Genomic DNA, 65,582 nt, shown 5'->3' with positions numbered 1-65,582 from the left:
ACCAAACATCTCATAAAGAAGCCCCTCCATCAGCCCTACCCGTCCACTCACTCAGTCATGGTATGGGACTTTAAAAAAGCCTCATAAAAAGTAAATGCAATATTCATCTACAATGACGCATACATTGGACATCACAGTGACTCTATGAATTACACTTCGCTAATAGCTGGAGGGGTAAACATCAGAGTGGCCAAGCCATAAAAACCAAAGATATGCCAAAAAAACAAAAGCCCCACCATGATGAGAGCGAGGACTGACAGCCAAGCCTAGAGGACCTGGCTGCCCTCCTCAATAGGGGCCTGTTGAGGAGCAATGATAAAGGGCTTGTATCTACACCATATAAATCAGTTACTATGGGGCGTGGATTTGAAGGTTGGGGGCTTTTTTCATGCTCCATCTTCTGACCAGCTGCTTGGAGTTTGAGCCTGGTGAAGGGGTCAATGGGTTGGGCCCGGTTGCCTTGTCAGGACAGAGCAGCTGATGGATAAAGCAGGCTGTGATGGATGACGCCACATCTCGCAAATTCCTTCGTTCTTCAGTGGAAGTGGGAGAATTCTGCTACCCAGCCGTTGTCCTCTCCTGGCCTTCTAAAAATACGAGCTGTTTACTTTGCCCCTGCAAGCTCCTATAATGACATGTTGTTTTTAGCCAAATCACTTCCAGCGATCAGTTGCTCAGCTTGCAGCAACACCCACCCAACCCCCACTGGGTTCATCTCCTTGCTTGATGTTTTGCTTTTGCCCCCTGCCACTTCACCTCCTCCACAATCTTCCTCTCTCTCCTCTTAGGGTAGAAATATGTCTTTTTATTTTCTGCACGCTACGGTTGTCAGGGGGGGATTTGAGAGCCAGGCTAAAGGTGGCTGGAGAACCACTGGAGCTCTGAGTCACACCATCCGCATGCCTGTCTACCCTTTTTGTGGCTTTACTGGTTACACTTACCGGACCTCGAGGCTCTGTATAGGACCTGTATGAGTCCTCCTGGTTTACTTTAGTCATTTACTTATGATATAAAAGTTCTAAAACTGCAGGTTTGAGTGAAGACCTAAGCTTTGGTATTGATTGAGGTTCGTGATATCGACTGAGAACAATGATCTTTTTCATGCTGTAATCTGTTGCCGTGATGGAAAAATGCCCCATTTACTGACATCATGTTGGAGATGATGTGAAGTTCATGTCTTATGAACTTCAAGCTAACTTTTGTTTCAATTCATATTTACTACAAAACTCATTCACACACAGTTATATAGAGCCTAAGCTCTTTGTCTAATACACACTCACACCTCACTTCCTAATGGATATGATATCAAAACTCCATAATTAAACTAATTCGCAGTTGCCATTACTGGCATTTGTCCCTGTTAGTTAATGAAACATCCTCGACCTCATTAAGATGCACCTGATTAAAACGTAGCCTCATCTCTTTATTTATTGTGTTAGTAAAATTAAGTATTTGATGTCTAACGATTTGTTAAACTTGCTTTCTGAAACATCAGTATAATGAAATACATTTATAAGTTAGGCCTTTTTTTGTCCAGGTAAACTTCTTATCTATACTGAAATTTATATTAAGGTGCATAAAGTGTGTGGCTCAGGTGGTCGAGGAGATCAGCTACTGATCGGAAGGTTGGCTTCTCCAGTCTGCATTCCAAATATCTTTGGGCAAAATACTAACATCGGAGTGTGAATGTTGGTTAGATTGCACTTAAGTTTAGAAGTGCTTGTATGAGTGGGTGTGAAGGGGGTGAATGAGGCATGTTGTATACAACGCTTTGAGTACTCCAGGAGAGTAGAAAAGCACTATATAAGAATCAGACCATTCACTCTAAATGTATGGACGACTTGATTTAATTCATGTCAATGTAGTAAGACCTAAATAGGAGTTGGTACCAGCTAAGTTGTAGCTTTTAGTACCAAAACAATCTCCCATGTTAAAATGCCAACGTTACCAACAGAAATAACATGGTGGTAGTGACACAGGCAGCTGTAGCTGCTGGGCCTCATCAACACTACTTCAGCTCATTAAAACCTTTTGATATGTTTGTGAAATTGGTGGCTTATGGAGCATTTTTATGTAATTATGTGACAAATAACACGACTGCTGTGTGGTAAAGAAACCTCCAAGACGTTCATGCTTCACTTCATTACACCCTGTGATTGTTTGTGGCTCTCTAAAAAAGCGTGGTAGAAGCCAAAATGCTAAATGTGAAGTGTAAAGCCAATTGGTGAGAGTCATGGTTGTTATGATGGTTATCTTTTATAGTGCAACAGCTTAAAAAGCAGGCTAAACTGAGAATCGAAATATGTTTTGTTCTGTTTTTTAAAATCAGAAGTTAACCCATCCGAGTGATTTTACAATATAAGTCACATTCATTTACTCAGACACACATTTACGCTGCGTTTTGCTCAATGCGCAAACAGCTTGAGGGAAATTTGTTGTGATTTGTCGCCATAAAACTAAAATTGAACTGAATTGAACTTTGTTGCTGAAACATGCTGACAAAACGTACGTTTTGGTATTGTGACAATGGGATCAAACCACAAACCTTCCAGGCAGTGGATAATGATCACTTTGAAAACACTACAGTTGAAGAACCTGATTTATCCAACAGGTCAACTGATGCTTTTCCTATTTCTGTCAGTGTAGCGCCTCAGAATATCTACTACATTTTTTTTAGGATGTAACTGAGATATTCTATAAGCCCAGCAGGACTGAACACCAGAAATGACACATGACATGGCTGCTGTAAGCTCTGATATTTGTGATGATGAAATATGGAAATCAGCCTGTCTGCTACATTATATACATCATGTGTGTTGTGAGAAGCTGACAAAATGAGGGCAACAAAATGAGGAGGGTGGCAACTGGGATAATGGGGCCCAGTGTTCTCATAGATGTCTGTTTGGCCTCAGAGGAGAAGCCCGAGCAGAATATATCATACTGGGAAAATTCTCCTGGAATGAACAGGAAAGGGAATATGGCCCTTTTCCTCCTTTGGCGTGTTCTCCTTCACATATGTCTGACTCTTCCAGGGTTTCGCTTTGAACTTTGCCTGCTGTCATTGCTCAGGTCACGTCTCCTGACAGCCCCTCACTGTTAGACGGCCCCAAGCAGTTAGACCTATTTTTTTGTATTTGCATATACTTTACTCTTGCATTCTTGTACTACATGTATTAGTCCTGATTTTTTTGCACCTGACCAATTTCAGTGGGCAGGTTTTTTGTTTGTTAAGTTACTCAACACTGATGTATGAATCATTCAAGTAGGAAATAATGCACAAACTTCAGGGATGAACCAGCGTTAGGTCAGATAACAGATAACTTGGCAAAAAAACTATTTCAAACTCTGTCTTCATACATTTTCTTTATAGTGTTTAACACATAGTTTGTTGTTTCTTTAGCATTAAAAATGATTTTTCATTACGAAAAATGCCAAAGTTAAAACAGTTTGACAGGCATTTATGGGGCGATCGTGGCTCAAGAGTTGGGAGTTCGCCTTGTAATTGGAAGATGGCCGGTTTGAGCCCCGGCTTGGACAGTCTTGGTCGTTGTGTCCTTGGGCAAGACACTTCACCCGTTACCTACTGGTGGTGGTCAGAGGGCCCGGTGGCGCCAGTGTCAGGCAGCCTCGCCTCTGTCAGTGCGCCCCAGGGTGGCTGTGGCTACAATGTAGCTTGCCATCACCAGCGTGTGGATGACTGGATGTGTAAAGCGCTTTGGGGTCCTTAGGAACTAGTAAAGCGCTTTACAAATACAGGCCATTTACCATTAAATATTACCAGTGATCCTCAAAGTGCTGTTAGCCAAAATTGTGCACTGTGTTCTTGCAATTTTAAGGAACAAGTTGAGGATAAAGGAACAAAAGAAAGAAGTGGCATGCCTAAAAGGTTCGACAGCAGATGAGCAGTATCTGAAAGTCTTCCCCTTAAGAAATAGGAATAAAGACCTGACACGGGACCTGCAATTCATCTAGCCCATGAACAGATCCATACAGTGTGTGTAGAGGCCTCATCAGAAATGGTCACAGTGTAAAGGTGGCTGTCAAGAAGACATTCTTAAGGGAAACAAGGAGAAAAAGATGAGGCAAGCCAAATTATACAAGAACTGGACTGAAAACATGTGGCAAGAGGTCTTGGTTCAAATTGTTGTCAGTATGTACAGAGAAGGTCAGGAAGAGGTACAATAGTGCGTCTACAGTCACCCTTAAAAACACACTGGAGATTCTGTTATAAACCATTTCAGCTATTGGTCTTGGGAACTAAATTGATGGAATTATAAATGTAGAAAAGTATCATGAGATTTAAAAAGCATGCAATAAAATGTCTGATTGGCAATGGCTTCATTTTTCAGCATGACAGTGATCCCCAAGACCCTGCCAATGCTGCAAAAACATACATGGATTTTGCAAAACAATAAAAAAATACAGGATAAAGATGGTCATACCAAATATGGTAAATCGACTGGTTCTTATTTAGCACTTTTTGACTCTACCCGAGCACTCGAAGTGCTTTGTACAACACGCCTCATTGATCGCTTCACACCCATTCATACAAGCACTATACGGACGTGCTTTCTATCTAACATTCACACAGATTAATCACATGGATGCACTGGAGAGCAACTTGGGGTTAGTTTCTTTTGCTGAAGGATATTTGGCATGCACACCAGGGATCAAACCACCACTTTCTGATTAGTAGGTGACCTGATCTATCTCCTGAAATACAGTTACCCCAATATTATTGACCTTTAAACTTGTTTGAATTGTATAAACTATATTCTTGCCTTGGATACCACATTTCCATGATTAAATTAAGATTTGTTTTCATGGTTCATATGAAATCATCAATAACATTATATCAGCCTCATTACTACTCTGCTAATAGTACAAACAGCTCATTATAATACAGGTGACTGAACAAGAATGTGTCCATTTTCAAAGGCCTCATTCACACTCTGTTTCACACATAGTTTAGAGCAGGCAGCAGATCTGGTTTTGATTATTATGTTAACCTGGATTCCTTAGAGTACAGGGGCCAAATTAAAACAGCCTCACAGATGCCAATTCCCCTGGTGCTCACAGTATATTTAAAAGGTATCAGTAACAAACCTGGGAGAGAGACAAGCGACAGAGGGAGGAAGGAGAAAGAGCAAAAACAGACAGCAGAGCAATGAGCGAAGGGAGCACTGATTGGGATTTCACTCTGGTTCTTTCCAAGTTCCAGTCCTTTCAGACTGACTCTGCAGTGGATTCAGCTAGTCACAGTCAGCTTCTCAATGTCAGCCAAACTAAACAATCCTTGCTGGTAGAAGCAAAAATAAATAAATAAATAAATAAAATAATTGGCAAAAAGTACTGGTTCGCTAAATAAGACAAATTACTATGAATAAACTCTCTGTTTCCCTGACTATTCATCATCTCAGCAGCATATCGAATTAACTGGTGCTTAATACTGGGACTACAAAACTGAAACTTGAATTTACTGATAACAGGATTCCCTGGCTCTAGTTTCATAGTTTCACAGAGGAATGAGAGAAACCTGGAGAGTACAACAAGAACATGGTGACACAGAGACAGCCGGAGAATGTTTGTTCTCAAAGCTGGAGCAATGCTATTGAGTGATGTCTTCTGGGATTGGCGAGGGGGGCTGTTGATTTAGGCCCGGGCTGGTTCAATAACACAGATCAGTGAATGGTGATTCGAAATAACAGTATGAAAGTACTGCTGCTGGACGAGCTGATGGAGTCACTGAGAGCTGAAGGTAAACACCTGCAATTCAGTGCTTTCACACAGCCAGTGTTTATGGACAAGGCAACCTGCCCTGCTTACAGCTGTTGTCATACACTCGCATTCACAACAACGCTGCATACATTGCTGTGTGTTTTAGTGAGCTGGGTCTCTTTAGGAAAGGTGTTATAAAAAGGATTTTTGGTACTGTTGGCATGGAAACAAGGACAAAAATAATAAAAATAATTATCAGCCAAAATGTTCTTGGTTTGTTAAAATAATCCCATCCGATACCACATGACAACAATAAATGTATAATTTTCTGTTGTAACCCTCAAACTGAATGGTAATGGTACTAATTTTTCACTTTTTCACTAAACTAAAACATCAGTACTTCTTGCGTGCTCCCAATGCAGGGAAAACAAATTCTGTCTGGGATACCTACTTTGGCAACACAGTTCTCACCGGCTCTAGTGACCCTCGACCTCCCAGCTAGCTATTGAGCTGGTGGGTAACAGACGTCTCCGAAAACGTTGGAGCACTTTTGCAAATATGTGATATCTTGATAAACAGATATTTGAAGTTTGCACAGCTACATTATACCTGAAAATATCTTAGAAGTTTATTTTGTGACCCAGAAAGAGTAATAAGAGTAATATTAAAATTTAATAGCGGTCGCCATTGTTGGAAACTGAAATTGGCTGGGCCTCGCTATGAATTCTGAGATATGGTGGGCCGTGAAGGATACACTCGAGCCATCCTTCAAATTCGGGGAAAAGGAGGACGCATGGCCTGTCTCAATCCGGTCTTTAAGTGAAGATCCTTCTGGGCCCAAAGTACTCTGCATTTAATAAGGCTGTTGTGTTTTTGACATGTTTTAATGCTTTGTATCTTGTTCTATTTAATTTCAACAAGCCCCTAAAAACAGTCAGTAATCACTGTCGGCTTCTCTCAGTTTTTATTACCGCTAATCATTTTAAAGCTCGGTTTTTAAAGTCTTACGATGTAACGATAGCCCAGCCTATGCAGCAGTATATTAATGACTAACCTTGTATTGTGGATGGATTATCTCGGTTGTTCTCCTGACTGAAGTTTGGTCCGTTTACAGCATTTACAGTGTTTATTTAGGTGGAAGCTAGCGAGCTAACTTCATAAATTCTGTTTTCATGGATGCCTGGATGTTTAACTTGGTAGAGCAGCCACAATGATCATTTTATTACAGACGAAAGGATTTAGACATTTTTTCAACTCTCAGTAATGTTGCAGTGATTGTGTGACTTAGAGACCTGTAGAGGAGTTTTGGACCCAGACATGGGTAATGACGGCAGACTTAAAGACCGGATATGCGTACTTGTGCATACTTGCATTCTCGTGTACTCGCGATATGTCATCAGTCAGAAACCAAGTACTGTTCCAACTCAAAGTACACATCAAGCCAAGAACGCAAAAAATTCCGGATGTGTTCTCGCTCTGCCCGTTTTATCGAGCATGCATCGGTGGTGACTTGTGTGTACTTGGTACAGCTAGATTCTGATTCTGATATCCCAGAATTCATTTCGTCCAAATCTCAAACCCAGAGGAGCGCAGCTAAAAACTTTTAAATATTACTCTCTCTGGGTCACAAATGGGGCGTCGTGGCTCAAGAGTTGGCAGTTTGTCTTGTAATCGTCTTGAAGGTTGCCGGTTCGAGCCCTGGCTCCAACAGTCATTGTGCACTTGGGCAAGACACTTCGCCCATTTCCTACTAGTGGTGGTCAGAGGGCCTGGTGTCAGGCAGCCTCGCCTCTGTCAGTGCGCCCCAGGGCAGCTGTGGCTACAATGTAGCTTGCCATCACCAGTGTGTGAATGGGTGGATGACTGGATGTAGTGTAAAGCGCTTTGGGGTCCTTAGGGACTAAGTAAAGTGCTATACAAATACAGGCCATTTTGCAAAATAAACTTTTAAGATATTTTCATGCGAGACTGTAGTTGTGTGAACTTCAAATATCTGCTTGATTTATCAAGATATCACATATTTCCAAAAGTGCTCCGATGCTTTCGGAGACATCTGTTACCCGCCAGCTCGATAACAGACCGGGAGGTCAAGGATCACTAGAGCCCGGACTCTAGTGAACAGCGGCCTCCCGCACATCGTTTTCAAATCCCCCGCGGTCTTTCGCTACTCAAGTTAAACATGATGCACAAGTCTCTTAGATAACTTCTACATGTTAATGTTTGGTTTATTTCAGTGTTTTATTTGTTCCTGAGTAAATCGATTTGGCTGAGATTAGCTGACTCTGAATTAAACCTAACCTTAAAAATATTTTAATTCAGGAGGAAACATTTTCACCGGGAAGAAAAACAGCATGTTAATACGTGGAGATTCTGAAGGCTGCTTCAAAAATGATCAGATTATGTTTTAAATATTTGTTCAGTTCTCTTCCAAACTCCTGCAACTGCAGCCCATGAATTTGGACACCCCCTAAGTGAGCCGGGCCCTCCGAAAGCCGGGTAGGCCGGAAGTGAGCGACTGTGAAACTGGACGGTCTAGCCCTCAGATTTACATCAAGAGCTCTCTCGATGTAGTTAAACTCTGCCGTCTGCTCCTTGCTATCTAAAATATAACCAGACGCTGGCATAAATTCTCAACCATCTCACACTTCTATTTAATCAGTTTTCTGTTTGACGTTTATTCAGCTGTGTGAAAACCTTGGAGGAACCCACCCGAGGGATTAATAGTTTTATTTAATCTAAATTAATCACTTTAATCTCAGCCAAACCAATTTACTCACGAACAAATAAAACACTGAAAAAAGCCAAAGAATAACATTTATCTAAGTGACTTATATATCATGTTTTCTCTGAGTAGCGAAAGACCGCAGCAGTTTGAAAACGATGTGCTGGGAGTTTGCTGTTCTCATCGGTGTTCTGAGAAACTGTCCTACTTTGACAAATCGTCCTGCCCATATTATAATTTGACAGTGACTTGTGACTAAACCTAACCCCAACCCTAATTGGGCAACACGGGATAATTGGAAACCACAAGGTGATTTTGGCATATAGACGTAACAAAAACCTCAGGGATTACTTAATGAGGGCGAGACTTAGCCCGGCACAACCAAAGAAAACCAGAAATTAATCTATACCATTTGTCAAATTAGCATATGTTAAGAACAGGACAAGAAACAGGTTGTACAAACTCTCACAAAATTTTAGTCCTAGGACCTCCAATTGCGTTTACATGATTGTCTGTACAAGATGCCACATCCAGTACATTGGGGAAACCAAAAGCTCAATTTCCACTCACATGTGGCAACATAAATATAACATTACACATAACAAAGAAGGCCATACTCCTCTTGTCAGACATTTTATTCATTCATGGATTATCCAATTAACCTATCCCCACAAGCTGCATGTCTTTGGACTGTGGGAGGAAGCCAGAGTACCTGGAGGGAACCCACGCAAACACAGGGAGAACATGCAAACTCCACACAGAAAGACCCTGGCCTGATGGTGGAATTGAACTCAGGACCTTCTTGCTGTGCAGCAACAGTGCTAACCACCGTGCTGCCTATCACGGTTTACAGTGACTTAAAATTGCGGGTATTGAAGGAAACTTCTTCTGGACGGATGGTGAAAGAAGGAGATGTGAAAAGAAGTGGATCTGATTACTTAACACCTTGGTTCCTGGAGGTCTGAATATTAGATGGGGCTAAGACACCATATGGAGTCTCGCTCATAGAAATTACAAATAATTGGCGATGATAAAATAGATCTAAATTGGATATTACTCGCATTGTGAATCCTATAGGAGTCTTAAAACCCCCTTTGGAATTTGATTTGGCACACACATCCAATCTAAAATCCAAATCACGTCCGATTCTAGCCCCAACCCGGGAAATTGGCCCTAACCACAACCATCCATCACACCTTGCCACCCACAGAAATACCCCCCCAATCCTATCCCCAACCCTGAGGATTGCCCCTAACCACAACCATTCAACACCCCGAACCACCCAAACAGGAGCCCCCAGGCCCTAACCTTCATCAGGTTTGGTAAGGACCTTAAAACACCGAACCAGAGGCCCTACCCTATTTAAAAAACCTTTACTAATCCCCCGCTAAGATTAAAACATTTTACAATTCTGGAAAACCTTTCTCATAAATACAAAACACTTCGTATAATTTTAAAATCATTATATTCAACAAAAGGCTGAAAACCTAAGGGATTGGACACTGACCCAATACAGAGGATGAGTGACACAGGACATCACTAGACAGGTAGTTAGCACACGATGGTCTGCTGTTTTGATCACAAACAGTCATTTTATTTTGTAGTGACTTACTGTTGAATGTCAAAAAAAGAAAAAAATATAGGTCCAATAGTTAGTGTCATGTTACAGCTGTGTGCAGGCAGGAAAAGAACCCAAATGCAGACTCAACTGAGGCGGGAGTGAAAGTCAAAAAGCAACTTTATTGCTGAACAGAAAAACCATACAAAACCTAAACTGGGCAAAATCTAAGAAAACACACACACAGGACTCAATACTGATACAGAACCAAAACCTAAGAACTAACAAGACATCAAGAAATCAAAGATTAATAATATAAAACGGAACACACTGGGTCACCGACACAGGACCGTTACAGTTAGTGGTTCTCCATCATTTCTAACCACTTACTGTTGTGCAAGCAGAATTTTTCCATCTGGATCTTTCCAGAGGGCCCCAATCCTCATCATGCTTCTGAGGACAGAAAAAGATGAGATAGGAGGGGTAAGAAAGAAGATTATGCAACCACCCAAATCCCTGGACTATTACAGTGTTACTCAGACCTCCCCTCCCCTCCTTCACCCTCCACCTTGCACTAGTCCTGACATGTTTTGTCACCAAGAGGGTGACACAACATCATGACACAGAATTTGATTGAGCACTTAAAGGTCCTTCAGCATTTCTTACATGGCTAATTTCATATAAATAAGCTGACAGCAGGGCTAAGGAAGCACATAACAGGTTTTGGGAGCTTTTGAACATATTCCTAAGGAAATACACCCAGGCTAAGAATATCATTGTGAATTGGGCCTGTGTCCCACTTGGAGCATCTATAAAGTTTCACATGAAACCATCACTATGTTAATGTGTATTTGTACATGAGCAGAGCTGCAATGATCAAAGGCAAGCATTTCAGGACTGCGCAGTTATGGCGTGTGCTGCCAAAAGGATCCCACATTGCCAAGCAATAATGATGTGTGTTTGTGTCCACAGTTCTGCTTTCTCTCTCACCTCTGCTGTCCAGCTGCTGACACACTCCAGAGCCCCAATGGCTACCTTTCATGTGGTTCACAACTTAATAGGTCTCACTGATAATTTCAATGAAACACTTCCTTTGCCCTGTTGCACTGCCTGTCTCTAATCTACAGCTAATTATGTTGATCTGAGGTCTGGTAGTGATCACACACTGACTGGGAGCTGACCACACGTGTCAGTCACAAGAAATTCATCAGTTAGTTAATCACTGATGTGAAATTTGAGAGAAGCTCTGACTTAAAGAGAGGATCAACAGAGAAAATCACTTTTGAATAGAAATCATAAATGTTCTTATATAGTGCTTTTCTGCTCTGAGCACTCAGAGCATCTGTTGTAGGAATGCTCCACAGAGTGCAGAAATGCTAGCGCATAGATTGAAGTTCAGTGAATTGGTTCTGGAATTTGAATTTAGATTAATTATTACATTTTTGTTGTAGAACAATAAAACATTTCTTTTGTAATTTGGGCTCTGATTCAATTTAATAAATACAACGAAAATACAGAATTCTGTAATATACATCACATTATAACAGTTCTTACTTGGAAGATTCAATTAATTCAAACCTTTAGTCTTCTGATCTTAGCAGTATAAGATCTTTTTGACACTGAAATGATCGACAGATCCACAGAACCCTTTTTATTTTTATGTAATTTGTTGGTTTTATTATTGTATTATATTTATTGTTTTGTCCGAAACTGCTCAGCACAGTTTCAAAGAAACCCATGTCATTTCTCAGAGATCCATAGCAGGAATCATATTTTTGTGCATGCCTCTGTCATGATAAATTACAAACATTCAGATTTGAGTATTAATGTTAGATAGAAAGCACTTCCGTAGAAATAAAGTGCTTCTATGAATGTGTGCTTCAACAGTGTCACAGTACTGTGTCTCTCAGACCAGCAAAAAGATATTGCAGAGATATTGGCGGGTCCATCATGCTGAGACAGATTCCTGATCATCTTCATCACCCATACATCCTTCAGCTTTAACGCCCGCTTCATCGGGATCTTCAGGCCATACTTCAGATGGAGACTTTAGCTGAGAAAATTAATCGTTGAGGAGATTTTTCTTGACCGAACCCGCCATCAGTACTCCTACCGTTACTGGCGGGCCCGCCCTTTTGCTTGCGATGGGCAGGTGGCAACAACATGTCCTTTGCAACTGCAGTGTGGGCACTCACCAGCGGAGATTTGCCGTTGCCGTTCCGCAGCAGAGAGATGAGAGCCGCCTAGCTGCATGCCCCGTGCCCGGGAGAAGCTGGATTCAGGCGCGACTCCCGCTCCTAATTGCCCCAGTACCTCATGGGAGTTTCTATTAGTTTCGTTGCGACCGGCGGGCCAGCAGCCGCTCATCCACCTTGATGCATAAAGACATTAGTTCATTGAATGAAGTTGGCAGGTCATGCATAATTAGTTCATCCTTTAAATCCTCACGAATGTTATTCAGAAGCACGCTTCTCAGCGCTTCCTGACCCCAGCCCGTTCCTTCAGCCAAAATTCAAAAGTCAATTGCATAATCAGACATGCTCCGCTTACCTTGTTTGAAGTTTAATAGGCGGAGTGCAGCCGTTTTTGCACCGGAACCTTTGGTAAACACATTCTTAAATTTAGACAGAAAGTCTGTATAGGAAATCCCAGGGTCAGAGTTCAACACAACCTGGGCCCATTTCAGTGCACGATCCCTCCGCAGTTGTACAAAAATGTCATTTTCACTCCGTCATTATTATGACAACGTCGCTGCTCTCGAAAGATCAACGACCACTGAGCTAGAAAACTGACACATTTGTCTGACTCACCCGAGAATGGCTCTGGAGTGGGCAGGGGTCCCTCCGGAGATGGTGTGGCTACCGAGGTGGGCTAGCCGCCGGGGACGCCTGAGGGGCTGCGTTCCCTGGCTGTGCGTTGCTTTCCAGAGGTGTTATGTGGGCGACAGCCTGTGTTAACGGAGCAATCTCATTCCTCTGTTGCATAAGCATTTGTTTGTGGCGAGCTAGGCAGCCAGCGCCTGAGCCACGGGATCCTGACCTGACCTCCATGATGGCTGGATCGTTTTGTCACAGAGTTTGAAATGGACTCAGGCGCAGACCAGAAATCCTTGGCAAAGAAGACAGTGCGTTTATTTACAGTGAAACACCAGGTGACGATATATACACAGAGCTCCTCTCCTCAGCAGTTTCTTTACACACACATGCTCCCCCAGCTTTACGGGGAACAGGTCCAGGGCTGTCTCTCTCACACACACACACACACACACACACACACACACACACACACACACACACACACACACACACACACACACACACACACACACACACACGAAGAATAACACAGGTCCGCCATCATAAATAGTGCTTCAATCTAGGGCTGGGTATCGTCACTGATTTCTAGAATCGATTCAATTCCGATTCACAAGGTCCCAAATCGATTCGATCCTCGATTCGATTCGATTCGATTCGAATTGGGGAGATTTTGCCACAGACAGTCAGAAATATTATAGTTCTGATCACTTATCAGTACATATCGGTATTTTTATATCTATAAAAAGAAAGCTGACACTTGTGAGACTTTATCAAAGGTGTGAGCATCACAGCAGATTCCTTTGTGTCAAAGTAACTGAGGATAAAACACAGAAAAACATGAAGGTGGTTTTCCTGGTCTGGGTTTTTATAGAAGATGACCTTAAAAATACTGTGCAGTCAAAAGCGAAGTGAAGCAAAGTTACAGAGGTTCGATTAGAGACACAGCTAAGGATTTTGCAATTTTGCATAATTTTAAAAAGTTTACATTTGTTCAGTATTGAACAGCAGAAATGAGGCTTTCTTGTCGGAAGTAAGTAAAAAAACAAAAAACAGCAGCCGACACCGTAGACTGGTTATTAATAAGTAAGTGAATAATGCAAAAAACATCTACATGAAGTGTGATTTTATCGTGGTAGAAGCAAAACAGCAAAAGTAAGAGGAAATTCGTGACAATGTTTATGTGAAGCAAAATGTGAAGCGTAGTTTGGATCGTCTTTGGCTGCTGGTTCAGTCAATATTGTTTGGAGAGAGATAAAACCTGCAGCTTCAGAATCTAGCACAAAAAGGTAAACACAAAGCGCCCGCCGACGCTTCAAAATCAGTGAAGCTGTCGGCTTTCAGCCCCGACGGTGTGTCGTCTCACCGATTCTGATGCGTCGGCAGGTTTGTGTTTAGCTCTTTGTGCAGAATCCGTGTACCTGCTCTCATTTACTGTTTTAGCTGTTTGGCGGTTGTAGAAATTTTGTGAGGTTTAAATAAAATAAATTTATATTTTAAAAACGATTCAGGATTTTAATGAATCTATATCACGTTATTCAAGCTAGAATCAATTCTAATCGATAAATCGATCATCAAAACCCACCCCTACTTCATTTCGCTGGGATCAGCTGCAGGTGTGACGGTGAGCACAGGTGCTTGGGCCAGGGGCGGGAGCCTGTAATGAGCACCGCTCATTACGAAAGAGAGAGGTCAAAGAACAAACAAAACGTGTTGCCTACCACAGAGTCAGCCAGCGAGGCACGGGGACCATGACACAATGTCCATCATCTCTACCCCACAGTCATACACCATTCTTCATCAGCTGTCAAACACATGATCCAACTAAATCAGTCAAGCAGTTCGATTAGAAGTATAAATCAAACAAAATGAATCCAGAATGCATCATGTCTAAATTGTACTGTACACTGATCAGACATAACATTATGACCACCTGCCAAATATTGTGTTAGCCTAAAGAGCCCTCACCCATTGAGACATGGACTCCACTAGAGAGACCCCTGAATATGTGCTTTGGTATCTGGCACCAAGATTTTAGCAACAGATCCTTTAAACCTTGTGAAGTCAGGCTTCCATGGATCAGACTTGTTTGTCTAGCACATCCCACAGATGATCGATCGTATTGAGATCTGTGAAATTTGGAGGCCAAGTCAAATTCATTGTTGTGCTCATCAAAGTATTCCTGAACCATTTTTGCTTTATGGCAGGGCACATTATCCTGCTGATAGAGTCCACAGTCATCAGGGAACACCGCTTCCATGAAATGGTGTGCACATAGTCAGCAAATGTTTAGACGGTGATATCTGTGGTGCCCATTGTTGATGCTTTTGAGGGTGGACAGGGGTCAGCACGAACACCCTGACTAGTCTGCGACTACGCAGTTTCAATACGTAACAATTCATTCAGCCTTCGTTTCCACATGCATCAGTGTGTCTTGGCTGCCAGTTCAACACTGTTCCTTCTTTGGACCACTTTTGATAGATACTGACCAGTGCAGACTGGGAACATCCCACAAGAACTGCAGATTTGGAGATGCTCTGTCCTGCCCTGGTGATATGCTCCGCTCTGTGTGCTTGTGTGATATAAAGCAACTAGATGTAGAAAAAAGTGCTTGTATGGATGTCTGTATAAAAGGATTAGTGAATGCAGCACGGTGGCACGGTGGTTAGCACTGTTGCCTTACAGCAAGAAGGTCCTGAGTTCAATTCCACCATCAGTCTAGGGTCTTTCTGTTTGCATGTTCTGGATGGATGAATAAAACATGTTGTATAATGCACTTTAGGTGCTCAAGGACAGTAAAAGAAAATGCTATATAGGAGCCAGGCTTCTTGCATAATTCTAACCCTTGCTAGATGAAAACTCCATACACTTTTATATATTTAAATTCTTTTCATATTCAGATTTGTAGACATTGAGTGTGAGAGTGAAAAGGGGTGAGGACAAAATAGAGTGACAAGAAAATAATTTAAAAAGAAAGAAATTTGCAAATGCAAATTCTAGCTCTTACTCTCCGACTCGTTGGACTACTTGCTGTGTCAATTCCCAGCTTTCATTATCAACATTTAATGTCTCTTCCAGCTGATGACTATAAAAATAAAGGCAATAAATGTCCCAAAATAATTTTAAAAAGAAAGAGAGAAGAAGCGTCATTTCCTAAGCTACCCTCCTTCTGCTAACTAGTCTGTCTGTAAGTCTCTCCTGCACTGATTTAACATTAAACAGGAAAGGCTCTGAGCTGAGGGGTGGCAGTGGGCAGGGAGCAGATTCCTAACGCCTCACGGGGAAGTGAGGCGTTAGGAATCAGAGAGAGAGGGAGAGAAAGACTAGGGCGGGCCAGGGTTAGGTATCACATACCAGGGGCCCCAGACTCCAAATCAGCCCTGTCTAGACTCTCTGGCACCTGCATCTGCTTATTTACCACAGAGAGCCACCGGAGGCTTTGTCAGGGCCACAGCACCATGCCACAATCTGACCAACACAACTACCTCCATTCCCTCCTCCATCTCTGTAAGCACCTCTCCTTTACTTCTGGCTTCCCTGCTCTGTAAAGCTCGCATCGTACCAAATGGTGACCCCATTAAAACAGAAGACGGGGAAAAGGGCAGGTCAGTGAGCATGCTAAGAAAGTGATCAAATAGAGGGGTCTTATAAATCCAAGAAAGGTGAGAGGATAAAAAGGTGGAAAATAGGGCAAAACAGTTGGTCAGGGATCCATTTTTTACAAATGGAAGAACACGTATTCCCTGTATTGAATTGAAATTGTGTTTTGTGTGGGAAGATAAACAAGGAGGATTAAGTAGAAAGACAAAACTGGAAGTGAATCTTTGGGAATAATACAAGGACTCTAATGTTCTCAAGTCACTTTTGTTTTCATTGTGCTGATCAAAAAAGCTTCATAATAGTTTCACGAGCAGTATCCAGAAAGAACTTCACCAATTTAGAGATATCATCATTTTGCCACATATGCCAGTTTCCAGTTTGGAAACATAGGGCTAAAAATATTAAAATGCCAAAGTGCCCAAAACTGTAGTTCCCTAAGCCTCTAAAGCCTAACCTGTCGCTGGGATCAGACAGGTGCTTTTCAGTGATATCAGGGTCATTACGGTAATCCAGGTACGGTGTCACAGCATGTCCACAAAGACGAAGGTTGGCTGACAGAAGGATAGCGAGTGAGTGTGATGCAAAAAAACAGACATTTTATTGTTCATAGATGTCTTGAACCAGCCAGTTATGGTAGTTTGATCTAAAACCACCTTTCATGTAAACCAAAGTAGCTCCTTGAAGTTTTCTGAAAGAATGCATCAAACAGCATTAAATCTTAAAATGTTCAAGCTTTTAGCCATGAAAATATTTTTACAGACTGGTTAAACAAAAACAAACGCTTTTGGTCTCTATGGATACTCTTCATGACATTTGTGGATTTTTATAACTCATACATTGGATGTGTTTTTTAGCCATCTCCTGAGCCTAATTTAATTCCCTGAACTCAACTCTCCACTGTGCCTGTGCCTTTGGAGAACTTTTGTTGAAATTTAAGGGCAAGGTTGAAGTTCACATCCTGGTCACACTGCAAACTGGTACTCCTTCTACCATGGGAGAACCCTGATGTTAACATTAGCTGCTAACACGGACATGATGGCAGTGATGAAAGGAATGACTGACCCGGTCAGCTCAATCTTAGCAAACCCAAATGATGTTAAAATAAAAGTTGAAAGAAATTTGTTTGAGGTTTCACCTTAATTTTCATCAGCAGCTGTATTTCGGTGTTTATGTCCCCTTTTAGTAATGGAACTTAAAAACGCTAATATGGAAAAAGATACAGAAAAATGTGAAATCGTGCCAGGTTGCTTTCAGGACTCACTGGAAAAAGAAATGAAGGAGGAAACAAAGCAATGTGCACACACTCTGACAGAAGAATGAGCAGCAATCCTCTGGTGGGTTTTGGTTCCAGATGTGGTGTGTCTCTCACTTTCGCTCTGTTTCTCATGCATTAATTCCTGTATGTCATTAGTTGCTGATGCTAATGTGTGTTTCTTGCTCTACTGGCAGTGTACATTAGCCAGTCTTACCTGCGGTATGCAGTCTGTGTCGGCAAACATGGACCTAAATTTGTGGTCCATGCTGATGTTATACAGAATGGACATGCTGAGCTGTCTCTGGCCCTCATCAGCTACAACATAAACACAAGAGAAGGAGGTAAGTCAATGGAGGAGGGGGAGGGAAGTTAATGGATGAATGACTGGTTGTGCTGTAATGTTCCACAGGATGCCAATGACCACATCTAGGAGGGCTGTGTGTTTTTCTAAAAATATTAATGGGATGAAAGGCCTCTTTAATTGAAGGTCAATTGACATTCAGTGCAGAATCAGCAACAGTCAACTGCAATTTCTCAGTTTGTTGCGTCTCTTAAGCAGTTAGTAGACAAAAACATCATGAAGGCAAGATTGTCATGCTCTAAAGGCACAGCTCACCAAACATCACCAAGGCTGTAGCTGTCGCTCAGGAGGTAGAGCAGGTCATCTACTTACTGGAAGTTTGGTGCTCAGAGGCCTGGCTGCTGCAGTCTGCATGCCAAATATCCTTGGGCAAGATATTAACCCAAAGTTGTTCTCAGATGCATCTATCGGAAGGTGGGAAAAAAAATGGCCCCTTACCTGCGCAGACTCATTCGCAGAGAATTTACATTTTAAAGCATCAACTTTGCATGCGCCACCATGAGCACAGTTCAAAGAAGTATAACAGGAATGACTGCTCAGCCACTGGTCCCCTGCTGTCCCTGTCCACATCCACAGTGGGGTATAATCTAGGCTTAGGCTGTCGGTGAGCCCAGGAACTTTATGAGTTTGACCTGTGACCACAGCTGGGGGCCTGAAGGAGGAACCAGCTACAGAGAATTAATGAAGCTGAAACCAGAGTTTCACCTTGGGAGTTTTCATTAAGGGAAGTGTTAAGAGAGAGGCTTCTCACTGGAGGACAGCCACTGAGAGACACCCTGTAATGTCCACCAGCCTCCAAAGCCCCACCCTGTTCCAATTAAAACTGATCTCAGCTGTGTTCAGTCACTGGCTGTTTAGGAAGCCTTATCTCAGAAAAATTAGATCCAGATGTACTCAGTGAACCTCTGGAATCACAGAAGGGAGTGAATGCTAAGGAGAGGGAGCTTCTAGCTTTAATTGGGAAAACAGGAGGAAGCATCAATTTTACTGCCTTTAATAAGTTAAAGCCACGCTGCTCGCTGCTTTGGCCCTTCCCGTGTGCCCACCAATTGACCGGAACATGTGCTGCTCATTAGTGAGCCTTTACCTTAACCAGCACCTTGAAGTGCACAACTACCAACTGCACACACAGAGAGGCAATAAGCTTGTCCAGGCCAAGAAAATTCCCTACTTTTCTAGAATGAACATAGAGTCGAGGATTCTTTATGAGCGAAAAGAAAGACCCCATTAAATGTTCAAAACACAAGTAGGGTTAGGGCAGCAGAGAAGGAAAAAAAGGTAAAGGGGAGCTGTTAAGAATTAACTAGACTATGTTCAAGGGCAGTTAGTGGGAGAGCTAAACTTCAATTACACCCCAGGCTAATTTAAAACTGCCTAGCCTTTGTAAAATTACACCCACAAACATTAAGAAATGTCTGTGGGCTGCACCTCTCCATTGTTATTGAATTTTCTGGATAAATAAGCATGAAGGGTTGGGTATTTGAAGACATCACATACCACATAACGAGATGTTATAAAAATGCTTCACAAAGATCCCTGCCCCCACTTAAATCCTCTAATTTGTCTTGTAATGACAATCAACATGCTGCACTGTAGCTTATGATTTGAAGCGCTAGCAGTGGTAGAAATTTATTTATCAGTATTAAATACATTTCAGTAAGTGTGTTCGTGTACTTTTTCTCTCTGCCATTTCTCATTATTACACATACCTTAATTTATGCACAGTGGTTTGATTGCTTCGCATGTGCGGATTGGATTGGTTCTTACCGACATTTGGTGAGAATTTCATGTCAAAAGGGCCTTTAGGAAAATATTTACTTTAAAAATTAGTCACGTGTTCAATACTTATTTTACCTCCTATCATTTTCCAAATGACCTCATAAGATATATTTATAGATTTGACTTTTATTCCAAATCTCAGTATAATTTAGATTTGTGGAAAAGCTGTCTTCAACATATTTTCAATAAATTTTTGGTGAATGCAATTACTCTAACTGTGCTGTTTACAACATGTGAGTAAAGCTTTACAAACATTCTAACCACTTGCACTGTAGATCTTCACATTTTGGGTTGTGTGTTTGTGAAGAGCCCAAATTCTGACAATATCTAGCTCTTTTTCCAGTGGAGTCTGTATGCATTTATGATGAGTTATGTAACTAATTTAGGGGTGGGGGCATGCGTGCACAGTTAATAGTACGTAATAACATGTAGCAGTGAACAATCACGCCTGCTCATAGTACTAATGCACTAATGTAACTAATTTACAGTGGAGTCTGTATGGCTTTATGATGAGTCATGTAACTAATTTACTTACTTTCAGTTTCATGTGATAGAGTCATTTTAAATAAGCATTTTAAATAAAGTAGTTGAAAATATAACAATAACATGCTTTGTGACTTCTTGGAAATTAAGGCAATAACTTAAATTCAGTTTTATTTACTTACTATTTATTTATTTGTTTTGGTTTTGTCTTAAATTCAGAGAAAACTTATTTTTGGTTTATAAATTTGTTTTTGCCACAAGGTCCTGAGGTCCCAAGTCTTTTCTGCACTCCCGACCCCACTGATCCACTTTAATAGATGAAAAATGTAATTTACTGCACATTAAACTGTGAATTATTTTTTTTTACCAATGTTTATGCGTGAGCTGCAAAGCAGAGATGAAGAGAAATGATGTGTTCAAGCTTGATTGTCTGATGAAACAGGAAAGAGGTGATGATGTCAAGTAGAGTCTCCCTCTTCACTTTCATCTTATCAGTCAGGGTCAGGACCTCAGGTCTGGCCTGAACAGAGATCCAAAAGGCATGAAGGGAGAGGAGACCATTGCTGTGTTGTCTGTCCTTAGAGATAATTGCATTTAGTGTGTCAGCTGAAAACTGGACAGTTGGCAGAGGGAGCAGATGATTAATGGTCTCCTGGTTCACACACAGGGCACAGAACACACACACCTAGTGTCAAGACTATAAGCAGGCGTGATTGTTCACTGTTACATGTTATTACTTGTGCATGCATGCCCCCACCCCTCCACAAAGCTCTACCTAAATCTCCAAAGACATAAATATCCGTCTCTCAACCCTGATTGTATAAAACAAAATCATCTGACCAGAATCTGGCATGTTATTCGAACAAATACACTCTATTAATTATGTACTGTTACCTGAGCCTCTCCTGAGAGGTTTCAAAAGCCCCAACAGAGATGACGATGTCACACAACTCTGCAAAGACACATCCTGTGCAGCTTTGCAAAATGGTCCCAAGGGGAACTTCAAGGGATGGGCATAAAAGCTATATACATATGCCTTAATGATTGCAAATTAATAGCAGAGATCAATGCGTCTTTCTGATGTCCCGTGTCTTTCTGTTTTAGAAAACACCTTAAATGCTGGTTCCGACACATGAACCCACAATTAAACAAATCTACAGGAACAAACAAAGGGAAACATAAACACTTAATCTTTACTGGGACTGATTACCAAGCAGAGAGGAAAGTTTGGGAATGAATCCAGCCTGGTTGTGGAGAGAAGTGTCAAAAGACAGGCTGAACAGGAGGCGCAGGGTGGCGTCCAGGAGCTCCTTGTAGTCACTGGGAACTAAACGGGCCAGCTTCTCTACTGGTCACTTTGTATAGCACAGTATAAAGCACCTTGAAATGAGTTGTTGTGAACTGAAGTCAGATTGACACAGATATAGCACAGGGTTCAACTTCATCTACACTCTATGATTGTGACTATCAGCACAGCAGTGCCACTCAGTCTAGTTCTGCGTTCTAAAGTGTCTGTTTCCATCTCCTGTGATTTGCTGAAAGCCAGAAACCAAGGTGATACAATCTGCTACCAGTTAAAACACACTCATTGCTTCTGTGTGCAAAACTAGCTCCAGTCACTCCATCCCAAACCAGACACTGAGCTGCATTATCAACTGCAGCCTGTGTCACCTACCACTGACATTTCCACTGGTGACATAGGCAGAATAAAAATGTATTAGGCAGTACTGAACTCTTATCAGATTCAGTTTGCTGAGTAAATATAACCTGATGGGATCATCACTTTTTGATTCATTAAACACCCATGCCCTTAAATACTTCAATGAGTCAAAGTGTTGAAACCAACATTTCCATGCTGGACACAAGCTTGTGTGGGTATGAAAGTTTTTCTAATGTGAATTAAAGGTGTAATCAATGGTAAACAAGGAGATAAAGCAAGTTTCTGACAGGGTCTGGGCTTGATAAAGACCCACAAACTTGAACTAGACTGGAACCACATGGGACTGGATTAGGGACAGTTGAAAAGCCAGGGTTCTGTTTGAGCACTATGGCCCACCAAAGTGGACTCTGAATAATGTTTTTAAAATGAAAATCTAATCTAAGCATGGTTTTAACTGGCACTGCAGAAGGTTACAGACATTTGTGAAAATATTATCCTTTACATTTTTGTATACAGTAAAATAAATCCTCAGTCCTTTATGAGTAATTTATGTAATGTAACAAAACAATGCATTTAAACAAACCATTGATTAGACGAGGTGAAGATAAAGGTAGAAAATAGAATTTAAAAATCTAGTTTCAAACAGTTAGTCCAAGCTTTTCTAACAATGGTCATTTTGTTAAGATTTTACCTATTTTGGTAAGACTCTGTGCTCCACGGTGTCTGTAGGTTATACAGACTGTATGAAAAAGACAATATTATAATATTAATATTGTTTTACTTAATTAGAAGAATGTGAGCAAGAAGTCTGTATTAATTAGGCTGGTTTAACATTCAACATTTTTGCTGACTTGGGACACTGTCCCACAATCTTCCCTCAAATTATTAAACCCAGAGCAAACCAGATTCTGCACGGCTAACTTCAGGTCCTTCCATAATATTTTTGTTGGATTAAGGTCATGACTTTGACTTGGCTACTAGAAAACATCTTTATTCTTCTTTAATCATCCTATAAATACTTGCGTTGTGCTGAAGGTAGCTGTTGTGCTGCATGAGATTCAGTATAGATGCCCTGATATTTTCCTTCTGAATTTTGAAATACTATACAAATATTCTGAATGCAGTTTTACAATGTTTAATAATACCTTCTCTTATAATCTAAGATCTTTTGTTTACCATTGTCAATCTTGCTCCCCAGGAAGATAGAGTGCTTCTTGAGGATGGTGATAACAACCAGCAGTAGCTCATTATCTTCACGGTCCACAATCTTCAAAAGCATGTGAACAGTGTTTTTGTTCCTCATCTTCAGCTCTGTGTGTGTGTCTTCACCCAGGTTGAGCAGCAGAAACAGAGCAACTGCAGGGTCAAAGATAACAGTGCAGGTAACAGTTATTTTAGCTGTGGTTCTTGTACCTTGCTTTTAAAGACTTTTTAGAACTGCTGTTTAGAGATAAATAAACCTTTACTTAATTATAAAAAGACACAAATACAAAAACACACTAAACTAGCAAAAAAATATGACTTATATACAAGTGTACCTTAAAAACAGAATACTGTAAAAAAGTTAAATTCCCACCCGGATCCAGTAAGGGTCCTGCTAGACCCCCATGCTAAAACCAAGCCCTGGAATGGCACAGCTACGTCTGCAGCCTGTCCGTACTCTGTATGATTGTGTATGTGACAAATAAAGGTTAGTTGTTGTTGTTCTTTATTTGCAGCTGAATTTAAAAACGGTAAACTTTAATAAACTATTTTCATTACATGTGAATTGTTTTCAAGACCTTTTTGGTTAAATTTGATGATTAAAGCTTATAGCTCATATAATTCAGAAATCTAATATGAAAAAATAATAGAATATTACATCTCAAGTACGTAAATTAATATTTTAAAAGTATAATATGTGTCTTGGTCTGGGTCAGTACACTCACAAACATGGGCAAAACTGATGACTTAATATTTGTCCAGATGATGATGATGATGATGGACAGCCTCCACAAGAAGGGTAATGAAGGTCACATCTGAAAAAACTGAATATCAAAGGATATGAATGGAAAAAAGTGATGGTAATTCTTTTTAGTGAACCGGCTCTTTTGGCTCGGCTCACTAAAAAGAGCCGACTCATTCGGCTCCCAACCAGCTCTTAGGGCGGTTTTGTTGCTTTAATTAATTTATTATCAACAACAATATAAAATTATGCAGAAAAGAAATTACTAATGTAAAAAAACCCTGTGTTTTATTATTTATATATGTTTATATATAAATATATATGGTGGCCCCTAGAGACAAAGCACGTATAAACTCCAAAACACGTTGCTAGCGTTAACTGAACTTCCAAAGCAGAGCTACTTAGATCACTTAAATTACACAATTGAAAGCATGTGTGTATTGTTTGTGTATTTATACACAACCACTCATATATATTCAAATAATTTAAACAAATGTTCATTTACCTGTTACTACCATACACCAAATCCGGTCTTTGGTACTTGCTGGCTTGTGTAGCCACTAGGTAACAAAAGCTCAACACTGTGCCTAGCATCCTGGAGCACTTCTGTTGTCTTTTGTATGTGTTTGGAGTTTTTACATGTTTTGGAGTTTGTACGTGCTTTGTCTCTAGGGGCCTCCGTAAATATACTTTTATTTATTCACTCCACATAAAATGTAATAATTAATTCATATAATACAAAAACCAACTATTCACATTTCAACTTTTAACTATTTAAATTTTCAGCTTTTTCCTTTTAAACAAATTTAAAGTGAAACCACAAAACACTGCAAACCACAACACAATAAAATATAAATTAAAATATGCAAAACAAAGAAGATGTACATTCTCTGTCATATAGGCCTGGGAGGATTTTTTGGGAGAGTGTTTTCCTACTTGGAATTGCATACATAGGATTCACTGCATGAATAATCTTTCTAAATCCTTTACCATCTGTAACTGAAAATAGTTGTGGATGATTACTATACCTTTCTAATGTGATGATGTTGTGTCTTGTTGTTGCCCCTGGCTCTCTTTCTCTCTCTCTCTCCCTCCAACTCTGTTCCTGTGCTACTGCAAGTGTAACTACTGCTCCTCCTCCCTCTGCTCAGTGCAAGCACAAGGCTCACGTGCGGAGTGAAGTGAAAAAAAGTGCGAGAGGGAGGGTGAGAGAAAGAAAAAAAAACAAACAAACACGTCTTCTGTCGTTCACTTCAAAGAGCCCGCTCTAAGAGCCGTTTCAGCACATCACTAATGGAAAGTTGACAAGAAGGGAAACGTGTGATAGCAAAAGATTTATAAGCAATGGAGATGAAACCAGCCTTAAAGAATTATTAAATAAGAACTTGTGACAGCTGCTACAACTCTCACACAATCATAGCTGGAACACAGGTGGTGGTAGTTGATCCACTGTGCTTTCTCAAGTTCTTGATGGCAATACCAGGTAGTATGAGCTTGGTGGCATGATGATAGAGTGGGTAGCACTGTCCCCTCACAGCAAGAAGGTTCCTAGTTCAAAACCTGGCTGGAGGCTTGTGTGTGGAGTCTGTATGTTCTCCATGTGTCTCTCCAAGTACATCAGCTTCTTTCCACAATACGAAAACAGGATTAAGTGCATAGAATAAAACACTGTATGAATGGGTGGTTAAACTGTTGATTGTAGACTTAAGTTGTTTAAGCAGTCAGTAAGACTCACAATGTGCTATATAAATGCCAGTCCATTTTCATTTATAAAAGAACAGCAGAAAGTATTTATCTGTTACCTAGTTGACAGAAAGTGTAAAACCCCAAAATATACATGAGCTGAAGGCTGCTTTCAAAGCAATCTGGGCTTCAATAACAACTCAGCACTGGCACACGTGGATCACCTCCAAGTTATGCCACGCTGACAGAGTAATTCTTGGCAAAGGAGCATAAATGAGCATAAAAGATGATATTTTTCAGAATTTGGACATTTATATCTTATAAAATCTTTTTTTAAATTGAGCTCATGAAATATTCAAATAATACTACTTCCGCCAGTGGAAACCCAAACAAAACACGCATTTAGAGGCTCTAATACCTGCGTCTTAATCTCGCTGTCCATGTCACCTCTACTTGCGGCCTACATAATGACATGACTAAATATTTTTAAAAATTATTTTTCCAAAAATTAGTTAATATGAAGGCAATAGGCAGTGTTACAGGTTTAGCCCTAAAGAATGGTGACTCATGGGCAGTATAGCCCAGTTGTAAGTAAGCTATTGAGACTTGACTGTACACTGTGTTCGTGTTTTCCTCTGAAACAATAAGTTCCGTTGGAGCAGCCTTTCAACGCCTCTCTCTGTCTTTGACGAGCAAAGTTGACCCAGACAACAAAGTAAAGCTAGTTTTCAGCTATGAGCCCGACACGCAACCCGACGTATTAGCCAGAGGTCCCTTTGCTACGGTTCGGAGCCGCGGACCTGTACGAGATCGCTGCAAAAAGTGCAGCCTTACCTAATGTCCGCCCTACTGTTACTCATTTTATATTAAGATTTAAAAATCTAGTTGGTATTGGTATGGCGACTATCCTTCAGTAATAGTAATAAATCACACAGCAATAGTACATTCATGTAGTTGGAAAAAGCTTGATAGTATATTAAGTAATCCAAAGTATTCAGAATACGTTACTCTCATTGAGTAATGTAACGGAATATGTTACAAAATACATTTTAGGGCATTTATTCTGTAATCTGTAGTGGAATACATTTTAAAAGTAACCTTCCCAACACTGGTTACTGGCTCTAAGAATACTGCTGATATCTTTCTTTTGTTTTGTAGCAGTCCTCAAGCAGATTAACTGCATATGCTTCTTAAGTGTAACCAGTGATTAGGTTCATTATTGGTTAATCTTGCATTTAATTTCATTTAAAAACAGTGAAGACAAGCAACCCCAGGTATTTTTTTGTCTGATCAGCAGTATAGCACCCAAAGTATCCACCTCACTATCCATGACCAAGAAAAAGAGCACATCTTTCCTTGTGAAAAGCTGAACTTTTCATTTAGTTTCAAAAACATCATATAGAACTATGGATTCATTCATACAGATGATTCATATTAAAAGTAAAATCACAGACAAAAAATTAAGAAAGAAGGCAAAATAGACCCACAAAGGACATAAAATCCTGTTACTGAAACTAGTTTTACAGCACGGTAAGCATAATTAGGAACAACAAATAAAACCAAAGATCTATTGCATAGAGGAAAATTAAAGTGAAGAACACTCTACCTTGGAGAAACCTGGTTACAGCAGGATGATTATGTTAGTTTAAATCTACACCCAGACTCATACTAATTGCCAGAGTCCTCAAAGCACAGGCCGAGGAGGGAATCTTCCACTCCAGCTTATTAATCAACCAAAGACCGAAACAGAGTATTATTTAATTTGAAAGCCTGACGCTTAGCCTGAAAACCTCAGAAAACTTTTATTTTTTATTTGTTATCCATCATCTACCTGAGCCTTACTCAGAGTTTCTACCCTATTTCTATCGATCTGACTTTTTATCTGACTTCAGTGCTCAACTCAGATAAAATAATTATTCTGGCCACTTTTTAACTCACAAAAGTGCTGCAGTTATGGCCAAATGATGCAGTTTAAGTTATCATTTAATGTCTGTGAAATTAAATAAACTTAGCTGATTTAATTTTCTGGAGCAACAACGGGTCAAAGAACCAAAACAGCAGGAATCACACCTAATTTATCAACAATTATAGCTGCATACGGAGAACAAGCCACAGGACAGCTGAACTAATCACCCACTAAAATTAAGTCTACATAGACTTCTTGTGTTCTTCCTCTACTTTCTTTAGATTTTTGTCCTCAGAGAGTGCTTCATGTAGCAATAGTCAAGGAACTCAAATAAATACAAACCACAAAAAACACATAATCAAGTGTTTTTGACTCTTTATAAAGGGATATAAGCCTCCTTCTTCTGCAGCTCATCTTGCCAAAGGTCATACTTCTTCAGCTCATATTCAATGATATTCACACACAGGGACCCAATCTTGAAATGTGTGATCATTCCATGGAACTGAAGTAAAAGACTGCTATTTATCCAAAAGTGAATTTTCAAAACTATTTTTTTTTCTTTTAATCAAATTTGGGATTCCAGCTGTCATTGAAATTACCCAATCGGTCACCCCTGAAATATTTTACAAAGCAAACTGACAAAGTCAAAACACATCCAGTCAAACAGTATGTCCTTGTCTGACGCATAATCAGCCCAACCTGAGCCATTTCACAAGCCAATTAGTGTAACATGGACAGGGAGACAAGCCAAGAATGACGATCAGTTTTCAGACATACATCTTGAAGCCTAAATTCGCCCTGACAGACGTTTATGTGTTGTTTTAGTGAGGGCTTATTTTATCGTTTCAAAACACACAGCTAAAGAGTAAAACTTTGCTGCCAAAGATGGGTGATTAATGTGAGCGAGACAGAGAGAGAGCAGATAAACATGAACATGACCCTGGAACAGGACAACTGAAATATAATAATATAAATAATCTAACAATATATTAACAAGATGCATATGGCTGGTATGTTCGGATGTCCAGATACCTTTGGCCTAACTATGGTGTTGAGGTGGGGTCTTGGGTCAGCTCCAAATGGGGGAGGTGGAGCTGGATGGCTCAGGGCCATCAACAGGTGAGGTGACTGGCACATCTCTTGTACATGAGCTAATCCCTCTGTTGCTTCCCATTTCAGCAGCATGCTGGAGCAGTATGCAGTTAAGGAGCAAACCACATCACTGTTCTCCCTGCCTCTATTGTAGATACACCAAGCTTATTCTAGAGTGACTTGAATGCCATCTCCGATTCTAAGCCCTGCTATGTTACTACTCTTGAAACAATATACTAGATTTTTTACCTGGAGAAACAGAAGAAGACAGAGATGATGGTTGTTGCCAAGTCTATACTCCACTTCCAGTCTTCTCTTAGGACTCTGGCCAAGGCTCTAAGGACAGTTTCTGGGAACACACGGGTAAACAAGAGTCATTATAGATATGTGTAATGCATATGCAGGAGACAAAATAAAGGAATGAGGAAGGAAAAGAAAGGAAAAGCAGAGTTTTTGAAAGTGCAACTGGAGGTTAATTTAAAAGAGTGTTGGGTAATGTGATCATGCTGACTGCTACTGGGGATTGTGACCTGTGGGTGCTTCACATCCAACATATGTCTCCGTGTTCATCTCTTCTTTCCACCCTGACCCCAGAGTCTCGGTTCACATAAATACTTGGCTCTTATCAGTACTGGACTGCCTGATGTGGCGTGGCAGATGGAGTGAGCAGACAATGCTTTATGACAGAAACAAATGAAGTTGTGCCATCTCACAAAGGATGGAGGCAATGATGGATACATGCTGTTACAGGGAAAAAAGGGCTTTTGGTCACGAAAGGGAGACGAGCAGGAGCTGAGCTCTGTTTTCTTCCCAAGTCAAAGAGTAGCAGAGTGAAGGAGCTATAACACTGAGATCTTAGTGAGTTCTAGCAATTTTGATCTAAATACAGTCATTAAGTAAAGGTTTGCAGTAATTCATGGTTCGTCTTCTAAAAGTCATGTGAGCTTAATTCCAATTTTGAGCATAAAGACTTTTTATAGATCTGAGTAAGGTCAAGTCAGAGAATGATCCAGGAAGAATATCTTTGAACAAACACTTAATAATCTGATCTCAGTATATGACCACCTCATTCAGACTGCGGCTTTTTAAATTATTATTATTATTTTTAAATTTTATTTATTTGAACAACTCTCCTATCTATGTACAAATACAGTTTCTTCAGAGAAATAGAATACAGAGTCACAGACTTAAGGCACAAATATAGGATCTATAGAGGGAAAAAAGAAAAAACAATATGTAAAAAAATATAATAATAATTAGAAAAATAAATAGTAGTGCGTTACACCCAACACTGCACAAAACTATCTGTTTTTCCAAAAAAACACAAAAACTTTTCAGTAGTACTGCATAAAATCCTGTTTACTCTTTCCCTCCCAGGCTTCTAGACTTCTAATTGGCCAACATTTCTACACGGCTTGGATTTGGTTCTTCACAACGTTTGACTGTGTTTTGGCCGTTTACATGTGGACGGAGAGATTTTTCAAAACTGCACGTGTGGACAAGATTAAAAAAACAAAACAAAAATGGAAAATCTCTGTTTTCAAAAATACCTGTGTACGTGTGGACGTAGCCTATAACGTATCTACCTTCCTTACCCTTTATTTCTTTGCGAGATTCAAACTTAAGGGAATTAGTTATCAGAATTGCAACCCCTCTTTTCCTAGAATTTGTATGAGAGCTGTAGAAGGTTTTTTTGAACCTAAATTTCCTTAATTTTTTGTGTTCTATTTTTGATAAATGAGTTTCTTGTAAGAAAATGATCTGTGTCTTCTCCTTTTTGAGTTTAGTCATAATCTCGGCTCTTTTAACTGGGTTACCAGTGCCATCAACATTAAGGACATACACTTTATTTCTTCATGTGTAGTATACATTATCCTTTTGTGATTTACTGGCTGTCTTTTGAGACCCCCACAGGCACCCCATTGAACCCTTGTTTAAATAAAACATTTTCATTAACAAACTGCAACTTAGTTTAACTATGTACAAATAAGAGGACTTCAATAAAGATGTACCAGCCACCTTCCCCACCTGTTGTTCCTCTTTTTGTTTTTTGGGGGTATGTCTCTCGTATTGAAAAGCCCCCCCTCCAGTAATGAGATATGACTCACGAAAGATTGTCACACTCATACTAGTGCTTGTTATTATGTACAGTCCATCCCTAGCCAACTTTGTGTTCCATATAGTCCTACCAGACACACCTTAGATCCATCTTGTTGTCATATGTCTCCATATTTGCCTCTCATTCATTGTTATCCCATATGGAAAAGATATATGTAAATATTATAAAGTTTCTATCTGTCTTGTGTGAAACTTGTATGAAAAGCATACAAGAGTGAAAACAGATATAAGATCCCTTGAAAAATTATATAAATGAAACGTATGTTTTGGATACTTACTAAAACAATATATGAAAGTAATGAGACAGTGGCCACTTTCATGAGTAAATCATATAAGCCTTATATGATTAACTATATGAAGTAGGTCACATCTTATGCAAGTCTTTTATAAGTTTTCACTATTTCTTTTCCATATGGGATCCCTATGCTGAAATTCTTGAATTCTCTCTTGAGCTCACCTGCTAGCCAGGACTGGACCGGTTTCCATGTCGCTGCCTGGTTGACAGACGTCCCTCAGTGCTCTTTTTCTCTCCCTGCTGATATAATTAGTGTTTTCCTAAGGTCACTTGATATAATTAAAAGTAATCAGAAGAGCACAAAACAAGTTAAACAAGTCTTTTCCTCAATGTCCTCATAAAGCAGCTCACATATTCATCAATTCTGATGATGCCCGCTTTGTTATCCACCTGTAAGAAAATAAACACCAGTCGTCAAAGAGAATACAGTACCATATTGAAGAATAGTATATAAACATATATACTGTTTTACATATGATCCAACACTGCACTCCATTATTAACTAAAACAAGATTTTGATGGAGCCTTAAAATCAGTCCCTACTTCTAATCCAGCATAAGGAGGAAAGTCTTGAAGTGATATCTGTTTCTTCTCCTGGGTGTCTGTGAAAAGCAACATCCACAACAAAACTATTACGATAAACTAGTTCCATTATTCATAAAGAATGAGTCTTAAGAATGAGACTCTCTTCAGCTCTTACTGGAACAGTGGCGCGGCTGCCCCTCTGTTGGTCTTCCATGGTCTCTTGTGTTCTGGGGGCCTCTGGATGTCTGGAGTTTTGATCTCCTCCATACCCGCTTCACACCCTGGAGGACGGGGCTGTGGCCCCCCCACACTCCCTAGCAGATCATTACATGGAGAAACCTTTGGAATGCAAGCATGCTGATCCACACAGGTATGCACACATGGGTATTCACAGACGCGGACTAAAGCTTTCTTGGCTGCTACCTCAAAGCACACTGTGCGCTGTCTATCTTGCGTGCTGCACAATATCGTTTATTATTTAGTAAATATTGATATCTATGACTAGCTAGTTTATTGTGATGGTGCTTTGTTTTCTCTATTATTATGTTGCTCTTTGTTGTTTGCTGTCTCCTCTGTTTGTTTTTTTTGTTTGTTTGTTTTTTTTTCTCCATACAGGTGACCCAGGAGTTCTTTTTTTTTTTTCTCTCTCTTCCCCCCCCCTTCTCACCGTCTCTTCTCCCCTTTGGTTTTCTTTCTTTCTCTCCCCCTCTTTCTCTCATTCATTCCCCCTGTCCTATTTATTAAAAAAAAAAAAAAAAAAAAAAAAAAAAAAAAAGACAAAGGATGAACTGAAGCTCTGCCATCACGTAATGTCGCATACTGCTGTTTCTGATGTCATTTAAAAAAAAAGAAAAAAAAAGAATGAGTCTTACAACAAATGCTCGCAGTCATATTAAAATAGTCCTAGAAAACTCATCTGTACCATTTGATTGCTTGCCGTTTTGCAGGTAGAAGAGCAACTGCTCCACTTCATGGAGTTTAGATGGGTGAATCAGTGGAGATTCCTCAACCACCTTCTGAGCAAGAGTGTGTGTCTGTGCTGGCATTCAGGCCTTTTAGGCAAATGCTAAAAGTGGCAAAAATGCAAAGGTAAACATTAAATTACAATGTTTTTTTTAATGTAAGGTACATAACAAAAAATCAGCTCATGTCAATAATTAGTCTCACATTTTCTGACAATCTTTTTGGACGACAACCTTGGGTTCCTCCAGCTCCCCAAGAACAGTTGCCTCCACCTTATACTGAACAACAAGAGCTGTGTCAGTCGGGTGGATATCCAGAGTACATCCCTTTAAATTCCTGTGGGTCAAGCAATTGTAAAATTTACACCAAAACCATGGTGTTGTAATCATCTGCAGAGAGCTAACTGCCAGATACTAACAGCTCTCCAGTGAGAATCACCTGTTTTGATTTCTTGGGTACATTTAAAACAATTCAGCTGTTGTTACTAAAAAAAAAAGATGCTACTGGAAATCTCAGTAAACACATCCACCATCTCATGACTACCTGACAGACTGGCTGTAGTACATGATACTGGGAAGTGATCTGTCTGGTATTGCGGGGCTGTGGTGTCTCCATTTCTAGTCACCTTGTACAACCTCAGACTTTCAATACAACTCTGGGTCATGCCACATACAGAAATACTGTCATTAGTCTCCGGTAGTTTAATTTACAGAGCATTGTGGACAGTCTTTTGGAGTGGTCTGAAAGGAATCATCTGCTTTTGAATGTGAAGAAGACCAGAGAGATGGTGATCAATTTCAGAAAGGAACAGGACAGCTACACAACCCTTGTCTACCCTGAGACAGGATGTTGATGAGATGGGCATCCGCATCAACATCAGGCTGAACGGGAAGTCCAACACAGTTCAGTAAACAGGTGCAATTTCCCAAGGAAGCTGAGACCGTTTAAAGTGTGCAGCAATATCATTTTCTAACAGTCAGCTGTGGTAAGTACAGTGTATTTTGCTGTGGTCTGCTGTTTAACAGCTGGTGACACCAACAGTGAAAATACTATACATCTGTGTGGCAGAGAGGCATCTCACATATGTAAGTACTGTAACAAAAAGATTTACCAAATAAAGGACGCATAAAGTATTTAACACCTCATCTCATTTTTTGTGTGATTTGTTTAGCTGGTTAGTGTTTTTTGTCTCACGGCTATGCAATCATATGCCTTTTTGGGAGAAATCAACTGAGCGACGAAATAATGACTGATCTATATTATGAGACGCCTCTGTGGTTAAATCAAATTCAAACTTACTTCCTCTGAGATACTTTCAAAAACGTCTAACTGCTGTTATCATGTAAACTGACAAAGCAAACCAAAATATAAAATAAAATTGAAACATTAAAGCCTTAAACTTAGGAGATGTTCAATGACTCAGCGGGGTATTTTTCCACTCCATTGAAATATTTTCACAGTTTCCAGGCGCTCCCAAAAACAAATGTCTCTGCATTACTTGAAACATTCCCAGTAAGATTTCGTTTAAATCATTGTACGTATTTTTCGGACCATAAGGCACACCAGATTAGAAGATGCACTGTCGATGAACGGGTGAACATTAACTTTTATCGAGTGGTTAGCGTTTATCCTCCAGATTCACCGTTTATATTATGCTAACATAGCTGTGTTGCTAGCAATCACGTAGCACATCATTATATACCAGCTAGCCCAACATCAGTAATCCCACAAATGTCGCTGCTGTTTAGTTTTCTGTCTTCATTTATGTTGGAAGTGATGGCAGAGCTGTACGATTTAATTTTTTCAGAAATCCCTGTCAGAACATGGTATATCATGTTTAGGTGGAAAATAGCGAGCTAACTTCCTGCTAACTTCTAATTCCGTTAAATTTAATAAATTCTGTTTTCATGGATGCCTGGATGTTAAACTTAATTATTACACCTAGTAAAGCAGCAACACTGATCATTTTATTAAAGATGAAAGAATTTAGACAGTCTTAACTGTCAGTGATGCTGCCGTGTTCGTTTGACTTTAGGACCTGAAGCGGAGTTTGGACCATGATTACTCCGCCGCCAGGCTTGGAACAGTAGCCGTAATGCTCTGACAATCCATCAAGTGGTGTGTTACTTTTACATTTAGTAAATGCTTACTAAAGAATTTTTGACAGATTTTTGAGTGCCATGTACCACATAAAATCGGTTCGAGGTCAGTAAGCACAACCAGAATGCATACATAAGGCACACTGTAGATTTTTGAGAAAATTAAAGGATTTTAAGTGCGCCTTATAGTGCGGAAAATATGTATATAGGGCTTTGGAATTGACGGTGCAATGTATTGTGGGAATTTGGTGCCATATTTGAAGGCCACAAATCAAAACAAACTGTGTTGGAAGGAAGATTGCTACGAACCATGCTTAAAAGCAGCTCAAAAGAAAAAGGATGTTATTGAGACAAATCGTGTCCGGATGCAAAGAGATGGTACTTGCAAAAAATAGCGTGCATTGGAAATGTGGACCTGTATGAAATACGGCAGTGGAGTAGAAACCTCAAAGACCAAACCGCTATTAACTTACCCTGATATATTTTCATACCTCGTCTCTGGAGTCAGTGCATACATGGCGAGCCAATTTCGCAATTATAAATCTCTGGAGCCACACAGCCAATTCACCAATGGTTAAGTACAAGATTTGCCTATTTTTAAGCCTCCACGTTGTGAGTAAGTCATCATTCAAAAAAAGGTAAGTCAACTTGAGTACTGCGAGTAAAATGCGTTTGATCCCCCGTGAACATTCAGATTGATTAGCGCAAGCATAAATTCAGTCATGAGGGCGAAATTACAGTGAGAACATATGGAGACTCTGTTAGATGGACAACATAGTGAGTTCAGTGCATTGATGTGATATTGTCCTGAAGGATTTAGTCATTCTCGATGGTTAAAGAAATTGCAATAATTTATTCATATTTACTATATATAATCCTAATTATATATCTTGCTTCCGTGTTTGTGTCCTGTGTCACTACAATACATTTAGTTTTATACATTGATAATTGACCTGCAGAATCTCCTTATCATATTAGGTGTCCATAACTGTCACTTACAGACAAACTTTATGCTTTCTCCATCTTGAAAGTGATTACATTGATGTATTACATACTTTAGGTTTATTTTTTACAGGCAGGTTTCTAAAAAAGAACAGGCAGATTTAGAATATAACATGCAGCGTTCTATAGATGGATGCATAAAAAGATGAAAAATCACATGTATGTGCCAACTTTCTAAACACGTTCATTGTTACATTTATGATAAATGGATTAGAAAGTAGATAAAACACATTTGTGTCGGCTTTGGCTCATTAAAGATTTTGTCTTTAAATTAGTTTTGTCTTTGTATGTTTCAGGAAATCATTGTCTCTGAATTTTGTAACCACCGATAAGGGCCAGGGTTCGGTGGGAAACCGACCTCAAAGTTGAGCTTAGTGCAGAAGCATGGTCCAGAACTTTTAGATCTGCCAAGAAATTGTTTTCCTGTAACAGACTCCAGGAAAGCCATTACAGAATCTTATATAGACTGCAGCGTACCCCAGAGTTTTAAAATAAAGTTCATCCTCAGATTTCTCCTCATTGTGTAATGTGCGATATGGATGTGGGGACTTACTACCATTGCATACGGCAATGTCCTTTAATTACTAGATTTTGGAAGAATATTACTACAGGGAGTGCAGAATTATTAGGCCAATGAGTATTTTGTCCACATCATCCTCTTCATGCATGTTGTCTTACTCCAAGCTGTATTTGCTCGAAAGCCTATTACCAATTAAGCATATTAGGTGATGTGCATCTCTGTAATGAGAAGGGGTGTGGTCTAATGATATCAACACCCTATATCAGGTGTGCATAATTATTAGGCAACGTCCTTTCCTTTGGCAAAATGGGTCAAAAGAAGGACTTGACAGGCCCAGAAAAGTCAAAAATAGTGAGATATCTTGCAGAGAGATGCAGCAGTCTCAAAATTGCAAAGCTTCTGAAGCGTGATCATCGAACAATCAAGCGTTTCATTCAAAATAGTCAGCAGGGTCGCAAGAAGCGTGTGGAAAAACCAAGGCGCAAAATAACTGCCCATGAACTGAGAAAAGTCAAGCGTGCAGCTGCCAAGATGCCACTTGCCACCAGTTTGGCCATATTTCAGAGCTGCAACATCACTGGAGTGCCCAAAAGCACAAGGTGTGCAATACTCAGAGACATGGCCAAGGTAAGAAAGGCTGAAAGACCACCACCACTGAACAAGACACACAAGCTGAAACGTCAAGACTGGGCCAAGAAATATCTCAAGACTGCTTTTTCTAAGGTTTTATGGACTGATGAAATGAGAGTGAGTCTTGATGGGCCAGATGGATGGGCCCATGGCTGGATTGGTAAAGGCAGAGAGCTCCAGTCCGACTCAGACGCCAGCAAGGATGGAGGTGGAGTACTGGTTTGGGCTGGTATCATCAAAGATGAGCTTGTGGGGCCTTTTCCGGTTGACGATGGAGTCAAGCTCAACTCCCAGTCCTACTGCCAGTTTCTGGAAGACACCTTCTTCAAGCAGTGGTACAGGAAGAAGTCTGCATCCTTCAAGAAAAACATGATTTTCATGCAGGACAATGCTCCATCACACGCGTCCAAGTACTCCACAGTGTGGCTGGCAAGAAAGGGTATAAAAGAAGAAAAACTAATGACATGGCCACCTTGTTCACCTGATCTGAACCCCATTGAGAACCTGTGGTCCATCATCAAATGTGAGATTTACAAGGAGGGAAAACAGTACACCTCTCTGAACAGTGTCTGGGAGGCTGTGGTTGCTGCTGCACGCAGTGTTGATGGTGAACAGATCAAAACACTGACAGAATCCATGGATGGCAGGCTTTTGAGTGTCCTTGCAAAGAAAGGTGGCTATATTGGTCGCTGATTTGTTTTTGTTTTGTTTTTGAATGTCAGAAATGTATATTTGTGAATGTGGAGATGTTATATTGGTTTCACTGGTAAGAATAAATAATTGAAAAGGGTATATATTTGTTTTTTGTTAAGTTGCCTAATAATTATGCACAGTAATCGTCACCTGCACACACAGATATCCCCCTAAAATAGCTAAAACTAAAAACAAACTAAAAACTACTTCCAAAAACATTCAGCTTTGATATTAATGAGTTTTTTGGGTTCATTGAGAACATGGTTGTTGTTCAATAATAAAATTATTCCTCAAAAAAACAACTTGCCTAATAATTCTGCACTCCCTGTATAGAGCTTCGCTCAATCTTTCACCAGACAATCCCACTGAACCCTGTCCTGTTCGTTTTGGGTCTATCTATAGAAGAGCTTTCTCTGTCTTCTGTACAAATGCTTTTGTTATGTAAACTTTTACATTTAGTGAGGCGATGTGTACTGTTTCAATGGATTCAGAGACAGCACCCCACTGTTACACAATGGTACAGAGAAACGTTCAAGGTGCTGCCAATGGAGCGCCTTAGTGCCATCATAAAGGGCAATTGTGATGCATTCTGTAGGATATGGCAGCCTTAGCTTGATCACCTACCTCGTGACCTTGCTGTGCTATTGCATAAAGGGGGACCACATTTTGTTTTTAAACATAATAATTAATATCTGTATTCCCTCTTTTTTTCTTCTTTCTCTTGACTTTAAATGTGGAACACTGTACATATTTTGACCCAGACATGTACACTTGTAACTCGTGTACCTGTATTTGTTTTTTTTTCCTTCCTCTTCTTCTTGTTTGTATTTGGCTGTGCTGATTTGTTGCTGTTTGTATTGTTCCAAAAAAAATCAATGAATCATTGTGTAAAAAAAAGAAAAAAGATTGAGCTCTCTGGCATACCTGAAACCTCAGTGAAGCTGCTGAATATCAGCATTTCAGGTTTATTTTAAACGACACTTACTATTGTGTTTATTGTGTGAGTGTAGAAAACTCCTATGCACTCCTTGGTAATTTCACTTTCCAACTCATGGTGAAAAGAGAAATTACATTTTATTAATTCTGTTTATGATTGTTGACTATAAATAATACATTTTATGGTAGGAGCCAGGGACCATATAAAATCTGACCTAGGGCCATGATTGGCCCCCTGGCTGGACTATGGGCACGCCTGCCATAGAATCTCATGTTAAAATCCCCATCTTTACAATATCAGAAGAATGGAGCCACACTTTCAGTTTTGGGGTTTGGAACTGGAAATCCCACAGGACCTAAGCCCTGTTGTTTTCAACCACCTTTGGATGTGTTGGGGACTTGGGGACTTCTAATCTATATGCTGGACAAATTTTCCTGCACACTGCCCCAGCCACTCATTTGTGCCTCTTAGAGTATGATGTCCCAGCTTGCGTTTTACATCCTGTTACTCTGTATTGGACAGTCCCAGGGTTATTTTGCAACTTGGGTGCACAGATATACTAACACATATTTTGTTAACTTGTCTGAACTTAGATTATTCCCAATTTTTTTCAACAGTATTAAAAAAGTGAAAAACTTTATAAATTCAATTAATATTTATTCCAAGTTTTGAATAAATGACCTTGAATAAAAATGGCATTCAATTCATATTTCATAATAATGAATAATATTCCTGTCTGGTCATATTTACTCATAGAATCTTGGAGCTTTTAATAACTGCTGCCTGTTGTCTAAACTGTGGTATTTTAATTCTAGAGTATACAAACTTGATAAGACAACGCTGTTTTTAGGATCAAGTCATAAATATGGGTGTAAGGACTTGTTGGAATTTAAACCCTGCAGTTCAGTCACCTTCTGTGGGCTTATTGGTCACGAGTTCCTGTAGAAATAAGTCCTTTCATTTATGCCCTGCCCCCTTCTCACTTCTTTACAGTCAGTGTCTCTAGCAGGTGATCTGTAAATCTGGTGGCACCTCCTGTGTGCTTCCTGTGAAAAAGATCTCTGCTGGTTATTTGAACACTGGCAGAGACTTGTTGAACACTCAGCTAGACAGATATAGCAGCAGCTGGAGAAACAGTATCCTAAACGGGCACCACAGTATTCAGTCTTTTAGACTTCTCTGCTGTACCATTGCTCTTCAAGATCTTTCTGGATAAAAAGACCAACAGGACAAAATGGAGATTACACTTGAAAATGACAAAAACAGCTCCTCAAACTTTGAGTACAAGGGTGCTCACCAGGCATTCAGGGACCGCTGGAAAGGGACAGATGACACCATGTGTCGCCACAGCATGTCCTTTCACCTACACCACACACTGAGGAGTGAGTTCTTTGCCAGCTACCTGTACCTGCTAGAGAAGGTTCCACTGGGTAAGATGGGTCATAGAAATGTACTAAAATTTTTTCTTGAATGTTGATTTCATGACAGGTGTGATGTGTTCTTCTGTTCTTTTCATACCCATGTTTTGCCAAAGTCAGGTTGCTGAAATAGCTAAAATAACAAAAGGTTGTTCTTACTGCACCTCAGGGCACATTATAGACTCCTTCGGATAATGCTGATCCTTATTCTTAGACGGTTACTCGTAAATATTGATTTGTATGATTTTAAATCCTGTATCACCACCACTGCACTTACCTAGAATGCCAGGATTTACCTCTAACTATGGCTTGTTCTCAGATTTAGTTAACTTATGTCTTTCCAATGGTTCAATGGTAACTTTATTGCCCCCAATGGGAAATTGATTTGCAGTATGTCCATACACAAACACACACACACACACACACACACACACACACACACACACACACACACACACACCAAAAAAGGATGTTGTAGTTGCTAAACGTAGCCAGCAAAACTACTTCTTAATTTTCGGAAAAACATTTAATGATTTGGACTGTGTACCCACTTCCTGTTTTATTTTGATATCACTCAGCTTAAGTTGACATCAAGTTTTTATTGAGTTGCTGCAATTTCCTGCCTTATCTGTGTCCATATATATATATATATATATATATATATATATATATACATATATATATATATATATATATATATATATATATATATATATATATATATATAATTGAGGATGAGACAACGAACATCCAAGAATACATTGGGAAGATGGCCCCAACTGACCGAGTGCTCAGTGAATACCTCAGGCAGCAGAAACCCAAGAAAGAGGAGGGAGACGAGGAACCAGCATGGAAGGACAGGCCCCTGCACGGTATGTACCACCGGCAGATAGAGGAGGTGGCTGATATCCAGAAATCCTACCAGTGGCTGGACAAAGCTGGACTGAAAGACAGCACAGAGGCACTAATCATGGCAGCACAAGAACAAGCTCTGAGCACAAGATCCATAGAGGCTGGGGTCTATCACACCAGGCAAGACCCCAGGTGCAGGCTGTGTAAAGATGCCCCAGAGACAATCCAGCACATAACAGCAGGGTGCAAGATGCTAGCAGGCAAGGCATACATGGAACGCCATAACCAAGTGGCCGGCATAGTGTACAGGAACATCTGTGCCGAGTATAACCTGGAAGTCCCGAGGTCAAAATGGGAGATGCCCCCAAGGGTGGTGGAGAATGACCGAGCTAAGATCCTGTGGGACTTCCAGATACAGACGGACAAAATGGTGGTGGCTAACCAACCGGACATAGTGGTGGTAGACAAACAGAAGACGGCCGTAGTGATCGATGTAGCGGTTCCGAATGACAGCAATATCAGGAAGAAGGAACACGAGAAGCTGGAGAAATACCAAGGGCTCAGAGAAGAGCTCGAGAGGATGTGGAGGGTGAAGGTAACGGTGGTCCCCGTGGTAATCGGAGCACTAGGTGCGGTGACTCCCAAGATAGGCGAGTGGCTCCAGCAGATCCCGGGAACAACATCGGAGATCTCTGTCCAGAAGAGCGCAGTCCTGGGAACAGCTAAGATACTGCGCAGGACCCTCAAGCTCCCAGGCCTCTGGTAGAGGACCCGAGCTTGAAGGATAAACCGCCCGCAGGGGCGTGCTGGGTGTTTTTTATTGATATGAAATTCTCACTTGATGTTGATAACAACACAATCAGTCCATGCATGCAAAGAACTCCAAAGAATGTCCATAAATCAAGTTATGTTTAATAATGTGAATGTGAATAATAGTGAACACTGAACACAAAGGACATGGAACGTCATGACACCAACTGAAATCTATCAGGAATTGGAAAGCAATCCTGTCACTTAGTGCAAATTAATATCAGCTGGTTTTGTCCCAATAGCTGGCCTATCAAATAATGTCTCATTACCAAGGTTTCGCACAAGAAACATCTCATGATGGGTAAAACTAATAAGCTCTCTCAAGACCTTTGCAACTTAAAAAACATACTGGCATTAATTAAAAAAGAATTTCTGAACTACCAAAGGTTCCAGTCAGCACTGCTGTGGCCATAACCCAGAAGTAGAAAAAACATAATTTCACCATAAACTGGGCATGACTAGGTGCTCCCCACGAGATTTCAGAGAGATGAATGAAAATAATTATTAGAATAGTTGTCACAGACCCAAGGACCTTACAAAAAGACCTGGAACCAGCAGGCACAATTGTTTAAAAAGAAAAACAATAAGTAATGAACTCTACCACCATGGCCTGTATGCACCAGACTCCATTGCTGAAGAAAAAGCATGTTGAAGCGCATTTAAGGTTTTTTGACCAACATTTAAACAAGGCTGTGAAATACTGGGAGAATATATTCTAGTCAGATGGGACCAAAATTGAATTCTTTGGATACCATAATGGTTGGAAGTCAAACAGCACTGCATATTAGCCCAAAACACCATACTGAGATGTAGGGCTGGGCCATATTATACCGTTCACGGTAATACCGGTATAATGTTAGGCAACGATAGGAAAATGAAATATATAGAATATGAGTAAAGCGCGCATGCGCAGTGCCTTTGTTTTCATACGCACATGGCCGATTGTTGAGTGAAACAGATGAACCAGAATTGGTTTGAAAAAATGGTGCAACTTCAGTGATGTGGAACTGGTTTGGTGTTTGTCCGTCAGATACACGACAAAGCACATTTTTTTGCAGAACATGCAAGCGGCCGTCGTTATTGTCGTATTTGTCGGACTAAGATGCTCTTAAATCTGGGAGTAATCTGGGTCCTAAACGCCGTATGCTTCAGGTCAAACGAACACTGCAGCATCACCAAGAGTTAAAAACTGTCTAAATTCTTTCATCTTTAATAAAACGATCAGCATTGCTGCTTTACCAGGTGTAACTATGAAGTTTAACTTCCAGGCATCCATGAAAACAAAATGTATTACATTTAACGGAGTTAGAAGTTAGCAGGAAGCTAGCGGAAGTTAGCTCGCTAGTTTCGCTAGTTACCTAAGCATGATATAGCATGTTCTGACGGAGAGATTTCTGAAAAAAATCAAACGTACAGCTCTGCTATCACTTCCAACATAAATGAAGACAGGAAACTAAACAGCAGTGACGTTTGTAGGGTTACTGAAGTTGGGCTAGCTGGTATATAATGATGTGCTACGTGATCGCTAGCGACACAGCTATGTTAGCATAACATAAACAGTGAAGCTGGAGGACGAACACTAACACTTTTCCACTTATAAAAGTTAACGTGAAGGTTCCTCATGGTTAGAGACAAATGCAATCGCATGGCAGGATGCTGTAAACGGACCAAAGTTCAGTCAGGAGAACAACTGAGATAATCCATCCACAATACGAGGTTAGTCATTAATATACTGCAACAACATGGGAATAGAGCAGCTGCCAGAGAATTCAACATTAATGAATCAATGTTACAGAAGTGGAGGAAGCAAGAAGAATGAGTTTAATAAAGTTTGATTTATCTGACTGCTTTGTTTCACTTAATGTGCCTTATAATCCTGTGCACCTTATGGTCTGAAAAATACGTACTGCACACTGCAGTTTAATGTTGCAAAGCACCTCTTTTTAACTTCAGTGGATATTATACATGGTTATGCTCAGGATATGTCAGCCCATTTCTACTGGAAATGCCTTTTGGTTAAACTTTCAGCAAGGAATTTGCATTTGCACTGTTACATTTTTATAAAGCTTTAATGTACATAAAAACCAGCTTCTTGTTTAAGTGAAAATAAATGGAAGGTTGTCTTTTTGCGCTAGTAATGTTGTGGAGTTGTATTTTGTCTCGCATCAATTATATCGTCAGTTATATCGTTATCGCAAATTTTCAAATATATATCATGATAAATATTTTTGGCCATATCGCCCTGCTCTACTGAGATGAAAGTTTGGAGTTGGGAACATGGTGTGGGGCTGTTTTTCAGCATATGGCACTGGCATGCCTCATTTTACTGAATGAAAGATTAAAGGAAAAATGTACCGAGACATTATTGATAAAAATCTGCTGCCATCTAACAAGATGATGAAGATGAAATATGGGTAGATGTTTCAGCAAGATAATGATCTCAAACACAGAGGCATGTAAGCTCTCTATTAGCTTCAGAGAAAGAAAATAAAGCTGCTAGAATAGCGCAGCCTGCCCGGAGTACAGTTGAAAGTCTTGGAAAGAACTTGAACAGAGTTCACAGAAGGTGCCCACTGAACCTAAAGGCTTTGAAGACCGAGGAAAAATGGGCCACAATCACACCTGAGCAATACGTGCGAGTAGTTCCTCCATACGGGAGGTGTTTTGAAGTTGTCATCACCACAAAAGGCTTCTGTACAAGGTATTAAATAAATTAAAATAAGGGTGTTCAATATTTTTTTCCCTGTGCGATTTTTCATTGTTACACACAACTTGATTTATGGACATCTATGTTTTAATTTCTTTATTACTGCAGTCAAGTGTTCTAGCCATTCTCAAGATGTTTTTCTTGCTTTCTCAGATTATCTGAGATTATTGCTTTGGCATTCACCTTCATAGGCTTCTTCCTTATGTGTTTTGGACTAGTTCACCTTTTTGTTTTTGTTTCTGATAACTGTTTTGTTGACTTAGTAACTGAAAGCACGTGTCTGACTTCATAAATCTCTTATTTTGGACTGACTAACTGACTGTCTACATATGGGTCTTCTCCCTACTTAACCATTGCAGTACATCTTTTTGCAACTCTGACAATCACCTTTATGGTCAGAGATGCTTTATAGCAGGGGTCTCAAACTCACGGCACGGGGACCACCTGCTGCCCACGTCACCCCTACTTGTAGTGACGTGAAGAAATATAATGCAATTTGGCCCTTGAAGTTCCTTTTTTTTGATAGGGAGGATTTGTTTGTTGTTGAGTTCAATGTTAAAATAAATTCTTTAAAAAGCAAAAAATGATTTAATATGAAAGCAGTATGAGCAGAGAGTACAAACATGTTGAGGGATTGGCTGTGTCAGTTCATTAATGGAGATATTTGTAAAGAAAACAATTTTCACTAGCAGTCAAAAACTAATGTGTCTGATTTTTTATTTTGCTAAATACAAAAAAGGTTATAGCAGAAATGCTGCCATGTGTCTTACCAGAAAGAGAGTACCAGTTTGTTTATTTGGTAGTTCAATAAAGGGCTTCAGTTAAAGAGTGAGAAAAAAATATATATATTTGCGCTCATGTTTGCAGTTTTGCCTTGTTATACAACATTAAAAAAAAAAAAAAAGGCAAAACACTACATTTTCAGAAATATTTTCGTGTGTTTGTTTGTTTTTTGTATTACTTGAGCACTAACGTAGCCCTCCAATGAGATGACACTGCCAGCAGTGGCCCACAGCTCATTTAAGTTTGCTTTATAGGCTTCAGGCTTTATGGGAGAAACCCCTTAAAGATAAATTTCCCCTATGACTGATTAGTGCAGTTGTATAGTTTGCAGGACATGCAGTGTGCACTATAACAATAGCTCTTTTTCCTTTGTTATGTTTTTTATATAGTCTAAATAGATGTTTAGTGACTGTATAACCAGAATAGTCATTTATTTGCACTAAATTTAATTGCATTAATTGCATTACAATACAAAATGTTATATTTACTTATTTATTTATTTATTTAGGTCAGTGCATGTTAATGAACATAAATGTAAAAAAAAATTACATGAATGTAAACATACCAGATTATAGCCAAGGGCTAATTTCCATCTGTTGTCCTTAAGCATAAAAATAGACATAATAATTCATAAAAATTCATCATTCATTCATAATAAAAACTCCATCACCAAACTTACACATACACACCATTCTGTTCCCAAATAAAACATTAAAACTATACAACTCATACATGATCACACACTTGATTTGTCCATAACCAGTTTTTAACCTTTGCCTTAAACAAATTGAATTTCGAGCATTCTCTAATGGGTTGAGGAAGACTGTTCCACAGATGGCCTCCCTCTACAGAGAGGACGTTCTGCCCAAATGCTGTCCGTCTGTGGGGTATAAACAAGTCTCCTCGGATTGTAGCTCGAGTGGTCCTGTCTGAGCTACCAAATACTTAAACATTCTCACATGTGCATGTTCATGACATTGTGTCCCATTGTGTGAATGCAACTTAAACATGTAAAATTATATATATATATATTATATAAAAGATTTTAAGTTCCCTTTATTCTATATAGATTAAGTAGCCCTTTTCCTACTTTTGCTACCTTATTTCCTAAAAGGTTGACACAGCAGATGGAATACATATGTAATTTGGCACTATTTAAATGTATTAACTTATTTATTTTATATCAGATGCCATTTGTAATGAAATAGACGAAGTTATCACAACATGTGTACATACATTGAATCCATCCTACCTTGTATCAGAAAGTTCAGTCTGGTGTGGTAATGATGTGATATGATATTTTGGGATATTTTCTTGGCACACTTTGGGCCCCTAGTATCAAGTGAGCATTGATTAAATTCTATACCTTAATATCCAAACCGGACCCATCTTCTAACAGCTGCTTTCAGCAGATTAATGCACCATGTCAAAAATCTCTGACAATCTCAGCCTGGTTTCTTGAACATAAAATTGAGTTAATTGTATTTAAATGACCTCTACAATTAACAGATTTCAATCCAAAAGGGCACCTTTGGCATGTGGCAGAATGGGAAATGCCTCATTGCTCCCTCGTGGCAGCTGACAAATGTGCAGCAACTCCGTGATGCTATCATGCCAAAATGGATCAAAAGCTCTGATATTTTCAACATCTTGTAAAATCTTCTAATTAAGGTAAAGGCATACGGGGGCAACCTAGTAAAAGCAAGGTGTGCCTAATAAAGTGGACAGAGTACAACTCTTTCCTTAGATAGAAAGGTGATGTGGATATTTTCATGTAATGGTCACACTAGAGTTGCTGCATACACCTCCAGTATATTGCACTTCGCCTTTCACTAAAAGATAAAAAGCATGTGAATCCCTTTTAAACAACAACAAACAACACCACTGTTCAATAAACTGTGGTGTTACCTGCACATTTCTGCTTCCAGCCTATCTGAAAGACTTATACTATTAGCAAACAGAAATTCCTGGTAATGTTACTTGAAATAAAAAAATAAAATTACTCATTGACTACAAGAAAGGATCCGAGATCAACAGGGCCCTAAAAGTCTTCATCAGGAACTCAATAGGGATGTGGCAAACAACAGTGAGAACATAAAGAATTTTGATGGAGAATTTATATAAAATGCCTTCTTATCATTGTGTTAGTTTCCCAAGCAGCTACAGAAAATATATAGGCGACATTGCCTATATATGGCCAAATGTACTCCCCATCTGTCTTAGTATGCATATGAACCTGAGATCCCATTTTTAATCCACGGGATTGAATATGATGTTGGTCCAGCTACAACAGATTCAACTCTCCTAGGAAGGCTTTCCACAATGTTTAGAGGAGTGTGTTGGAAGTGTTGGAACAGGAAGGGACGGATCCACAAATGGGATCATATTATTGTCTGAATTATCTATGCTGAAGTATTAAGAGTTCCTTTCACTGCATCTAAGGAGCTTGTCTCCTGAAAAAGAACCCCACATCGTAATCCCCCCTCTACCAAACTTTAGGGTTGGCACAGTCCACCCAAGCAAGTACCGTTCTCCTAGCAACCACCAAACCCAGACTCAGCCATCAGACTGCTCTGCTCTTTTATACACCTGCGGCCATGGATGTGACTGAAAAACTTGACTTTAATGATTTGGATTGATGAGTGAATAGATATGGCAATATAGGTTGTTGCCATATCTATTGCTTAAGGGGGTTCTCCAAATTCAAATTCCAGAGGTCACTTGACTTTAAGCAGCAAATACAGCTGATATCAGTGTAACCAGACAGGAATTTTGTCCGTAATTGTGGCTTAGATGAAGACTTGATTGGATTTGATGAGCAATTGGTTGTAAGTCCTGGTAATTCCTAATGTTTTCAACAACTTAGCCTTTCTCCCAAGTGCTGAACCATATGTGTAATGAAATATTTATTAACAGAAACAAAGTAAAATTTCTTTTGTAGCTTTGTTTTTATACCATTAAACAGTTACAGGATAGCGATTTGTTAGTGTTAATGCTAGTGAGTGAATTGACATATATGAATCATTAATGGTTAGTACATTCATATAAAAAGTGTCATTGGAAGTACTGCAGTGCATTAACAGTTTAAATAATAGCTAATCATCTCCAGAGTGCACTCATGTCTATCATGAGATCATGGGCTGAACAGCAGCAACAGGAGATCTTGAGCTGTAGGTCATTCTAGCTCAAACGTGTCTTATTTTCTTACCGTCCATTTGATACAAGGACCATTAATGGAATGACATATCAAACACAAGAGCACTTACTCATGTCAGACAGTGCTATGCCGTCTGATCTACCATCAGGCGGCTGCAGTCAGGTCATTTACTAACAGCGTGACAGATTAATCCTCATACCTTGTATCATTTAAGCAAGTATTCTGTTACACAGAAAGTCCAAGATCAGCTTCTAATGAGCTGGTGCACTTTCAAGGTGTGAGGTAGATGTACAGTTTGATTGGCAGACAAGTGTGCTATCAAGCTGTCTTCAGGTCTTCTCCGTTCTTCTCGACATTTCTATACTTACACTTCCCCTGAAAGCTGTCCTGAGGGATAACATGACAAGTAAACACCAGTTGTAGGTGCTTTGATCAAAGCTGGTACTGTGAGAAAAATGTTAGGTCATAACCACATTTGTCTCCTTTTACATCTTATTTTAGTGAGCCTGGCCAGGTGCAGCATGATTAAGCCACCGTGTCATGAATCATGCTATTAGTTATCAAACTGACACATTGCCCTCAGCCTCCTCCCCGAAACAACTTGTTATGAAGTCAGTGACAAGAAATATGTTCATTTATTACAGAAATTATTTGCAGCTCAGTAGAGCTGAAGTAGTGGAAGTTTGGGATAGTTTAAAAAGCGAATTATAAAGTTTCTTGAAAGGCAATATCGAAATTTCAACACTGTATACATTTCTATTATCAGCCTCCCACTAATAAAACTTATTCGTTTTAAACATTTGTAAATTCACAACAGTAACTTGAATCAACCACAGGGTTATCATGTACCATATAACAGCTGAGCTGAGTGTAGGAATACTACACCGCATCCCTATTTATAGTAGTGATCAAATTATCATTCTACATTTCCTATGGGACTGAAACCATCTTCATACAGAGCAGTCTGGTGTCATCTTTGTAATGCTTCGGAAAAACTCAAACCAGTCAAAAATAATCATATCAAACTAATTGATCATTATTTAAAACAGACATCATTCTTATAAATTCATATCTGGTAAACTTCTTAACACTTTCCCACTATAGCTCATTACATGCGTTGATGTAACGTGTTGTCACATTGTAATACATGGGTTATCGCTATAGCATAATTTTGCGAAATGGTGAAGTCTAAAAACTAACACAAGTTTGAAGTCTGAAGTGGTGGCAATGACATTCTCACTCACCCTCAACCAAGGGCACAAACACCTCAGAGGGTGCTTCCACAGTAACCACACGTTACATGAAAAGATTAGGTACTCTGAAAGAACTGAGTGGATATAATAGATTTTTGCAGAACACAATTTAATATTAGTGGATAAGCGTTACAATACAGAAACTAGGAATAAGCACTGGCAATGTTTATAATTTACTAGCATCAGCTCTTGTTGTGAGGTGTTGATGTTAACTATAGCGCCACTGAACTATATTTAGAGTGAAATACCATGCCTATTTTGTGCCTGATGCGGTTGTGACAGTTGCTGCTAAAAATGGGGAAAGCTGTGAGTGTAGTTCCAGAACTTTTTCTCTGTCCTGCAGCTCTGCCCTGCACCCTTATCCCAAATGTTTAAATGTTTAATCTCACATAATTCTGGTTCTCAATAATATTCGTATCTCATACAGAATACAAGACACATTAAAGGAGGAGTCTTGTGACTGTCATTGAATAGTAATAAACAGTCTGTGTAGTTGGTCAATTGTGTTCAAATGACGTTCTGGGTTTTATGATAGGTCACCCGGTATGTTTGTCCTTGTGTTCTAACAGTGAAGCTGTTCCCAGTCACCTGTGAGTACATCAAAGGAGAGAAACAGTTCTACTACAGAGCTCAGAAGTTCTACGAGGATGTTCCTGCCTCAGAGGAGGGCATGATGGGAGATTTCGTAGAAATATCCAATGTTGATCTGGAAGGTTCCCTTCAGTTTTTGAAGAGGTTCGTGGTAAGTCAAAAGTTAGTACCTCACATTCAATTAATAGAATCCAGGCAAAAACAAATCTGGGAAATTTTCACGCATGCTGGTCACTACAGTGGGCAGCTAGTCAAAGGCTGTATTCTTGTATTTGTGTGAGTGTTGTTGGTATACTTGAACATAAACCACCCCATTGGACTCTGATGTGTCACTCCATACCCTGCCACCCACTGATTGTTTAATGTTACTATGATGTGTTTCATTGTAATTATTGTTATTTAACCCTGTCATGCATGAATTATGACAACCTCTGTCAGGATTTTTTTTAAAGTATTTTTATTCATCTTTTCATACCTTGCTCCTCCCCTTTGTGAGTGTGGACGCTTCATCTCTTTGCTCTTGAATGCTTTGCTTCTTATATTGATTTTTATTGATTTTTATGCTGATTTTTCCCCTTTTTTCCGTGTGAGCTTACCTGCGATAACTTCTGGACACTTGTAGATCATTAGGACTAGAGTGTTCTTAACAGAAACAGCAACATTTTATGGTTACCTTATCCTCAGCGCTCCGTGTGTCTGTGGCCTAGACACAGCTGAAGCCTGATTACAGCGTCTGGGCACCGAGCAGCCTCAATAACCTGGAAAGGTGCTAACCGCTAGGCTAACTAGCAACAAGATGCCTTCCCTCTCCACAGATGACTACCACAGCCTCCTGCAGAAGATTGCAGTACTGGAGACAAAAATTCATCGCTTAGAAGTAAATGTGGAGGTAAATGGACTGTGTGGAAATGAAACAACCTTGCCTTTGATTCAAAACAATGGCGATGAGCAAGCTAGTACACAGCTAAGGAGCACAGATAACATGACCAAGAAAGTAGACTCTGTGCATTATTATAAATCCTCAGGTGATAATCCCCCCTTAGACTGTCTTGGTGCAAAACCAAGACATAAATCATGTCTCCTGGAAGTAGGGTTGCCAACCGTCCCTTAAAATACGGAATCGTCCCGTATTTCGAAACAAAAGTACACGTCCCGTATTGAGCTAATAAGGGACGCACTTTGTCCCGTAATACAGTGAGAATCAAAAGTAGTCTATAAATGTTAATGGAATTAACGCTTTGTTTGAAAACATAATTCCCAGCCCCTCTCCTGCTTTGTGACCAATGAGCTGACACCACACTTATGACAATTCGAGTATGACAATTCAGATTACCGCTCATCTCATTGGTCGAGGAAAGGTCGCTTACGGAGAAAATACCGGAAGACAACAGATGACCACAACAACAAGCATGGCCAACAGGGAAACAAACGCTGACACTGCGGTGCAAGTCTCGGACGACAGTACACCTAAAGCTGGACATACACTGTGCGATTTTTTCAGTCACGTTATTCAGCTCCTGCTCAAACTGCACGATTGACTCGCAGGGGTTAGACGTTGGTAGGTCACGATGCAGGTCTCACACTATACCGCCCGATGCTCTGATGCGACCTGAGTGCTCACACTGTGCCTCCATAAGATGAAGGTTATAACAGAAAATCTGTCGCTCTCCCTCTCTCTCTCTGTCTTTCACTCACACAGACACACCACCACCATCAACTTTGCTAAATTGCTAATGAAAAACATTGATCAGGCAGCTGTGATTGAGCAGCAATGTAGATCCAACTATTTTCACGGTTGTTGTGGTCGTGATCATTTTGTGAGGCCACATTGGAAAGCTCATCCGAGCCTTTTCGAAGTTCTACAAGTAGTGCCTCCATTGCTTGTGTCCAGATCACACGCTGCACTGCTGTGCTGCTCCGTCTTTTTCACCGACGTTTACGTGTTTGCGCGTGAGCAGTGTGAGCGCCTGTGGTGACACCTTCACGAGCGATTGATGATCGGGAGCTGGTCGTGAGGTGTTAATCACTTCTCGTTACCCCACGTATACTACACGACGCACGATGAAGGCCAAAATTGGTCCGATCACTCAAAAATCGGCTAAAAATGGGCCAAAAACCGCACAGTGTAAGCCCAGCATTAGAGCAGCAATGTTTGTTCCCCTCAGAGAAAGGGAAGAATGGGAAAAGGAAAACACCTGGCTGGAAAAAGTTAATATGGGCATGTGCAATGAATATCAGCGCTATGTGGCCAGAAGTGTGATAATATAATTTATTTTGTGTAATAAACAACTGCAAGGATAGATGATTACAACAAATAGATGACTAATACATAAAAGTAATACATAGATGAATAATGATGATGAGTTAAGATGCGTAATCATGGGAACAAGCGGGTTTACAAACAGGAGCAGCTGATTAGCATTAGAAAAGCTGAAATAATACCTCAACTGAAGCCAATTGTACTAAATGCACTAAATGTGCACTGTTACAAGAATATTTTTCTTTCTATTGTTTTCTATTATTTTAAGTTAAGCAGGACAGAGTTCTTTTAAAGAAAGATTTACTTATATTCTCAAAAGTTAAGCATGACAGGCTTCTGTTTAAGAAAGAGACCTGTTTTACTGTGTTAATGTTGTCATTTTGAGCTAAAAATAAATGGCTAAATGATCATTTGTTTCACATGTGTTCATATCACAAAGAATAGAATATGCATGTACTTAAATCAACTTCAAGTCAAATGGTTAAAAAAATAATTTCACACACAAAAAAAGAGCTAGAAAATTCACCACACTGGGAAGGGTGAAGACAACTGGGTCGCCCGGCCCTGGCCACGAGGTGTCCCTTATTTATTTTTCAGGGAGTTGGCAACCCTACCTGGAAGGGGGAGGACGTATCACAGGCAGGGCACAGCGAGCTGAAATCTCTGAAACCGACTGGCCTTCACTTCCTACGAGACAGAGAAGCTCTTCTACCCCTGTATACGGAAGGAAACAGGACTGGACAACCGTGTATAGGAAGGTTAACAACAAACCTCCAAAACAACTGAATGTGAAACTGCAGAACAGATTTGCTCCACTATCAAAGGACCCTGGATCTATATCGGACAACCATCCATCTAAAAGCAGCGAAATAAAGTCTGAAAATCTGTTGAAAAGTGAAAGGCCACAGGGAAAGCTAAAGGCTAGGCCTGAAACTCTGATTGTGGGTGACTCTGCCGTAAAGGATGTACAAAGGATGTGCGGTAAGAACACTAAAGTCCTCTGCTTTCCTAACGATATGGTCAACAACCTGAAGGAGAGAATTCTTCAAATTGCAGATGAATATCCAACTGTGACAAACATTGTTCTGCATACAGGGTCAAACGATGTGTCCAAACAACAGTCGGAGGTTCTGAAACGGGACTTTACTGGATTATTAAATACTGTAAACTCTCTGAATGCAGCTGTATTCATCAGTGGACCTGTACCGCCGGTCAGAGGAGGAGACGAGAGATTCAGCAGGTTGTTTACACTGAATAAATGGCTTATATCAGCATGTGCTGACCACTCAGTGCACTTTATCGACAACTTTAATATTTTTTGGGAACGCAGGCATCTGTTCAAAGCAAATGGATTTAATTTTAACAAGTCAGGGGTGAAACTGTTCACCTCCAACTTGTTTTATTCCATACGTCATCCATCCGTGCTTGGTGCCAAGGCTGAGATAAACGAGGAGTTATCTCATAAAGAGGAACAAACAGTACTCCAAGAACAGACAAAGCCCAGCAGAAACCTTGAGGAGGAGCTCCATTTGCCCCCACCCGGGAAGAGCCTCAGAAAGGAGAGACATCCATGGCATCTGAGGAAGAGCCTCAGAAAGGAGAGACATCTAAGGCAAGAAGAGGGGTCCCTATTTGCCTCCAACTCTCTCAACAACACCAACGACCAGGACAAGGGACCACGACCTTCCCCAGTCCCCCAAACCCCTGACAGGCCATCACCCTCCTCCCCCTCCCTTTCTCCCTCCTCCCCACACCTGAAATTCACTGAGGAGATGATGGAGCGGGTCAATGCTGGGCTCAGATCTACCCCCCGTCCCAATCCCTTTTTGTCCCCCATAAACCCCCCACCAGAGCGGCCAAAGGTTCGCCATCGAGCCCCACCCTCAACAGAGCAATCGAAGTCACATTGCCCAGCCTCGCCCCCCTTAGTTCCTCTTCATGCCCTGTCTCCGCAGTCTGATGCGTGATGTGTGAAGGGTCCGGGCTGTGAGGATTATGGCAGTGATGACTTTTCCCAGGAGAAGCTGGGACCCTGTTTACTAGAAGGTTTTAAAATTTCTGTACTTTTAGGTGACAGGAGACATGTGGCCTGGTCAAAACACAGAGAGCTGCACTCTAAAAGATCTTTAAACATAGTAAACATACCTTGTGTGCCACAGACTGCTCCCAAACACGAGGGGACAAGTAATACCTCTAAAACACTTAAGTTGGCTTTATTAAACGTTAGATCTCTAGCTGGGAAAACATTTTTAATTAATGATTTAAACACTGAGCACAGCCTTGATTTTATGTTTTTAACTGAAACTTGGTTGGACCAAAGTAACAGTGGAGCTGTTCTCATCGAGACGACCCCTCCTAACTACAGTTTTATCAGTGAGGTCAGGGCGAGCAGGAGAGGAGGAGGGGTTGCTGTCTTATTTAATGAATCATTTCAATGTAAGCAGCTATCTCCTGGAAGTTTTCAGTCTTTTGAATATGTGGCTTTACAGCTGAAGGCCCCATCCAAAGTTGTGTTTCTTAATGTTTACAGGCCTCCCAAATACTGCCCAGACTTTTTTAATGACCTCAGTGAACTGCTGTCTGTGATCTGTGTTGATTTTGACTGTGTAATTATTGCTGGGGATTTTAACATCCATGTGGACAACCCTCAGGACAAAGGGACTAAAGACCTGAGTAACACTCTGGGCAACTTTGGGCTGACTCAGCATGTAACAGAGGCCACACATAATAGAGGACACACTCTTGACCTACTGATCTCCAAAGGCCTGAGCATTTCAAAGGTTACTGTGTCTGATGTGGGCCTGTCTGATCATTACTGTGTTTTCTTTGAAAGTAAAATCTCAGCCCACACAAATATATCAACAACAGTGATCACAAAACGGTGTATAACTGAACACAGTAGTGCAATTTTTAACCAGGTCTTCCCATTAACACCTGACCTGCCCAGAGGGTCAGTCAATGAGCTCGTCAATAGCTTCAATGCTAACATGTTAAATGTAATGGACACTATTGCTCCCATTAAGGTGAAGGTTATCTCTGGAAGGAAAAAGTCTCCATGGAGAAACTCCACACTGGTGAAAAATGAAAAAAGAGAGTGTAGGAAAGCTGAGCGCAGATGGAGAAAAACAAACCTCCAGGTTCATTATGACATCTATAAAGAGAAACTTCACAATTATAATTTACAACTGAGGAATGCAAGGAGGTCCTACTTCTCTGACATCATCACTAAAAACAGCCATAATGCTCGGGTCTTATTTTCTACAGTTGACAGGCTAACAAACCCTCCTGTGTCAGTGGCAGCTGAACTTCATTCGACCATGGCCTGCAATGACTTTGCCAAATTCTTCACTGAAAAAATCCAAAAAATTAGACAAGCAATTGGTACATCAACAGCAGATCCAGGATATGTACTGTGTCCACCAAAAAACTGTTTAAACACCATGAAACAGTTTCAACCTATTAACAGCAAAGACCTGGAGGACATCTTAGGTCAACTGTACTCCTCCTCCTGCTGTTTAGATGTCCTGCCAACAAGTTTTTTCAAAAAGGTCTCAAAGACTTTAGAGTCAGACCTGTTACAGATCGTCAACTTTTCTTTATTATCAGGTGTGTTTCCAGAATCACTAAAAACTGCTGTAATCAAACCTATACTGAAAAAGGACAATCTCGACAAGACACAAATGAACAACTACAGGCCGATCTCAAATCTCCCGTTTTTAAGTAAGATCATTGAAAAAGCAGTTTCTCAACAGCTCAGTTACTTCTTAAAACAGAATAATTGCTACGATGCCTTCCAGTCAGGTTTTAGACAGAACCACAGCACTGAAACCGCTCTGACCAAAGTGTTTTTTTTTTTTGTTTTTTTTTTTTAATAAATAGGACAGGGGGAATGAATGAGAGAAAGAGGGGGAGAGAAAGAAAGAAAACCAAAGGGGAGAAGAGACGGTGAGAAGGGGGGGGAAGAGAGAGAAAAAAAAAAAGAACTCCTGGGTCACCTGTATGGAGAAAAAAAAAAAAACAAACAAAAAAAACAAACAGAGGAGACAGCAAACAACAAAGAGCAACATAATAATAGAGAAAACAAAGCACCATCACAATAAACTAGCTAGTCATAGATATCAATATTTACTAAATAATAAACGATATTGTGCAGCACGCAAGATAGACAGCGCACAGTGTGCTTTGAGGCAGCAGCCAAGAAAGCTTTAGTCCGCGTCTGTGAATACCCATGTGTGCATACCTGTGTGGATCAGCATGCTTGCATTCCAAAGGTTTCTCCATGTAATGATCTGCTAGGGAGTGTGGGGGGGCCACAGCCCCGTCCTTCCATGGTCTCTTGTGTTCTGGGGGCCTCTGGATGTCTGGAGTTTTGATCTCCTCCATACCCGCTGACCAAAGTGTTTAATGACATATGTCTGAATACAGACAGTGGAAAAATGTCAGTCCTAGTTTTACTGGATCTCAGTGCAGCATTTGATACAGTTGACCACAACATATTACTCAAACGACTGGAGAACTGGACAGGTCTTTCAGGAACTGTACTAAACTGGTTCAAAACATACGTAGAAAACAGGAAATACTTTGTATCAATAGGTAACTTCACATCTGAGCAGACAAGTATCACATGTGGAGTTCCCCAAGGTTCCATCTTGGGACCCCTTCTGTTTAACATCTACATGCTCCCACTGGCACAGATTATAAACAACAACAAAATAAACTATCACAGCTATGCAGATGACACACAAATATATATCACAATGTCACCAGGAGACCGAGGCCCTGTACAGGCTCTTGGTAAATGCATTGAGGAAATCAATGACTGGTTGTGCCACAATTTTCTCCAGCTAAACAAAAACAAAACTGAGGTAATAGTCTTTGGCGCCAAAGAAAAACGATTACAGGTCACCAGAGAACTTCAATCTATACATCTAAAAACCACAAACCAGGCGAGAAATTTGGGTGTAGTGATGGATGCAGACCTAAACTTAGAAAAACACATTAAGACAATAACAAAGTCAGCTTACTATCACCTCAAGAATATATCAAGGATAAAAGATCTGATGTCTCAACAGGACCTGGAAAAACTAGTCCATGCATTCATCTTTAGTAGGCTTGATTACTGTAACAGCATCTTTACAGGTCTACCTAAAAAATCAGTCAGACAACTACAGCTCATTCAGAACTCTGCTGCTCGAGTCCTCACTAAGACCAAAAAAGTGGACCACATCAGTCCAGCTCTGAGGTCTTTACACTGGCTGCCTGTCCGTCAGAGGATAGACTTTAAAGTTCTGATGCTGGCCTATAAAGCTCTGAATGGTTTAGGACCAAAATACATCAATGACCTCCTGACCCAGTATGAACCATCCAGATCCCTCAGGTCATCTGGATCCGGTCTTTTATCAGTTCCCAGAGTCAGAACCAGACACGGAGAAGCTGCATTCAGCTTTTATGCTCCTTATATCTGGAACAAACTCCCAGAAAGCCTCAGATCAGCTGAAACACTCAGTTTATTTAAATCCAGGTTGAAGACTCACCTGTTCTCAGCTGCATTTGAATAAAGCACCAAATCCACACTTTAAGCTTAAATTTCAAAACTTACATTTAACTACTGATTTTATCTACTGTTCTGATTTTATCTGTTTTGATTTTATATACTGTTGTTTGTTTGTTTGTTTGTTTGTTTGTTAATTAGTTAGTTAGTTTATTTGCTTGTTTTATTCAATTTTAAATCATGCTTTTTATTTGTTCTTGTTTCTAATGTCTCTGTAAAGCACTTTGAATCACCTTGTTGTTGAATTGTGCTATACAAATAAACTTGCCTTGCCTTGCCTTGCCTAAAGATGAATAAAAATAGCTTTTAAGCTTTAAAGTATATGCTTTGCATGCACTTTGTCATAGTTTCTGCATATTGTCCTGTAGTATATCAATTTGCAATGTAGCTCTTAGTGTACATGCCAGAATCTATTTTTGGTGAGAAATTTGTCATCCTTATTGTACAAAACAAATTATTGTTTCATGATGATGGCGCCTCAGTGCAAATTCTAATTATACTGGAGTCGTGATGGCAGCCTCATAAACACCCACACAGAGTGAGCTGAGCCAACAGCTGGTAATCACTTTGTACTATGGTATTTTTATTTATTTATTTTTTAAAAACAGCGCTAACTTCTGTACAGTGGACAAGGAAAGGATTTCTTTAATGTTCTGGGTTTGTCTGTGTGTGTGTTGCTGCTGTAGACAGGGGAGTCAGGCTACATGCCCTTTATTTACAAACTCCTAAGACTGCTTAAAAGGAACTACAAACAATTAGGAGGCATCCTTTCTCTAGCAGTAATATAACCATATAAAATTATAATGCTCAAAAAGCATAAAGAAAATGGGAAATTGGGATAGCAATTTAAACATTAATGTACACAGTGGACTGAAGATATTGAAAACACTGTGAATTTTCACATTCTATATCAATTTCAACTTGGCAGAGATAGGGTTAATGATTTATTCTATTTCAAACAGGCCAATGAAACTGGGAGCCAATTTTTTGGACTCCTGTTGAGCTAGTTAATAGGTATGCCCTCATTGTCATCTGTTGTGATTTTATTTTGAAAGGATGCTTCCTGTTATGCTGCGGAGTATATGCGAGAGTTCAATAAACAAAGTCACCTTTTGGTGTGAATGCTCCGGTAAAAGCCGATGCCCCACGTGTGATTATTCCTCCGTCTAGATAATAAGTATCTTCAATATTCATGCAGATTCTGCTAGAAGACCCGTCTCTGCTAACAACTCCATACAGAGCGCAATGTTCATAGGAGGGGACATCTGAGGGTACAGTGAGCTCACCTTCAGTGGCTGGGAATGAGGTGACTCCTAGCCAAGCCATGCTTCAAAGGTTAATAGGCCCATAGCAGCAGAGGTCATGGTGTTGTGGGCGTATTCTACCCACACCAGCTTGGAGTGCCATATTGACAGGTTGGAGGAGACATTGCACTGAAGAGGGACCTCAGTCTAAAACTCCCATACACGAGAGCTGAACTGGAGCCACTAGTTAGAGATGATGTCAGAAGGAATGCTGTGGAGTCTGAATGCGTCCACCAGGCTATGGTGGACTCAGGTTTTATGCAGACCCTGCCCCACCAAACCCTGGTTTGGCCTGGGGCATTGCTGGAGGCAGAGTGGGTGGAGGTTAGATGTGTGCATGGGGACAGCCACAAATATCCCATAGTGCCGCTTCAGCCAATTCTCCTATTAGCAGCAAACTGTCGGAGTGGGAGACTAGGCACAGCACAGTATAGAAAGAGTGCCTGGTATTCCAGTGGGCAATCAACAATGCTCCTTCATTATTACCTCCTGGGCTGCCTTTTCACCCTGTGTTCGGATGGGTGATGGAACTGCAGTGCCTCCGTCGCATGAAGGATGCCAATGTCCGGATCACCTGGTGGCATCTGGCTCTCCACCAGGTGGTCCATAGGCCAGGGATGGAGATGGTTGTCACTGATTTCCTCTCCTGCTCAGCTAGGCCTAGATGGCTCTCCATCGATGGGGGTATGGGTGGCTTGTGGCTTAGCTGCAGGGGGGTAGGGGGGGGATGAATGGCTTCAGGGTGTGGTGTTCGGGGAGGGCTCTCACACACATAACCTGCATCATCTGATTATGTCTCCCCATTGTGTGTGGCGTAAAGCAGGAGGATCATTATTCTCTTCCAAAGTCTCTTCCCTGGCTGTGAACAGCTTCTGTTTACACCTGACGTTTCCATTAAAAAAGAGTGTGGCAGGAAAAGATTTAGAACGCATCCAGATTAAAGAGAGCTACATAAGTGCACAGCAGTATGGCAGTAATTCACTGAAACCAAGAAGCTTCCTGTAACAGAGCTCCTGTGGGCCCCCATACTTTCCTACAATCATAAACTGGGGTCCCTGATGTGGAGGGGTTGTAGTGAGGTCAGAATACCAAATGAAGAGGAAGAAAACCAGCACAAGTCAAGTGAGGTGACTTTTTATTCCCTTGTGTTAAAGTTCATTGCTTTGTTACCCTAAGGAACTGGGGTTGATTTGTTTGGTACTTTTGAGCATGAAAGCTTGACACCTGGTAACATAAAACATAAAGTATAGAACTTTTTATGATTTAGACATGATAATAATGCACTACTAGAAGAACAAGAAAGATTTAAGCATCTTTTTGTTTTCTGTAAAATTGAAAATCTCATTTTATGACTACATTTGCTTTATAGACAGTCTGCATTTTCCTAACTTTAAACTCTAAGTATCCTTTAAAATTAATTTGATTAAAGTTATATGAGTCTATCCTTTCTTTTTCTTTCTTTTTAACAACAGGGGCCCGGTAGTGCGGGCACACAGTGTGCTCTGGATTGTGGCTGTGGGATCGGGCGGGTAGCCAAAGGTGTGCTCCTTCCCGTGTTTGAGAAACTGGAGATGGCAGACATGATGGAGCACTTCCTGCTCCATGCACATGAGGAGTACCTGGGTGACGATGCTGACCGTATTGAGACCTACTACTGCTACAATCTGCAAGAATTCACACCTCCACAAAACAAGTATGATGTCATATGGATGCAGTGGGTGGCATGTAAGTATGAAGGTTATCTATACACTCTGCTCATGAAAGATCAGGTGTATTGATATATTTGAATTTTCATCTATTGTACAATGATGCTTCAAATTGTATACTTATGAAGATACAGTATACTCTTAAGTACCTCATTATACTTATACTTTTAGACTTAGAGGTACAATGGCTTGTCACTTAACTGCTGTCCTCTAAGTTACTGCCCATGTACCCTTGACAGAAAGCACTTATACCCTCGGCACTTTATCTACCTTATCTTTGGCTGATACAAAATACAGATACAAAATGAAACTTTTCCAAATATTTTGCATGCTGTTGTAATTCTGCAAACTTGTTGATGCATTTTGCACTTTTTCAAACAGAAAATCCTAAAATTCTTTAAAAGAATGTTCCGAGGTTCTATTTTTATATTTGTGCTTATGAATTATTCTGATCTCATATTGTTTTCCTTATATATTATGTATCTCTAGTTTATTTTAGATAACTTTAGGTTTATTAGTTCCCTTTGGCATCCCCTTTCTGTCCTTTTAGTCTCATATCTGTATTTTGTAGTTTAGTGTCATTCATGTTAAGTTTGCCATGTCTCCATATTTTTTTACTTTTTGTCTGCATCAAGCTCACATTGTCCTAGTCTCTCAGTGTTTGTGCGTCCTGATTTACTTTGATAGTCCCCTGTCTCGTGTGCTTTATGTCCCCCCATCTCGTTATGTCTAATTTGTTACTGCTGTGTATCACAGTGTCTCTGCTCCCCTAATCACCCTCCTGTATGAATATATTGTGTCGGTCTCCCTTTGTCCTTGAGCGTCAGCTCATTTTGCCTAATGTGTCCGAGCTCCTCGTACCTCATAGTATGTTTCCCAGTTTATTTTGTGTAATTTGAAGTTTTCAGTTCCTTTTGTATTTCATGTCTAGCTTTTTGTTAATGAATTATCTTCTTAATAAACGACGTGACTTTTGTTAAGATTATTCTGACTCAAGGTTTTTGCATTTGGGTGAAATCACAGTCACTGGACTTCCATAGTTCTATTGGGGGACTTGATGATTTCTGCAGTGACTAATAAATCAGTTAGAAGTAACTATTTTTCCTGTCTTTCCCTTTAGGCCACCTAACAGACAAGGACCTGATGAACTTCTTGTTTCGCTGCAAAAAGAGTCTGCGTCCAAATGGTGTTATCATAATCAAGGATAATATGGCTAGGCAAGGCTGCAAGCTGGACCCCATCGATAGCAGCATTAGCCGCCACCTGGACATCATGAAGACCATCATTGCCAAGGCTGGACTGGAGGTCCTGGCTGTTGAGAGACAGGGAGGCTTCCCAGAGACCATTATGCCTGTCTGGATGATTGCTATGAAATAGAAGAGACAATTTTAGTGCAAACAGCTTAAGCTTGTGGTTTGCTTTGATAACACAAAGGAAAATTCAGCTCATAGCTGAGTTCACTTGATATTTCAGGATTTTTTTCTGCTGTTTTGCTGAAAAGCAGAACAACATAGCTAGAAATCTTAGCAGTGTAATCCATCTATAAATGTTGAAAAAGCAATGTGGACAGCATGATGGCAACCAAGGGGATTTTATGGAGACTGGGGCATTTTTTTTTTCTTAAGGCCACAGTATACACACACAGTATAAGACAGCATCCTGTATGTCAGCAGATTCATACTTTTATCTCTTTATATCTTTATGACATCAATGATCTTGATCTTGTGGTTCAGACTAGTTTTGAACTAAATCAAACATCAACACCAAATATGAATCATGTAAGATTTAATAACAAAACGTTGCACAAACTTGTAATATATATCTGGATACATTGTCTGGAAAATGCCATATTATTTTTGTTAATAATATGTTATTTTTGTTGCATGCAGTGGATGGATACAGATACCATGCCATTTCATTTGGTTTTGCTAAGGTGTAAACTAACTTTTAAAAGCTTTGTTTAGAAAACTTGACAGCAAACAGCTGGGATGGTTCAGTATGTCATCATACTGTGTATTCTGGGAATGCTTAACAGTTAAGAAGTACGGTGGCCCCCTAGAGACAAAGCACGTACAAACTCCAAAACACGTACAAACTGCTCCATGATGCTAGGGGCAGTGTTTAGCTTGATTTGCAAAATAAATGGCAAGTTTGTTGCAAACACAGGGCGTTGGATACCGGCGGGAAACACCTGCAAGGATAGAACAACCACGCTTTATAAGAAAGGTAATATGCAAACTGTTGTTTGTTTAATTTGTTTTTAATTACTATGAACGCTTAGCTTAATGTGGAGTCAAATCTGACGTTAACTAACAGTCAGTGTGCTTTGCTCAGAGAGAAGCTCAACACTGCCCCTATTGTGCTGGAACTCTTCTGTTGTGTTTTGGAATTTGTACTTGCTTCTGAGTTTGTACTTGCTTTGTCTCTAGGGGCCACCATAAAGAAGCACTGGCAGAACTAGAAAATGCTGTAGAGGTCAGACACCTAGCTTGGGCAAGCCGATTCCTCAGAACAATTTTTAACTTTTTAGCCAAGCTAACCTTATCATAGTTTCAGTCCAGTCAAAGCTAACTGTTTGCATAAAGTAATATTATAAATGTAGAGCAGTATGCCATTCAAAACAGCACCAAACTAGAATGTTTCCACAAAGTGGAAAATTACAAATGAATCACATCCCAACTGGGAGTATTTTAATTTCTCAGTTTAATTAGTCATTGTGATCTGCGTGTAAAACAGGGATGACAGATCTCTGTCTGAAATTACATAGACTCTTACAGCATATGTTGGCATGTTTATAGAGCTGATGTGGAGACAGTTTAGTCGTTTTTTGGGGAAAAATAATAATAGATATTAATTTTAAAAAAGCAAAAAAACAAGCACACCCAAAGATTGCAACTCCCCCCAAAGGGCAAGGGTAATACTAAAACTTGGATATTTCATGCTGATGTTAGCATTGGTCCCCAATAATGACATCTGTATTGGTTTCATACATCATTTGTGCTGATGTCAACATTGTTAACATGGAAATCTAGTGTAATATACTCATTTTTTCTGTTGTATTGTATTGTTGCAGACTTTCGAGAGTTCCCTCAAGTGATCCTATTTTATAGATGCTAGTTGTTTTTTCTGTATAGGAAGGGTTCATCTGTGTAGTTTCTTGACAAACAGTTTCAATGGAAGGAGGCAGAATCAGATAAGCTCTCCAAATCTCGATCATAGTTATTTATTTCTGAATATCACCACAGATCTTGTCTGGCTGGACTGACTGTAATCTGCTTGCAAACTGCAAGACATTTACAGTCCTTTTATTTTAGACCTCCTCTCTTTGTTAAAATCCTTATTAAAAATAATAAACTGAATTCATTTTTATAACCAAATCTGGGCAAACACACTAGAGTTCTCTAGGAAGTACAAAATTTATCAAACACAACCACTAAAACCATTTTTCTTCTGTTCAGTGTGCAGTCAGTTGTAAATACTTTTGCCTTTGTGTATTTTTAAAAAAATAAATTATCATGTAATATTGCAGATTAATAGATGTGTCATGTTTTCCATGCTTTTATCAAATCATACTGTATATTTGTTTTGATATGAAAACTAGTTTTAGCTGGACCATTTTTGTAAAAGAAAACGTCAAATTGAAAGCTAACAGTAGCTTAGCCAACAGACTAACAGTAGAAGCAGCACATTGTTTTAAACTAATGATTTTCAGCTGGGCCCTTGAGGTGAATGTGGGGGTTATTTCCTGATTTTGACAGACAGTGCCTGTTTTCATATCTGCCCTGGCTTCATTTCAGGCCTGTGAGATGTTGTCTGCTTAAGACACATCCAGGAGTCACCACAAATATTTAATATTTGTGTGTGCAAGCGCTCAACAGGAGTGGTACAGAGCTGGGCCATCCAGAGATTTTTATGAAAGAATAGTTTGTCAGTGAGTAGGCTGGCACTGAGAAAGTACAAAATCATTAAAGCGTTCAAGGGGCAATGGCATGAGATGAACTCTGTAGCATGTTTCTCTCGTCAGAATGACTCTTTTAAGATGTGAATAGACCAAACACATTTTCCACATCCTGTATGAATTAAATATCTAAAATACCACAAAGTTAAACTTGGAGTTATTTTTTCTTTCCCCTAGCAAATAGCAGCCAAATGTGCTGTCACCTTTTCACGAGTGGTTAGCGTCGCTCACAGTCAAAGCGATCATTTCTAATACCGCTCAATGTCCTCTGTAGCCACTCGGCAGCAGTTTGAATACATTAGTTGGAGTAACACTAATTTGTCCAGTCACATCAACAGTGCAGAGCTTTGGGCTTGAATGCAGGCTGAGAGCATGTTAGGAAGACAGAGAGCACAGCAATAACTGCATTCAGGGCAACATAAGCTAACTTGATGGGAATGATTCAATACTGCACTGCCCAAAGAAAATATGAAATTATTGTAACGCAATTTGTAGTAACAATAAACCTGGGCTCTCGTGATTGTCCAGTGATGCACAGACAAGAGATTGTCCAGTTTTGTTAATTTAAACCTTTGTTGTTATTTAAAACAACACGAATACATAATTCTGTCTATGGGACACACACACACACACACACACACACACACACACACACACACACACACACACACACACACACACACACACACAAAACAACTAAAAGATTTATTAAAACCTAGCACTAGCTTGTAGTCCAATAACCACCTTGGTGGAGTTCTTCTTAGTCTAGTCTAGACTAGTATTACTGACAGCTCAAAATCTCGAGTTCATCTATTGCACATCTAATCTAGAACATTTAGAATAACTAATTAACCTAACTAGCATCTTTTTTTTTT

The 65,582-nt window shown here is 40.0% G+C and overlaps 2 protein-coding genes across 2 annotated transcripts; one reads left to right on the top strand and one right to left on the bottom strand.

Moving 5' to 3' along the window:
* Positions 1-12,909: 12,909 nt before the first annotated feature.
* kifap3a (kinesin-associated protein 3a) lies at positions 12,910-33,042 on the bottom strand. Its single transcript, XM_085252833.1, is given in 20 exon segments — positions 12,910-13,106; positions 14,533-14,615; positions 17,881-17,981; positions 21,500-21,634; positions 21,961-21,978; positions 23,126-23,305; positions 23,378-23,386; positions 24,993-25,004; positions 25,976-26,001; positions 27,730-27,790; positions 27,874-27,998; positions 28,825-28,924; positions 29,165-29,251; positions 31,304-31,339; positions 31,342-31,378; positions 31,532-31,590; positions 32,436-32,542; positions 32,544-32,579; positions 32,681-32,812; positions 33,020-33,042. Coding segments are annotated over 19 exon segments (1,305 nt in total). The 3' UTR covers positions 12,910-13,106; positions 14,533-14,594.
* Positions 33,043-39,419: 6,377 nt separating this feature from the next.
* On the top strand, positions 39,420-64,834 carry ntmt2 (N-terminal Xaa-Pro-Lys N-methyltransferase). The gene is made up of 4 exons (XM_085252626.1): positions 39,420-39,787; positions 49,907-50,079; positions 60,516-60,768; positions 61,870-64,834. Exons 1-4 carry the CDS (start codon positions 39,592-39,594, stop codon positions 62,124-62,126), a joined length of 879 nt encoding a protein of 292 aa, XP_085108752.1. The 5' UTR covers positions 39,420-39,591; the 3' UTR covers positions 62,127-64,834.
* The last annotated feature ends 748 nt before the right edge of the window (positions 64,835-65,582 follow it).

This window comes from Mchenga conophoros, linkage group LG17 (assembly GCF_057382185.1).
Source record: "Mchenga conophoros isolate Kocher_MC1m ecotype Shallow Benthic linkage group LG17, M_conophoros_male_GT1.1, whole genome shotgun sequence".
Taxonomy (NCBI): Eukaryota; Metazoa; Chordata; class Actinopteri; order Cichliformes; family Cichlidae; genus Mchenga; species Mchenga conophoros.
Note: the sequence above shows the minus strand (reverse complement) of the source record. Positions and strands in the feature narration are given on the sequence as shown.

What these genes read in the sequence shown, in the direction of transcription:
- ntmt2 (XM_085252626.1), top strand. Translation starts at nt 39,592, where the DNA reads ATGGAGATTACACTTGAAAATGACAAAAACAGCTCCTCAAACTTTGAG. An exon ending in GCTAGAGAAGGTTCCACTGG is followed by an intron (nt 39,788 to 49,906) that starts GTAAGATGGGTC and finishes GTGTTCTAACAG; the next exon opens with TGAAGCTGTTCCCAGTCACC. An exon ending in ATGGATGCAGTGGGTGGCAT is followed by an intron (nt 60,769 to 61,869) that starts GTAAGTATGAAG and finishes CTTTCCCTTTAG; the next exon opens with GCCACCTAACAGACAAGGAC.